The sequence below is a fragment of the Bemisia tabaci genome, chromosome 4 (genome assembly GCF_918797505.1).
Source record: "Bemisia tabaci chromosome 4, PGI_BMITA_v3".
In the NCBI taxonomy this organism is placed as follows: Eukaryota; Metazoa; Arthropoda; class Insecta; order Hemiptera; family Aleyrodidae; genus Bemisia; species Bemisia tabaci.
In genome coordinates, this window is record NC_092796.1 from 62,011,147 (window position 1) to 62,083,235 (window position 72,089).

The 72,089-nt window shown below is 40.2% G+C and overlaps 1 protein-coding gene across 1 annotated transcript; it reads right to left on the reverse strand.

Annotated features, from left to right (window-relative positions):
- Nucleotides 1–3,166: 3,166 nt before the first annotated feature.
- On the reverse strand, nucleotides 3,167–54,464 carry LOC109031778 (uncharacterized). Its single transcript, XM_019043530.2, has 2 exons — nucleotides 53,944–54,464; nucleotides 3,167–5,817 (listed from the first exon to the last, which is right to left on the reverse strand). Exons 1-2 carry the CDS (start codon nucleotides 54,386–54,388, stop codon nucleotides 5,360–5,362), a joined length of 903 nt encoding a protein of 300 aa, XP_018899075.1. The 5' UTR covers nucleotides 54,389–54,464; the 3' UTR covers nucleotides 3,167–5,359.
- Nucleotides 54,465–72,089: the final 17,625 nt, after the last annotated feature.

The following is a 72,089-nucleotide window of genomic DNA, read 5'->3' on the forward strand; positions in this document are numbered from 1 at the left end:
TCTTCTTCAAAAGAATTTCAGATAGCCTCCAAGTAGGACAGTTAGACTGCAATTAATGCAAATTGTAATTGTTTTCTGTCCCCCTTTTTATAAATAATGAAATCGCATTTTTACATCATTTAGTTATCAAGTGCCGATTTTAAACAAGCAACAAGATGAGTTCCATACGTCTGAAGGACAGGCAATTTGCAATGTAATGAAATAAAGTTGCCACTTATTTCAGTTTTACCGTGATGAATTTAAAAAAGAAGTGCTCCTTCGATCAGAAAATAGGCAACAACATATACAACACTTCAATAGAACAGCCATAGTTTGACGTATCATGTAATTGAAATTTATTGCAATCTGTGCTACTTAGGTCGTGCTCTTACTACGTATTTGACCTAGCACATGTAAAATATACGTTATTCCGGCCATTTCGCAATACTTTTTTTTTACATTATATGGAAATTTTGGAGTACCTAGTATATTTTGAGTACCCTGCTGATAAAATAGCGCTACGTCATATTTCCGACGTAAAAAAGGAGACGAGAGCAGAACAACCTCAAAGTATGAAGACCGATCAAACCTTGATACTTTTCAGCTTGGTTTATGTTCTTCATTTTCTAAATATTTCATTTGAAATCAAAACTAGAGAGAAATACTTTAAGAATCACACATACTGAGAATCACTTTAAAAGTGGATTTATGCTCTTTTTTCCACTTATTTTCCCCAATGATCTTGCTATGTATGAATAGTTTGGGCATTTAGTCACAGATTTAAAAGTAGGAACTAGTAGTTACTTACTGAATGGTTTCGAATAAAAGAGGCAGGTATGTTTTCGACGGTGAAACTAGCGAAGCACGTATCTCGTTTGCAGTGTTTAAAAGTCTCCACTGCGATTTCATACTTTAAAAATAGAACAAATCAACACCATTCCTTGACATTGTTTCTAAATTTGCCTTGCACGGAGATGAAAAATTACGGGCGGTGTTTAAGAATTGACTTTTAGTAGTTCTCAATTTAAAAAATAAAGTATGACAGGAAGTCTGCAACGTCGCATACTAAGAATCGCGCTTTGGAAGTCTCATCATCGGTAGGTATTTCGTTCCTCAGCATTACTTAGTAATAGTAGTAAAGTAGTGGTAGTATTGGTAGGATTATTAGTAGTTGGAGGAGGAGTGCTATCGTGGAGAGTAGTAGTAGTAGCATCTCTATAAGGAGTCGCAGCAGCAATAATAGTGATGACAGTAATGGTATTGGAAGTAGCAGTAGTAATGGAGGAATAACAGTAGTATTAGTGACGGAGTACCTAACAGTAGTAACAGCAGAGGCGGTAGTGCTAACAGGAATAGGAGTATCAGTAGTATTATCATTAATATTGTGGTGGTGGTGGTGGTAGTAGTAGTAGTAGTAGTAGTAGTAGTAGTAGTAGTAGTAGTATAGTAGTAGTAGTAGTAGTAGTAGTAGTAGTAGTAGTAGTAGTAGTAGTAGTAAGTAGTAGTAGTAGTAGTAGTAGTAGTAGTAATGGTAGTAGTGTAGTAGTAGTAGCTATAGTAATAGTAGTAGTAATAGTAATAGTACAGTAGTAGAAGTAGTAGTATAGCGATAAAAGTAGAAGTAGTAATATAGTACTAGTAGTAATATAGTAGTAGAAGTAGTAGTAGTGGTGGTAGTAGTGGTGGTAGTAGTGGTGGTAGTAGTAGTAGTAGTTGTATAGTAATAGTAATAGTAATAGTAATAGTGGTAGTAGTAGTGGTAGTAGTTTAGTAGTAGTGTTAATACTAGTAGTAATAGTGACAGTAGAAGTAGGTAGTAATGTATAGCACTAGTAAAGGTAGTATTAGTGGTACTGGTCAGGGCCGGATTTACCTATACTTGCCGCCCATGGGCCGCGAGTGTTTTGCCGCCCCCTTTTCATTCGTTTTGAAACATCAATGAAAACCATCAAATGAACGTGCCAGCAGGGAAAAGGTGCATAAGACGCGTTTACTGGCGTTGAACACATTTTTTGGGAGAGCCCTGTCAACACTATTAGCAAAATTTCACGGCACTTTGCGCGAAAGTTAAGTTTCGTAAACCTATCTCCGTGTGGACAAGGCCTTTCATTCATGAGAAAATGAACGGAAAAATCATGAGAGAACAAACATAAATGTGATGAATGATTTTAACTTCCGCAGCCGCGCCTCGAAGACCGCATTCTGTTTTACGCAATGCGTGAAGTATTCACGCAGTCTTGTAGGCGCTATGCGTCTCACGCTGATCGCACTGTGTTTGCCGCAATGCGTGAGGTATTCATGCATTCTTGTAGGACCGCACTGTGTTTGATGCAATGTATGAAGTATTCGTGCAGTCTTGTAGGCGCTAATATGTGTTACATGCTGATCGCCGCGCCGAGGGCTTCTCCTTTTCATCTCAAGTCCTCGTCATCATTTCTCTTTAAGTAAGTCGCGCCGTTCCAGGCCAAATTGCGTGTTTGGTTTCTCTCTTAACTCGACTAATTAAAGGTTCTGTCTCTTGTATCACTGGAAGACGACAAAAGTAGAAATTACTATACTCTCAGAAAATTAGAGATTTTGTCGCCTTTTCTCGTTTGTAATTTTTTTTTCTAAATCCGAATTTTTTTTATACCTACATTTAGAAAAATTGCAAAATTTGCCGCCCCCTTTAGATTTGCCGCCATGGGCCGCGGCCCATGTGACTACCCCCTTAATCCGGCCCTGGCACTGGTGGTAGCAGCATAAGAAGTCATATTTTCTGCTTTATATTTATAGTAAGTAAATGAATAGATAAGTATGTAAGAAAGGGAAGGATATCATGTCTATAAGCACTGCAGGAAAGTAAATCAAGCACAACTAAACAGATTAGATTCCTAACATCATCCCTGGCAGGAGACGAAAGCTGATTTAATGTTGAAAGAAAGCTCTCCTTCCCTTGGTTCCTTCACCAATAGAGAAAGTGTCGTTGCCTAATGTCTCCACATTACGGAGGTGACCATATCTCCCTATGGCTACCTCATTTGCTTCGACAGAGCTCAGTGGGTAAGCACATTCCCGGATAGCAGCGTAATACTTGCTACAGCTACTACAGCTCTTATTTCACCTTTGAATAAATCATGATTCAGTTGTTATGTTTCGGAATAAGATAGACAGGTAAATGTGTTTAAAATGTAAAACAGTTGAACAATTAGTTTTTCATCCGTCATTTATTTGATTATTGAGGTTTTAAAACTGGAGGTAGGGTTTACAGCTGCTCCAAGGACACTTCTGAAAAAATGTATAGGTCGTAGTACATTCGAAGAATCATGCACGCTTATTTCTCAAACAATTTTCCAGTGATACTCATTTTTCACTTCAGGAACTAGCAAATATCCAAAATTTTAAAATTTTCTGTTTTTGATTTTTGTTTTCCTATTGTGGCACTTTGAACAACTTTGCCAAACATTTTAAAAAAATTGAGCTAATTTGCAACTAATCCTACATTAAGAGGAGCATGGAAATCACTCTATGACAAAAAAACTTAATCACTAATCAATAAATTAATTTAAATAAATAAATTATTATTATTTACAAAATAACAGTATAAAAATGTCCCGCACAAAATAGGAATGGTCAAAGATAGATCATTCATTCAAAACGAGCCACTTATCACTAAAAATGTTTCAAATGGAGCACGGTGACAGAATTTCATCTTAAAGTATGTATCATTTTCAAGTTAATATAATCACTCATTGTTTTACTAAAAATATGATGGACTCATTAAGTATAATGAAAATGAACAAATATGGCAACAGCGTAAAATTCAGGCCTGAACTAAGCACGCCAAGACAATTTTTAGTTTATTTTAACCCCTTTACATGGTTCGTCAACTTCAGTCAAAACAAGTACCTTTGTGTATAAAAATTAATTTGGCCGGTATTGGTAAAGTAGGTACGTGCAATTAAAATGTGTACAGGTATGCAAAAACATAATTCACAGCTTTTTTACGAATTTTGATTGAATGAGATAATAAATTTTAATGAACTTTGATGGTTAACGAGGCTTGCATGAATAGTGAAACAAACCTCACCATTTCAAAATAGTTTCGTAGATTTCGATTATTTTTTTTTATTGCATCCAGCGCATCATGGTAAAAAACTCACAAAAGCTGGCAGGTCTCTATATTGTAGGACGCACGAATAATACTTTAATCAAATTTTACAGCTATGTAGTATAATGATGCTGAGGGTGAAACCGGATAAATAAGCGAGAGAACTTTTGGTCAATGTTATTCTACGCACTCACCTAAGAGATAGCTGATGATCATAAAATATTAAATGAGTGATCCATCGGAGGTAGAGCTGATCTGAAGAACAAGAATAGGGGTTACCAAATCTTGTTATAGGTACTTGAGTGTTATTTACATGATACGTGCGATTCCTAACACAAAGTCACCGGAGCATAGAGAAATGGGCCAAATCTTTTAGATTGTCTTGTAAGTGGCTTTCAAACAGGACTTGTCTGGAGAAAAACTATGTGCATTTCAAGTAAAAGGTAGTTTCATAAGAGTATTGGCCACGTACATTTAAAATATTAGAAGTGGCAAGGGGTGAATAGGGTCTCGAATTTTCTTTTTCATTCACCATTATTTTTGCTTACGGAGGGCTGCCACAAGGAAAAAAAATGGTATGGATCCAAAAAATTTCATGTTTTCAATCGGATTCATTTGCTGCACCGGACTAATTATAGAGATCGTATTAATTAAATGAATTCCATATGTTTACAAGTTGCATAGTCTACTTTTGCAAGTGATCCTCCCATTCCTCGTTGACAAGATACTTTGGAATTTTTATTCATCTAAATGTAGGTAGGCACACACTGAAGAGAGGAATCGAGTCCCTAAACCGGGTGAATGGATCATTGCACTCAACGGTCGTTTTTGCCCCCTCCCCTCAAAGCTGCAGCTTCTGAAATGGGAGCTTTCACGATGCGGGACCGTTAAAGAGCCAACTGACCGTGGGTTCCGATCGGTCGTCAATGGAAGATCATTTGCCAAAAACCTACTCAAGGACCCGCATCATGTTTTTTCTGTCGAATGCATTGGGTCCTTCTCGTGAATATTTTTTTAAAATAAAAATTTGGCTTTTTCCAGGTCAGTTATATTCTCGCAATCCATTGTTGGGGACAGTTTCATTCTAAGACAAAATCCCAGATTAAGTGATTTCTTTTTTTTTTTGAGGGGAGGGGGTAAGAAAGAGGATGTCGTCTCAAAAAGGAAGGAGGATGATGGAGAGAGAGGCGGTGACTACACTCCAAGTTACGCCTGGTAACGTAATGGGAGAGTTAAGTTGTAGACATTGAGACTGGACAGGGGAGAGATGGTTTGAGAGCTAGCTAGGAACTAGCTGGGCTTTTGTTGTGAGTAAGCTAGGGCATGAGCGGACTGAGGGCTGTAATCGGACTGAGTGAGACTAAAGCTCCTTGGATAGTGGATTCCGTGTTCGATGATCTGGCTGGGCTCGGTCACCGCGATGCTCCTTCCCCAGATGCCGCCCCATCCGCCGTGGTGGTCCTCGTACTCACTGTGGTCCGGGGGCTCGTAGTGGTGTTGGTGGTGAGCATTCTCGTAGTAGATGACTTTGTTGTCGTGTTTCGAGTGCTTGATGTCGTACCAGATCTTGAACGTACTCGACAGTGCGTAGATGGTCGCCACGATGAGGAACTTGGACATGAGTAGCGTCTGCAGCATCATTAACAACATTTTTATTTTCTGCTTGATCAGGAAGATACCGATCAGGATTTTCAGCACGAATTTCTTGATTTCCTTTTGGATCTTCTTCTTCTTGTGGTGTCCACGACCTGCAACAAAGAAAATTGACTAATTACGATTCGTCCTTCAACTACACACATCTTCATATCGACGGCGTGATTCCGCAATCACATATCTCGTTTGCGGTGGCTGAAAATCTCCGCCTCTATGTTATTTTTTAAAAGAAGAACAAATTGACATCATTCCTTCAAGTTTTGCAGAATTTTCTTCGCACGGAGAAGAGAGATCACGGCAGTTTTAAAGAATTGCCGTTGAGTAGTTTTTCGTTTAAAAAATAAAGTATGCCAGGAAGACTGCGACGTTGCAAACCGAGTTGGGTGATTGCCGACTTACTTTGTCAATATTGCATGTAGTTATACATTTAAAAGACCGAAAATCCTACTCGTTGCATTTGCAAGAGTTTCTAAAATTCTCCAGAGGTTTTCAAGAAGAATTTTGCGACCTCTCGTCTGTCTATTCCCTTAAAGAGCCTCAAACATCGAAAGAGTGCCACGGCAGCAACTCTCCAATGTGAGCTGAGCCAATGTGCAGTGCAAGTCACTTTGAGAACAAGGAAATTAGAGCGCCTTCAATAGCGCCGTACGCAACACGGACATCCATAGAGCACGAATGGGCATTGCTTGCGTCGCGTGTCGGCTGAAATACCTTATTGATATTGTTGGTATTGTAGTCAATTTTGCTCATAAATGAGTCGCATAATATCTTTATGGCTCATGTTGAGACTTGCATTTCTTTTATGAAAATAGAGAAAATATATGACATACAATTTCAACAGGAACTTAGTCCTCATTAAGATTAACTCATTATCATAGAAACGCTAAACTCTTAGAATACCTACTACTCTTTTTAAAGACTCTATTTTAGTCATTAGAAAAATACTAAAAAAAGCGCATAAAGCCTCCTCGAGTAGGAAAGTCCTAACCTTATCAAAACCCACCTAATTTCGAAAACACTAGAGAAAATGTTACCTTCTCACAAGGGCGTAATTCTAGCAAAGATGTGGGAAGGGGGGCAAGAGTTGTTCGAAGGAGGCAAACTTGGAAAAATCTCCTACATAATCTTATAATAGATCGAAATCGATCCGAATTGCCCCGAAAAAAGGTCACCCTTAAAATGAAGAGGAAAATGGGACACCTTCCTTTACTCTCTCCTATAGTTACACTACTACCTCTGTATATGAATTTTTGCGAGGGTAACATTATCAGTACTTAGAGCAGCCAAAAAACCTATTCTCCGACTAACATATTTTCTAAATTTCCGACGAGTCACAAGTTGTGGAGGTTGAAAGTAGTTCCTAAACTTTCACTGAAAATAATAGTTACGGGCTATATAGACATACCGTCCGCTCCGAGCTCAGAGGACGAAAGTTCCGGGTGCTGGAGTCGCAGCTTCGACTGCTCCGGGTGCTACACCCGGAACTTTCGGCTTCTCAGCCCGGAATGCGGACGGTATGTCTATATAGCCCGTGAGTACGGGTTCGATGGTCGAAGTTTTTTCCAGTTTTGAGACCATTGGTCTATCCAAATCTAATAGTGGTCCGCCTTTTTTCAATTCTCCTCTATGACTCCCTCGGAAGAGCTTCCTCACGCGGAGTCGCGGAGGGCACAAAATTGAAAGTGGACGCATGCATACTCCCGTGCTAAAGGAAGAACGCCTTATGAACATTCGAGAGTTGCCAAATTTTCCCAGATAAAATGTTCATTTTTGAGGAAAGTTATGAATATTTTTCCTTGACATTTTCGGGGACTTTAGTTGAAATTGCGGGCAAAAGTATCTGAAAAATTCGAAAGAAAATATTCATAAAATGAACAGGAAATTCGTGTTTTATCAAAGGCAATTTGGCAACGCCTGGAGGTTCATACGGCGTTTTTTCTTAGCACTGTAGCATAGTTTCAGCGGCTCCGAGCCGGAGCATCCAAGTCTCGGTGAACCTTGACCGAGACGCTCCTGCGCCAAGTCGGCGGACTGAGCGGACGAGCCCAGAGGCCGCCATTGCCATGGCCAAAGCCAAGAGCCCAAGACGACGCGACGCGACGCGACGCCGGCGTCAGCTTCGCGCCACGAAGCCGCTGAACTCTTGGCTGACCCACTAATCCAGGATCTGACCTACCCACCGCCAACCATCGATTCCTGACTTTAAGAGTTCTAAGTTTCGCCAACCTGCTTCACCGCAACGCGCAGTTGCTAAAGCGACGTCCTTAAAACGTGTATAAACACCTGACAAGGCACAACTTTAAGCGTTTTCACACGTGTTCCTTTTTCAAATTTCCCGTAGAATACGATTTCAGAAACAAAAATCAACTCTGACTTAGATATTTAATTTGTTCAATGCGTAAGCTCAAATCTCCCGCTGGTGGAAAAACGAAAGCTTGGTGCGTGTTGTAATATCGCGTCCTTCATTCATTTAATATAGTGGTGGACCGGTACACCGAAGACTTCACAGAAATAAGTCGGATTCTCAGAACGTAAAACCACACATTCAATGAGCCCAAGTTTGAAGGCTATCTTAATACTTGCTGTGCAATTGCTGCTTACTTTCTTTACCGTGCGTTAAAGTCTCCAAATCTGTAGCGCGCATCCGTTACAGACGTTCAACGGCTACTAGTCAAGATCAAGATGCGAAAATAAGTATCATTAGGTAAAATTTCTCATCAAAATTTCACGTATCAAACGATTTTCGTAACGAGAATTATCGACATCACATCCAAACTCAGATATTAAACGTTTTATGATGCGTAAACCAAAACCTCCTGCTCTTGAAAAAACAAAAGTCCATATCGCACGTTGGTCAAATCGCGCACTAAACATTACCGTAACTTAGTGGTATGAAAATATGGCAACCTCGCACTCGGTGCTTCGGCTCAGCTTTTGTAAGTTTTCTACACTTAAAACAACACAAGGCGAGGAAGGAACATTGCTCGATTAAAAATCCCGCCGAAACTGTTGCAGTGCGCAACTCGATTCAAGTAGACTATTGTTTTTCTTGTGAGCTGGGAGTTCAAAATTCCCGTTAGTAATTTAAACTAAAAACGTCAATATCTTAGTTAGGAGTTGATTTCAATGATTTTCGTTGCGCGAAAAAACATTTGGTCGGTTCCCGACGTTACATGTCCTTTTTTTTTTTTTTTTTTTTTTTTTTTTTTTTTTTTTTTTTTTTTACAAAATTACAAAATTATACAAATAGAACTCACTCTGAGGAAATAAAATTGAAGTAATCATAAATGAGTCGAGTCAACTTTTTTTAAAGCGCGAAAAAAAACCATATTATCTTTACTCCTGATAAATTTTCGACAGAATGGATGGTTTGGCGATGAGTGCAAATAAATTTTTCACAAGTCTCAATGAACGAGGCTACTAGGGAGAGCTCGGTCCGTCCTGGATAACGGAAGTAAAGCAATGGTGGAAAGGCGATGCCTTAAATGTGCCTATTTTCGCTAAATTAATTAATGCAAATCGCTACTTTTGTTCCCGAAAAGTAGAGCAACACCCCGACAACATCCTCTTACCTCCTATACACGGTTTAATTAGCGGCCGGCTCACGCTGTGGCTATGACGAGGTAATGCAGTGTGTGCACTTGACATTGTGATCTTAATCGCATTTTTTATAGGCTCATATTGCCGAGCGAGTTTAAGTCCTACGAGTCTTTCTCTCTGTCTAATGACGCAGGCGGAAATAACAGACGGCGGTCCATCACCTGATGCAGTCTTCCCACCTCTTTTAATTAAAGTTAATCTATTACGAGCTCTTTGGAAATAACATTCATTTATGTGCCCGCACGGGTTGGATTTAGCATTTTCTATAGATGCTGGCACCTGGGCAAACGTCTCTGCGTCCTTTCAAAAATAAATGAATTTAAATTTTGTATTCAGAATTTCCTGAAGGAAAGAGACACTGTCAAACCCTCCTCAGTATTGAGCTCCGTAATCACGTTAAATCGCACGAGTTTACTAAATCTCTCGTCTCTAAATCTCTCCTGCACCTTTATCCCTATATAAATATTAGGACCGATGAAGCGCTACGTTCGGGGTTTAGGGTGACATCTAGAGGACGGAAAAGAAAATTTAACGCGTAGCGTAACGTAGTTTTTAATTCCCTACAAAAAATCGAGAATGATAACGAATTTACTGACTGCTCTAAAGTAGCATACTTCAGTCAATGAGTTGCAACTGGATTGCGAGAGAATTTTGCCATTTTTGAATTTTAATTGCAATTTTTCTACTACTATCGGCCAAATCTTCGCAATCAAATTGTAAAAAAAATCAGTTTTCCAAGACAAAATTTGAAATAAAAATTAGATTTTCCTCGAATCATCACACTCGCTTGTAAAATCTCGGTCAACCGAGCAAAGGCCCTTACTTGAGTCCGTTAATTTTTTTTGTTTCTTGTTTTTGTTTTTTAGCAATTACCAATTTACCAATTTAACTCCAAATTTTGTCCCAGTCCCATAAAAAATTGCAATAAACTTGCGACTTTATTGCAATTTATTAACGTGATTTAATTTCAATTTTTATCACAATAAAATCACAATTTGTCCAAAATCATCTTGCAATATGCCTGCGTGGCATGCTACTTGGCTGACGAGTAATAGCTATTATTCGTGGAATTCGATAGTTTTTCTTTCTAGGCAGCGCAGGTATTGCGTAAACGAATGCTGCTCAACCTGGAAAGCACGAGCATAGAAATATTGAACATTAATATCGAGAGTAAGATGGGTGGATGCGGATGAAATAGAAAAATTTGAACATAAATTTCAGGAATCTTTAGCTAAAATAAGGTGTGACATAATAATCACTAACACCTTCCGCGAATGCGCGCAGTATTGCGATGGTCGTTTATTTACCTTTTAATTATGGCTTAGGCCAAGTGGTTGTGGTAAGAGCGCTGTCCTGATTACCGTACAGTTGCTCGCCGATTTTTCGCCAGCTCCGGCGAAAGTGGTGGCACTAGGATAGGCCGCATCGCTGCTAATTGAGTAAAAGTACTTGGTAAGCACTGCCGTGATAGCGAAGAGAGCAGTAAGTGCATGCTGGGATGAACCTCGAGACACATAAAAGCATGTGCTAATCATGGCTCATACAGAAATGCACTTACTGCTCTCTTCACTATCACGGCAGAGCACGACAAAATCCTCAGATTTGCTCTCTCATCATTGAAGCTTTGCAACGATGAAATCTCCACATGCGAGCTTCCACACTTTTCATATTCAGACAACAGGCGCCGGCGCATTGGAGCTATTATACGAATGTTTTTAGGACATCACGCTTCAGCTGCCTGAGTTGGTAAATTTTCAGCCTAGCGTTGATCCTCCTCGGGGTTTTTAGAGCTTTTGCCTCTTTCTCTTAGGCCTTGTCTCCACGGGATGCTTCATGGGATTTGTCTCAGGGCAAAATGGTGGTGAATTTTGGATTTGCACCTACTCACGTCTCTAGATACGTCGAAAATCAGGAAAGGTGTTGTACTCAGTCTCTTTCATCAATGTTATCAGTAATATTTATAATTTTGAACAACTTTAGTTATTTAAATCCCTTTCGTCCGATTCACCGTTCCCAAGACGATACTTGCCACCAAAGCCGTACTGCGTAGGTGTACTCAGGAGCTCATGGCCGTGAAAGATTACTCCCAATTACCATCTGTTCTTTCTTTATGGAGTGGACTGAAGAGTCTGACGGAGCAGAAACATTGGTCTTGAATAGGAACAGAGCATCAGTCAAGTTCAAACTTTTAGATCTGGTGAATTAAGCATTGAAAATTGGACCGAGTTCATCAGAGAGGAACCAACCCACATTTTCCAAAAAGTTGAGATAATAATGTTTTTGAGTTCCTCTAGTTGTATACTTTCTCTTGCCAAAAATTCCAAGTCAAAAAAAAAAAAAAAAAAAAAAAAAAAATTAGTTTGTTAAAAGCTCGTTTAAAGTTTACTTTCTTCATCGAGTCTTAAGGAGGAATATAACTTCAACCCTCTTTTTTTCAGTTTCAACTTGATGTGGGTTGGTTCCTCTCTGATACACTTGGTCCAATTAACTATAGAGAAGCTGCGGTACTCACAATTTTACGGATGGAAAGTTTAACACGAAGTGAGGGGGAAGCAGGTGACGGAGGGAGAAATAAAGTCAACATGAAAGCTATTCACCAGCCAAAAACAGCTAGCCCAGGAAGATTAAGTCTCGCAAGTATCTTGGCAGGATCTTAATTACGCGTGTTGCCAAAAGATTCACGTATTATCACTCTAATATCTATACTACCAATGAGTTCATCAGCGTAGCTATTTTATCGAATAGAAGTCTGGTTCTAAGTTTGCACTGAAGCTGAGAGCGAGCACATGTGTTTCAACAAAAATCAAAACTTAAAAAAAGGAAGAAAAAAAAAACCAATATAACATGGCTAGCTCATACAAGGACCGTCTGATGAAACCTCGAAAATTATTTTCTCTCAGCTCAATCTCGCAACAGACTCGAGAGAGGCAAGACCGATTCAGTGAGGGCGATTATTTTTTGAACCAGCCAATCGATCAATTAATTGGTAATTTAATCGATAACAAAACACCTCCAGTATTTCGCTCGCTGCTGTCGATCGATCAAAATACTCGTTACTACGCGTCTGCCAGCCTTTCTTAAACCTTATCCAGAATCGGCGTATAGTGGCTAAAATGCCACAATATCGAGTCGAATTCTTTCCGGTGAAGCTCCCGCTTGAGTCTACGGGAAAATGTACCTATGGTTTTGTCGATTTGTTTCTCCCTTGCACTTTTTCCGTTCAGGAAGGAACACTCGCAAGAATATATAGTTTTATCGTTCAAAGCTTTTGCAACTTCGTAATCTAAATTACCATTTACTTATTTGAGGAATGAATGGGGGGGGGGGGGGGGCGACACCGAGGAAAATCCCTACTGAAGCCTCCAACGCGAAACGAGTGATGAAGTGAGAAGCGTGTCTCTAATTTTCGCACTCTCCTCAGGGGTTCCAGGTGCCCGACCAACACAGAGAATAAAGCACAATGAAAAAGGAAGCGTTTAAAAATGCTAGCTTCGTAAAAGCGTACCTATCATACCATGAGGATTTCTCCTCTTTAAAATAATACCAGCGCTAGAGCTGTCTTTTCACACGGTCGAGAGACTTTAACGCAAGTTTAGAAAGAACAGAGGAATTGATTGAGACGAAACCGCCTGGTTTCATGTGAATTTGTATCGTATCAAAATATAAATTGAGGACGATCATGCAAAAGGAGGAGAATGAGCCGGAGGAGGAAAGGTGGCGGAGAAAGAGGAGGAACAAGAAAGGAGAAAAAGAAGAAAAGCAATCGTGAAACTAGAGTGATTAATTTAATCAAACTTTTGATACTAAATCGTATAAAAATTAATTTTCAAGATGGACAAAGACACAATTAAACGAAACTGCTTCTCAAGCAAAACAGCAATTTGAATAGGTATAAATAGTGCTCAACTTTTCAACTAAATTCAATAATTTGCAGGAAATTCGATCAAACTTTTCTCGGTAAAATGATTACTTAAGTTAGAGGTTTGAGACTGTATTGAAAGTTAGTCCGATCAGATGGAGATCATGATCATATTTACCTACTCAAAATAAGAGGTTGGAAAATATTTCGGAAGGTGCTACTCAGCGAAGAAGCACAGGAGTTGCTCGGACTATTTATCAGCCATTGTGGTTCGCTCGAATTCTACTCACGAACCACACATCATAGTTTGATTAAAAGTTAATACCTGTTTACTTGTCAAATCACGGTAGCTTGCAACCCAAACGACTGCATAGAAAGAGCATACCCATGTCTCACCGCAACAAAGCTCGCTTGAGATACAGCTGTCGACAAGTGTAATTTAAACGAACATCAATCATACGGTGAACATGCGCTGTGTCACGGGTCTGCCAAGATTGAATCCAGTCAAAAGAAAATAAGATGTGAAGGGATGTTGCCAAATTGGAGCATTCATTCGTGCACTTTTCAAGGATCTTATTTCGATGCATGAAAGTTTTATTTCATTACAGTTCAGTGTGGCAGCTAAGGCAAAAGCAACACAGGGATATTGAGAGGCTATGCTGCCTCCTTTTTACTCGATTACTCAAGAGATATTACCTGACTATGATCTCATGTGAAATTTTTCCTTTATTATTTCTTTCTCCTTTTAGAGCAGTGTCTTCGAGAAATGTCAACACCCGTCCCTATTAAAAGTATTTTCACTCTAACGATTTTTGTAGATAAGGTCAAAAAGTAAAAACGCGGCCTTGAAAGTCGACAAGACATCTTCGGTATTACTTTTGCCAAGTGAAAATCGAGTGAGACTATACGACCTCTCACATGTTTCTTATTATTTTTTCTGCCCTTTTAAAAAAAGCCGGTTTAATTCAATGCCTCCGGAAGATAGTTTCCTTAAATGAAGGGGGAAAAAAACTATGCGAAAGAGAAAGGGTTTGCCCGAGTTTTCTCTTCGATAAAACGTTTTAACGACATTGATTTAATCAAGTATTTTATAGGTATGATTTAGCTCAGAAAAAGGCGAATCTTGTCATCTAAATGCATTAATACATTTTGGATGTGTAGACAATTATGACGTTGGGTACGGAACTTTAGCAACTGTTACAAATGAATCTATCAGTCGATACAAAACTTTCTATGAAGGCTGTGAGTGGATATGCCTTGATGATAATTATGTATAATGAAGCAAACTATTCAATCAAGTTGCCAATCACTCTCAATAGGCAAACAACCTTTGAATAAGCGATGAATGAATGACTGGAACATCTTTAATAGATCATCTATTTCATCTCTTTCTTTAACGCTGCAATCTCACGAATGATATGATGATATCACGATCATGATAACTGACAAGAGTCGAACGCAAAGTTCATTTTTAGTCACGAATTTATTGATTTATGATGGAATTAAATGTAAGATGCTTAGAGAGCGGGACGGGGGGGGGGGGGGGACCACTCACTTTCACGACGTTATATCAAACACTAGAGGTATTAAGTTCCCTCGATACTGATGCATTCATGGTGTAAGAGGTAGATGTTAGGTATTGTATTGTGCCTAACCCAGAATTTCATGTAAAACACGATTCACGCAAAGAAAATTACTGAAATCAACTCATAACTAACATATTCACGTATTTAGTTTACATTTGTTAAGACAATTTTGAAATTCCCCGCTCACAAGAAAAACGAATATTCTACTTGAATCAAATCGCACACTACTTAAATGGTCTTGGCAAATTTCTCAGTCAATTAGTGTTCCTACCCCGCGCCTTGTGTTGTTCAAGGAGTTAACAACGTGCAACAGCTGAGTCGAGCACTGAAGGGGTTCATAGCGATTTTCACGTTTAGTGCGCTCTATGACTCACGTGCACTTTTGTTTTTTCATGAGCGAGAGGTTTGAATGTACGCATCAAGAAAATTTAAATAATTTGGTCGGGAGTTAATTTCGGTAATTTACTTTGAGCGAATCGTGTTCTGTAACGGCATGCTTGAATTAGTAACTCGTCTACTGATTAATTGATCGTTTCACTGCGGCTTTGTTGGGAGGAGTGCTAAAGAACCAGCTTAACAGACTCACTACCTTACTGCAGAAAAATAGAGGGGTTGGAAGGGGGATGGAGGGAAAGAGAGACGGATAAAGAAGGCAAACTTTGACATGGTATATCTTCTACGAGACCGATAATGTGTCTTTAATAAACAGATCATTTAGCGAGGCGCTAATTGTTTAAATTGAGTCGTAGGACGTGCGGAGATAATTTAAGAGAATCTCGGGCGGGGGAAGGGGGGGGGGGGGCGCCGGGAAGCATGTGCCAGGTGCCAGTCTCTCTGTCCTAACGAGACCACGTTGCCGCTTGCCGCCTGCCACGCCAGAACTCTCTTCAACTCGAAACAGACAAGATACGCTTTATTAACTTCGCACGCAGCACGCACCAACCTCAAAACCACTAAACCTTATTTCATCCGACTCTCTAAGCATGCGATTTTTAAATCACCGATACCGAGTTTCAATAGTCAAATGAGCTTCTCGACATTCTTTCTTTAAGTAAACTTTCATTTGAAGACAGCTTGACCACTGCAGAAACTATATGCCTTGTATTTTAGATAACGCAGTTATCCAAGAGATCTCGCAAATTTTGGAACCATCCGTCTTTTGTCACAATAAAATCAAGCGTGATTCATTACCGGTTGCATTGTATCGTTTCGTCACCTAAAAACACGTGCTTAGCCATGAACAATACCTCAGCACCCTTGAAAGAGAAGTGATAGTGAATTTTTTCGTGGAGACTTTAACGCAATGTTAGAAAAAAGTGCACGATAAACCTACGTCTACGGGACCTTTCAAAATCTCCGATTATGTTTTATTATTTCAAGGAAAACTATTCGCCTCCTTGAAATTTTGAGTCATTTTTTTAGAATAAGTGAAGAAAATTTACAGAAAATTTCAGTGGCAACTTTGGTTAGTTAAAAAAAAAAGAAAAAAAAAGCGTAAGCGAAAGACTTATAACATTCCAATCTGAGATACCTGAGATTTTTTGACTTCAGCCATAGATATTGTGATTAAGCCTCTTGGTAATGTTAGATCCTTTTAATGAATCAATTATTAAAGTAAGAAAGATGCACACTTCTGATCACAATGTTGCAAAATTTCTCGAAGGTTTTATTTTTTTAAATGAGCACAGTTGTTAAACTGTTTTACTTGAAATTATCCGTAATATTGTATTTAAAAATATCTGTAGAACATTTTAAGGAAATTATTTTATTATGACTCATTTTCTGTGAAGAATAAAACGCGGCTGAAGATTTTTAGAGTTATCAGGACGTGCATGGAAGCTTTCAGTGTCAAAGTCGGGCGCTCTAATAAGATTATTTTCCCCATTACGCCCTCACAATAGTAATTGGTGTAAGGCAAATAAATCAGGATTTTTGATGGACGGAGGAGGATGGCACGAGTAAGCGTATTCCAGGACTTGAGTTGAATTTCAGGTGAGATTTTATGTGCCACTCGTGTCATGTACAATTAGTCCCATCAGAAAGAGCAGTCCACTAATTCTACTTGCGGCCTCAAGAGTTTTGTTGCAGGGAGTCTTCTGGTACAATAATCACGCAAAGTATGAAAGCCGCGGTCTTAACCGGTCTCGAAGTCCGGAATCCAGTTTATTGGTTTATAGGTTCTGACAGGCGGAAACCACGTGGTAAATGCTGCGTGCATACAACTACGAGGCGTTTGAGATCAACTCAATTTAGGCCATAAACTGTCTCGTCCATTTCAGATTTGGCGAGGACATAAAAAAGTGGAGCTCGGAAGCAGAGAGAGCTTTCCTTGGAAGTTCCTTCCTTCGAAGATAAAGGCAAATGCACCGCAGACCGCAGCTCAGCCACGTCAGCATCATGGATTCTTCACTAGAGCGAATAAAATAAATTACTCATTAGAAATGGACTTTTCCGCGAAATCCTTGAAACAAAACGTTGGGAAACTTATATCTACTGTGAAGCTATTGTCACGTGTCTACATAGGGGTGCCGGTGCACTTCTTCTGCGCATGAGTCTTTTTATTTCGTTAATATTTCTGTTCTTTCCTGGTCTGCGATAAAGTTAAAGTCCCATAAAGTGAATGTATGGGCCCGAAAATTTTCAGAATAAAGCCCTTAATTCTCGGTTGTCAGGATCAATTGAACGATGAAAGTACAATACACTTTAAAAATTATTATTTTCATTGCATCTTTACAATGATATTCAATCTCGTCAAAAGTTATAGCAAAAGATAACAGTATCAAAATGAAAAATGACAAGATTGAGGAATAATCATTCTTGAAAGTGAATTTTAACCTCATTTAGTCATTCGATTATTGTACCTACTTTCAAATTTCATAAATTAGCACTGTATTTTCAGTAATTTAGTCAAATATCTACTTGTATCTTAAAATCATGCTAAAATCTATCATTTATGAAGCAACTTTTCCTCTTGTTAAATTGTTTCATGTGTGTGAACCTGCGTTTCAGCCCGGGTCAAAGGCGTTGGCTGCAATATGGTAATGCATAACATCGCAGGCGATTTTTGCAAGTGGCTATTTAGTTTTTTTAATGAACAGCAATAACAATTTGCGTCGGCATGGTTAACGGTTGGTTGGTAATGAAATTTCAGATCTCGGCTTGATGCGCCTTCATTTTGCCATGATACTCTACGCATCTGTCGCAAAGTTACCTGGTTTAGTTGCCTGTCCGATCCAAACCTATCTGAAGTCACCAATTTCACTACACGCTCTTAAGCGAGTGTGCCACCCTCCACCATGCATTTACGGAGGAAACACGTGTATTTCAAGTAAAGGCAAAACAATCAGGACTCTAATCTTGTTCTTTTACGATATTTGTATATGATATGGTTTTTTATTTCTTACTGCAGTGGCTGGGACATTGCCAGCGATTGCAAATTGCCTGCGACACATACTCTAATGGAATTCGAGTGATTTTTTGTTGTTAATCAGACAACAATGAGCGGTGATGGGCATCTACTCACTACAACACTACAGCAAGTCCGTTGGTGAATGGGTCGGGTTAAATGCGAGACTAGATGGAGGATACCCGCCACCAGCACCGCCAAGCTGCGCCGCTCTGCCGAAATCTGGAGCGGTAATTAACACCGTCGGCGGAGAATCAACGAGCGTGACACTGGGTTTAAGCTGCGCTATAATGACTTGTAGCCTGCACCTAATCTCTTTATTCGTCGGCAGGTCAGTAGATTCACTGTCCGTGCCTCTGGTCGACATAAGCATTCGTATTTTATACAATAAGCCATAAGAAAAAATAACCGAATCCACCGGGACAATTATTGAAATTGATATACAAAGCTATAGAGAAATAAGGCAAAAGAGATAGGGAGGGATCCCATTAGTGGAAGCGGGTGGTTGCATTGGACAAAGGAGGAAGGTAATAGACTAAGTAACGGCAACCGAACAGGCAACCAGTATGAGGCACCCGATAGTTAGTCCATCATTTTCTCCCTTAGTCTTTAGGACCCACCCATTTCAACCAATAGGATAGCTCCATACTCCTTGTGTCTTCATTGTCTATCGCCTTGTCTATCAATTTCAATAATCGACCGGCAGAGCTATGCATAAAGTATGTAGGGATAGCCGAATAATACATTAGATAGTCCAATTTTACGCTCACAGTTACTATATACAAAACAGTATTAAAGGACTTTTTTTTTTAAGAAACAAAAAATATATACTCCAGAGTGTAATTTTTAATTAAACAGATTTTAATGAATGATATGAAGTATCTTCGTTTTTTGAAAAATTTCCCGGAAAAAACCTTCACGCATGAGACCCATGTTTAGACCACATGGATTTCTGATGTTTTCGGTTCGCGCATCTTAAAACTTGACGTGAAGTTGCCGAAGTTCGAGTCACACATTTGAAGTATACTTCAATGCCTCGGTGGAAATTTTTCAAGAGCCAATCGAACAGTAAGTAAGTACTTCAGATGGGTGGCAAGAACTTTGGCAGCTGGACTTCAAGTTTTCGGATGCGCGGTCTGGAAACTTCAGAAATACATTCGGCCTGAACTTGGGATCTCATGCACGAAGTTTTTTCTCTGTGGATTCGAACGCTCTAATAAATTTGACAAGGCTGTTCATATAAACACCATTTCACTCCTGTGCCGCCTGCTGTGTGAATGTGGATGTAAACACAGATGCAAATGCGCATGAACTTCTCAACATGCAACTATAGCCTTTAAGGTCTTGGGGCGCAATAGAGTCCCTTTATGGAAAGAGTTGAGACAACACGGTTTATGGATGTCGCAAACGGGAGTAAAGATTATACACAAATCGGACGCTTTTTGTAATCTTTGATCAACCAATTCCCAAATTCCTATCTCCGTTCCTTCTCTCATTCCATTTTTTCCTTGCCGTGCCCCCCGTATCCCGGGCCATTGCAGTTTATAATCTTTGCAGTTGGTGAAAATGTAATCTTTATTCCCATTTGTGACACTGTGAACTTTAGGAATAAAATACGTGAACCAATCAGAGAAGGATTCACATTGTCTTTACTCTCAGTATAAAATGACTCTAGGGCGAAATATCATTTCTAAATTTCACTGGAAGACTTTTTCATCGGAATCACTTCCTTTTAACCGGTCGATCGGCAAATACGGCGGCTAATGCAGATTGAGGGACCGGGTGAGGGGAGAGCTGAGATAGGATTAGAGAGTCACCGTCAGATGGCACGCGACGATCCTGCTGTGCTAAAGAAGAACGCCGCATGAACATTCGAGAGTTGCCAAATTTCCTTCAATAAAATGGTTACTCTTGAGGAAAGTTATGAATATTTTTCCTAGAAATTTTCAGGAAATTTAGGTGAAATTGCGAAAAACATTATCTGAAAAATTGGAGGAAAAATATTTTTAAATTTACCAGGAAATTCGTGTTTTAGAGATGGAAATTTGGCAACGTCTGCAGGCTTATACGGCGTTTTTCCTTAGCACGGCATTATCGAATTCGCTAATTTTTCAATAAAGTTCCGGCTTGGGTTCAATTATTATGAGAAATTCTTTGCAGCCGCCCATTCACGATTCATGACTACGACTCATCGTCGTAGCTCGAACCCGCATGACACATGTTACAACTGAATGACGAGTACCATTGGTTGTGGATTCAATTATTTAAAGTTATCTCGCCTGCCGCGCCGTGTGCGACTGTGCGTGGAATTACATTCGCTTCAGGTCATAAATTGCTTCTCACTTCACAGCTCCTCATCAGTGGTGATAAGCGCTGCTTCAAGATATCGATTGTGAAAGTCAAGCAACGCATCTATCATAATTTGCGACGCTGCAAATTTTGGAACTTCCAAAGACAAGTTGACATTTTCCCTTGATTTTTTACGGATTTTTCTTCATCCTATACTTGCAGAAAAGCTTGGCACCCTTGGACGGTCGCCCATGTAGGCCACCGATTAAGCCGGGTCTGGCAACATCGAAATTTTTTAAACGTGACAATAGAGACACCTATCATCAATCACTTAAGACCCTGAGAGATTTATATACCGGAAACTATATTTTTCTGAATTCTGTCATAGGTAAGTAGAGTTCTCATTCTTGACCAATTATTGTTTTTTTTTATGCTTGGAAGGTGTCATCAAAGAACTCTTTATAATATACACAATTTTTCCGATTGATTATCTCAGTAAGAGATTGCGGTTGAGTAAATTTAAATTATCCGTAATTTTGAAAATCTGCATGCTGTATCACCAATTTCAATCACCGTAGGTAGTCGAGACCTTACCGTGCTTCATTGTTCTTTTTAGTTCATAAGTTCTAAAGTATGTAAGCCGGATTCTCTTAACTTTTACATTATAACTGACGGGAATTTGGTTATAATGATTTCGTTGCCGTACCATTAAAAAGAAGCCATTCATTAGCTGTTTTACCAAATCATGATAAAATCAAGCATGTAATATGCGGGCCTGTCTAGAGAGGAATAACGGATATTCTGAAATGAAATTGGAAAAAAGTAAATGAGATAGCGGTAAGATGACGGCAAAAAGGTTACCCGTGGACGAGGTATAAAAAGTCTTAGTTCTTTAAGTATAGTGAACGATTAAAACAGCAACTGTAGAGAGAATTCCATTAACAAGTTTCGGCAAAGGGCATTAATAATTCACCTGCTAGTGCCACTTTCCTTCCATATCCAGCTGCTGATTTCGTTCACAGATAGTTGTGATTTTTGACTGCGAGTTAACGCATGAGCTTTCCGCCTGGATGTAAAAAAAAGTATGTTATATGATTGAATGACCCTGACCTACTAAAACTTTGTAGTTTTATTTGGTGGTGCTGATTATGAGGTCTAACGGCGCGGAAACGTTGGATTTCCCTTGAATTTTGCATTATTTTTTCTTCCAGAGAACCTCATTTTTTAGAAATAATCGATTTTTTGGAGCGCACAAAGATTGATTTGAAGGATAGCAAGGATAATGGGCACTGCTCATGGTGTGCGTCAATTTTGCGATCTGCTTTTTATGAATAAAAAAGAAAGTCGAGGCGAAGTCTGATTTTGTATTAATACAGCACCGGAAAAAAAACACATTAGATCTAGAGTCCAGACTCTTAAAAACATTGACAAGAAAAAATACTCTTGATTTAATCGGATTTTTCTTAAATCAAGAACCAAGCCTCTTAATTTGAGCGGATTTCCATTTGATTTAAGCAAAAATCTGATTGAATCAAGAGTATTTTCTCTTGTCAATGTTTTCAAGAGTCTGGACTCTAGATCCAATGTGTGTTTTTTTTTCCAGTGAGGTGGATTAGCTTCCTCAATCAGTGAATAATGAAGCACGGTTTGGCGATATGCACTCCAGACCTGGGGTTTTGGGAGGTTTTCAGGCTTAAAAAGGCCAATAACATTGGTTTTTCGGGCGTGGAAAAGTGGTATATTGAAGACCGGGGCTCGGAGGGCCCGAAAAGGTTAAAATGGGGCTTTAATTGACATTAACGGCACCAAAAATTTCAGCAAATCCTGTCATGGGTGCATACCAATTTTCATGAGGTCAGGTGCATTACTGTTACCAAATTGCAGGAAATACGATCTATTTACGAGAACTTTGGGGTAGGGGGGCTGTAGCCTCCTTAAAAAGCGCTTTCGGAAAAAAGTTCGTATAAGAAATAAGTCTTAAGTATTTTAACACAAAAAACACACTACTACAGTCTGGTGGTTTGATATCGGATCATCCTGTATTATCTGCTGTAAAGCACGACAGTAAGCCGAAATTTTTTGCTTGCAACTATCGATTGACTCGTTTAATGTGAAATATTTCACACCCCCGCGGTTATTGAGCTCTGTTAGTCCATCACAAAGATTAGCAAATCGTTTAAACCATGATAATTTAATACTTGATGCTTTAAAGTGCATGTAAAAGGAAAACTCGGAAGAGGATCCCGCTCTCTGATCGAGCGGAACAAGCTCTCCTTCCTAAATGGTTTTATGAGCATTTAGTCCAGGCGCTGTTTACTCGAGCGTGAAGAATGATGGAGGCTCAGCCTTGCGTCTCACAATCAGCTTCCCGGCTCCCAATTAGAGCCCTCCTTCATTCCAATGATTGGATCTATCGCTTTTGTGGGTGTATCTTTACTACAGTATTCGTCCTCTATGGTTCAGTGTTCGCTGTGACTAAATAGTTTTTATTCTAAAATAATAAATCCGACTAAGTATTCTTAAAATATTTGCCCACTGAGGATTCCTTTCATACAGATGTCATTATTTTGTTTAAACAGGATGTGCAATCGTTTTCAACGTGACGCGAAATGAAAGATGGATAAGAACGAATCTCCCACGCATAAGGATACATTTCCACGAGATGACAGTTCATTATTATATGTAGTAACATGGCATAGGCTCACTTCTCTTTATTATAATCGTTAAAATTACAAAGAGGAATGTACTGCGGATTAAAAATTTGTTGGGGAACTGGCCAACCGAAAAACTAATTCATGAACTAACTTGTTTCTAATTTATGAACGGCCGCACTTGCAACTAAACCTACGTGTCTAACTTTTCTAGCGTTGCGTTTAAGTCTCCAGGAAAGTCCCTAGAGGAGGAATAGTTAGCCTTTTACAATGAGTCATATTTCTCGCTGTTAAATCATTTCGTCCCGGCTCAATCCGTGAAAGTGACAGACTCACGTGCATGATACAATTTTATTGACTCCCGATTGGATCCAGGTAACTGTATACCGCCATCGGATTAAAGTGCACTAATCGTGTGCGATTACGTTCCGTCCGAAGCACGAGTTAATTGCTAGTCTATCATGAATAAGTACCAGAAGTAGAGAAAAATTGGCCTACCGCTCTCAGATCTACCACTCATCTGATGACGCACGGTTTAAATTGGTATTGTAAAATCTATAGCGACTGTGGTCAGTATTTAATTTTATACCGTGATAAAAAATCAAAATAAAAAAAATTGGAAACATTTTATTGCTGTTAACTTACTTTAAACCATTTTTCATTTTAGCGCTCAAGAGACAGCGAGATTGCGCGTAACGAGTCAGGACCCTTATGAAATGCGAATCAAGGACGAATGAGCCCCTTAAAATAGTAAACCGGTCGCATTTCTTCAGCGAACGTCAAGAGAAGGTCTGCAAAAGAAAGTGATTGTTCCACTTTCCGGCTTCAAGTTCGTCGCTTAAAATAAATCAAGTTCTGGAGGAAACCCGTTCCGTCCGGGTCAAAACTTGCCGCTAAAATTTCAGAGAAACTTCTTTTACTTATTTTGGTATGCACAACTGTTGAGTGGTAACTTGCAAAAAATAAATAAAAAGGATGTGGTGGAGTTAACGAGATTTGACTTGATTAACGCTCCAAATTAAAACGAATTCCAGCTGGTTTTTGCCGTTTTCATGACGCTTATAAAAGAAATCGCCCGAATAATCATCCTCAGAAGGAGGTCAGAAAGTGAGGACGAATCTAAGAGAGGATCAGATACGCGAAATATAAATCATACAATACGCAGCTGCACCTCAAGGGGAAAAATCCATTCTAAAAGTCTCAGACTTAATTCGAATCATTTGAAAGTGGTTTCTTGGTCAAAATTTCTCTAAGGACGATTACACATTTAAATTACGGTATTCATTTATTTCTGAGCGCTACCTTTAATGGAGAAATGCCGTTTAAGAATATATCTCTTAAGTTTCAAAAGTAAAACCTTAGTTTGTTTCGTATTCGTGATAAAAAAAAGTGCAACACTTAAGCCGTCTCAAAAGTAATACTACTAATCCTCATACATGGAAACAACCACGGAACTGCGGTTTGCACAGCTTGGGGAAAAACCATCTTCTTTTAAACAAGTTCTTGCGACGCTGATTGCGCCGAAAATGCAGCTAAGGGTGGCAATTTTGAGATCGTTTGTTTTGATTGTCCGAAACTATGTAAACCAATATGAGGGTGAAAATCGAAAATACATTTTAAAAAACCATCCTTTTCGGAGGCTGACACCGCTCAATCAAAGCGCTCCCTGTCGGCTGAGCGCTTAAACGATTTTAAAAGATCGTCGGGTTATAATGCTCTATAAATGAGTTTGACTCTGTAATGAGTCAAAGGCACTGACCCAAGGGAATTGTAGATAGGCATTTCTGACAAGTCCATATAACAGCCTCACTAACTGTTGTAATTTGAACGTGAATCCGTGAATTTGCCCTTTAAGCACCTTGCCCGCACACAATTACGAAGCGGCCAGCGGTATGAGCATTGAGCAGGAAACCTCTCAATGGACATTGCTCCTGGTTGCTGGACGCCAAGCCGCGCCACCAGCAGGCACTGAAAACAGGATTTCCGGCTAGGATTCTATCTGTTTGTGCATCGCGCACTGTACAGAGGATGAACCGCCAACCCAAGCGACCTATTTCTGCATATAAACAACGAATAAAAAGGGAAAGCTCAACCTCCGTTCCTAACGGCGCTGGATCTCTGTAAAATAAGTAGGTACTCGCCGTTTCAATGCAAGATTTTGGGAGCAGTTTAGCTGCAAGTTTTGTTAGGGCATAGTGCGAACCTTAATTCTCAGATGTGAGTCATTGAAACTAAGTTGCTCTTTCATGAAGAATTTCTCATCAAAACATAGAAATTGTCAGAAATTATCATTCATCGATCAATCTGGACTTTGCTGCGGAAGAAGCACAGCTTAAGAAATTATTAGAAAAGGGTAAAACTATATATATCTTTTTTTTCAATAGGCTTATTCAAATTCAAATGTGCATGATACTTTAATAGACTTTAAGGACCTTAAGAAATCCCAGGCCTCAGGGGTACCTATAGAACTACCCCACCTTATGATCTAAAGCAAATAGGTGCATTTACCTTCGGATTATACAGGTACTAGAACTAGCAAGAGACTCAAATAACACACCTAGATAAGTGGACTGCATTTTGCAATTTGGAACTATAAATTCTGGCTCTTCTGGAAAAACACTTAGGTATGTGTATAGGGAAACTGATGGCACATGCGTTGTTTTGAAACCGGGCTAGAAATTATAGTTCCAAATTGCAAAATGTAGTCCAAGTGGCCGACTCATTCATGATTTTAAATGTGAAAGTTTGAGGACAATTAACAATGGCATGCCGAAATTTTTCGTAGTGTTGAGTTGTCACTTAGGCATTTTCTTCAAGACCACCGAGAAGATCAGGTTCACTTGCGATGTCTGTTTAATTTAGTAGCGCGATGTACCTATATTCCATCCTTTTCACTTTCTCTCCCTCTGCTAGTCATTAAGTCAGTGAGAACCACATGAAATGACACTCGTTGCATTTAAGCGCATAATTTTATATATTGTTCACCTTTACGTACATTTTTCTGTGATAATTCTTCACACGTATGAGCACAGCATAATAAACACCAGTGAGCTGATTATTGAAGTTGATAGACAAAGCTATAGACAAATAAGAAATAAGGAGCATAGAGCGATCCTATTGGTTAAAATGGGTGGTTCTTATAGACTAAGGGGGGTAAATGATGGACTAAGTAGGCATGGGGTCTCTCGTAGGTTGCCGTTAGTTAGTCTATTACCTACGTCCTTTGTCTATTGCAACCACACGCCTCCGCCGATAGGATCCCTCCATATCCACTTTGTCTTCTTTGTCCATTGCTTTGTCTATCAATTTCAATAATCAGCCCGCTGAGGGGCCACCGGGAAACGGTTGATCATCTTTGCTCCGATTTAGTGCCTCCGCGGACCTCGGTTGACCTGCAGCTCAAAATTTCCCGCCGAAACGATCCCAAACTTGCTTGCCAAACACGATCTTACGAGATAAACTGACAGTTACCTTTCTGACGGGTTATTACTCTTCGGAATGAGTTAGAGGGACGAAGTTGACCGTTTATAAATTACTGATGAAAGCACAATTCAACGTCTCCAGTTGCATATTTAATACAAATAGAACTTAGCAGGCTGAGGCTGCTCACTAGGTCTCGACTTTTCAAGATGCTGCACGGATAAGCGCTGCGTCTCGTCGCTTCGCGTTGCGGCGGCCGGTGCGAGCTGAAGTGTTGATTTCGGGCGCTGCGCTTGCTGCGTTAGTCTCATCTCAACACGCAATGTAATCTCGTATCTGGAGCATCAGATCTCACCAACTTTTGGCGGGATCCATTCCATCATGTTGCCGAACAGGCCTAAGTAAAATTGATAAACTTTCAAACCAAAAATGCTTATTGAATGATAACAACCCTTAAAAAATAAATTGTCTTCTGAGAACAAAAATAAAATGGACGATTTATTTTTACTAGGGAGGCTAGTCATTTCTTGACAAGAGAATACGTCAACTGTATCTTAGGAGGTTCTGGATAGCACTTTTTTAGTTATTGATCTGGTTTGACGTTAGGACTTAAACAACTGCAATGGATTATCGCGCTCTCACGCTCTGGGAGTTGAGGCAGTGAAAGCACGACCCCTCTTCATCTCTCGATAGGTGAATAATAATTACTCTCTGGTAATTGTCCACCCACGAGTGGACCATTGTTGAATAATATTTACAAAAAAAATAATTATGATAAATAAATTTTCTTTAAACATATGAATATAGACTTCCTGTTTCTGGAGATGGGTGTTGATGACTTGAATGAGTAATCCCAACCCGACAATACCATCTGCATTTAGCACACTATAGGGGCTTAATGCTGATTTTGAAATTGTAATGACAGATCTAGCGTTTCTCTGTGCTGAGCTATTTGTATGCCCAGGGGCAAAAGATTTTGAATACATATTATTTTTAGCCCTTCAAACAAATTTTCAAAGCGCGCACAATATATATATCTAACCCATAAATGGGGTACCCAATTTGGTTTATGAGGTTATTGGGTGAATTAATTTATAGCTGAGTGAGCAGTCCAGGCGAGAAACGTCACCTCAGTTTTAGTGCTAATCTATAGCCTGCATTATTGTTAATTTTGAATGAAGCAATTATGAATGTGGCATCAATGTAACCTAATTGACGTCCGTTTGACCATTGATGCATTGAGAAGAAAGGAGGAAAAGTTGCCGAATTACGGTCGGATATTCGGACCTGTTCCTCGACTACTCCAAAAAGATCCGCTTGTTTTTTTATGAGTATTGCGCGACCAAAAGTCTCACGCATTCTATGAATGCTCTGCTGAAAACGAGTCTAACCAGGTTTCGAGACGACTAACGACTAGATGTCCAAAGATTGAGATTCCTCAGCTTTCGATTCAGGTCTCCCGTCTTTGCACTCTCTAAAATTCTACTGTTCTTTCTCTAATGGCAATTACTTTAAAACGGAAATTCGCATGGCCACGTATACAGACGCAATTTTGTCTTCATCCGCTATCAATATTTTGTAAAATACACATATTTTTCCCTCGCACCTCTTTTTAAATTATTCTATTTTCACTAATAGATTATGATCCAGATGATAACATTTGGACCGAGTTCATCAGAAAGGAACCAACCCACATTTAGTTGAAACGAAATAAAGAGGTTTGAAGTTTTAGTTCTGCATGAGGCTTAATGTAAAAAATAAACTTAAACCCTCTTCTTGCTTTTAAACTTTCAGTTTTTGGCAGGAGAAAATATACGGCTAGTGAAACTCAAATACATTCATAACTCAATTTTTCCGAAAATGTGCGTTGGTTTCTTTCTGACAAACTCGGTCTATTTAATGATCACGAAAAATGAGAAAAAAGGGACAGATAACTTCAACACCACGATCAAATATTACACTTCAGTTTGAAAGCATGTTCAAAGTTTCTTTACAAAGATAAATATACTAAAAATTAATATAAAAGTTATGCGAGCTTAACCATGCTCAGCAATTTCTAGACGAGAGATTCGGACATCTTCTCGTTCACCAGGAATCTTCGCCCTGCACTTTTTGATAACTTTGAGATAAAGTCTTCAAAAAATAAAAAGAGAAGTCCCTCTCGATTATGAAACTTAACTGAAAACTTATCAAACGACTTTGATAGATAAAAAGTATCTCGAGACACTCCATTAAAATCCACAAGAAAGGCCTCTTTCTCGAATTCTCGTCATGAAAGGTCTCGTAGGTGTAGGTTTACAGATCTTTTTTTTCTAACTTTGCGTTAAAGTTACCAAAAAAAGTCATTCTCAACAAGTACTTAATGAAAACCAACACAATCAAAGTTTCGAGTTATGTTTGAAAGGATTTTCAAAGTTTGTTCACAGCGATGAATGTACTAAAGATTGGTAGGTAAGAAAGTTGGGGAAGCTTTTATATGCTGAGTGAGTGCTAGATGAGAGATTTGGACATCTTCTCTTTTACAAGGCGAATCTTCGGTGGCCGGCCGAGGTAGTCCACTTTCGAGAAGCGGATGCAAATATCCAGTGCTCGAATCCGTATCGGAACGTTACCGTTTAATTTCGTTTCATCTCGTGCCGAGAGAGAAAATTATCAGAGAGGGAGAATGGAGAGGCGGAGGGGGGAGGGGGGGGGGGCAAGCGCAAGGGGCGCTACGTTGCGCTAGGCGAGAAGCCGTGAATCCGTGGATCCACTACGACGAGATGGAAAGTCGTCGCGTCGCGTGAACTTGAGACTTGAACTTGACATAGCTCTCTGAATGGCCATTGCAGCGCCGAACGCGTAGTTGTCACGTTTATGTGAGAATTGAATCAAAATTAAAGCAAAAACTAGGAGATATTCTCTACAAGCCCTAGAAAGAGGTTTATTTCTCGTGTGGTCCTATGCGGCATCACCTCCATGTAGCTTTGTCCACATTAATGTCCAATTTTTTAGGCGCTCAGCCAAGGGGGCGCACTTTTTTATTTCGACCTGCCTAGAATTCTATAGGCAGAATCAACAAATCCTCAAAATAGTAGAAACGCTCTCATGGACCAGATAGAAATATAATTACCAGAAACGCCTTTGGAATCAAACATTTGAATGTGTACCAAAAAATCGGCGAAAAGATGAAAAAAATCTACATTCTTAATCGGAACTTGGGAGAAGTACCTATATACATCTAGTTTTTCCCAGGCAAATCCGGGAATTAGGACAAAACTTCGATTTCTCATCAGGCAATTAGGTCCTGAAAATTAGGGAAACAGAGAAAAATCAGGGGCTGAACAGTATGAAGAATTCTAGACACCTTGATTAAACCCCATAAAAAGGTTCATTCTGCGTTCAGTCGATATGTGAAGTCCTGTAGACGTAGGTTTACCGTGCTTCTTGTTCTAACTGTGCGTTAAAGTCTCCAAAAACATCATTCTCAGTTATGTATCTCTATCAATAGTCTATAAAGCGACGTTTATAGATAAAAAATATCTTATCTGGCAGATTTCTCTACGATCCTTTTGGGGGTTGAGCCATTTCTGAGTCCAACCCCCAAAGCGCTTTGCGCCTCAAGCGTTATGTGTTATACGCGTTACTCTTATGATTTCATAATATAAGGTAAGATGAGACTGTGATTCATTTGAGCATATCCTATCTAAAGTTTTCGAACAATTTTACGAGTCACATGCAACTTACGGAAACATGGTACGAGCAATTCAAGGAATCACCAAACTTGAAGCACTCAAATTATACCAAATGGGGCCTCAGTGAGGTCGTGGGAGGTATGGGACCGAGTTGAATCAATGGACGATTGCTTAAGCTGCGAGTGAGAGCCGAGATGATGAGTCTCATCATCTGCCGATTTTAGAAAGAAACGCATTACTTAAATGGGTTTTTATTGCAGTTATGCGGTTATAGTGTAGCAAGGCAGTCTTGAATGATACGCCTAAAAATTGCGTGGTCCACGCAATGGAGTTCTTACTAGGTTCACTGAGGAATTATAATTTATTTTTTTTTACCACCTGAAAATTTTCGAGAGACACCCAATGATGCCACTTTCTATATTTAAAATACACTTCCGATCAGCATACAAAGAGCTTTTAAAATGGAGGTCCTAAAGGCTATCTGCCATTGCATTGTGGGAAGATTACTACTGTATTTGGTCACCAGCTCAATACGGAGATATTGTGGAATGCATGGGCAAGAAGGTATATTATTGAAAGAATAGTTCTTTTATCAATTTACCTCGATCAGAAAAGACTTTTCATGAGATAATCTTTATCAATTAAGATCGTTTAATAGAATAGCGATTGAGTTTCATGAATGAGAAAAACTTTTGTTTAAAGACTTTAGCGTAAAGCTAGAAAAAACACAAGATAAATCTACATAAAGGGACTTCGGAACTTAACTATACCTGGGATATAAACATTTGTAATGGGTAAAGATAGAGCAGCAGTCCTTCATCGCATATAGCATTGCATAAAAGTAACAAATGGTTTTGTGATTTTAGTCCTTTGAAGCATTAAAGTGCATCAAAGCAACAAGGAGAGTAGAGGATTAGAAGTCTAATCTTCAATTATTTTTTTCCCCTTAAAAATAGGATTTGATGTGTCTCTAAATCCTAAACATATTGTACACCGCAGATTTTTTTCTCTAAAATCGGTGATTAATTCATGCAATAAAGAGGTAAGATATGTTTCCCCGTGAAGGTTGCTCATAAGCTATCGGTTGGATTTCATAGCTGAGAATGACTCTTTTTTGGAGACTTTAACGCAAAGTTAGAAAGAAGTGCACAGTAAACAAGCGGCGCGGCCTGGCGTGCTTTGCAATATATCGCCTGATCTGCCTTTGAAACCTGTGGAAAAGGATCGATAAACAGGGTGTTCGCAACGAACACCTTAATAATCGATTCTTTACCATATCTTCAAATGAAGAAATATCGATAATCGATCATTACTTCTCGCCACTGCAGTATCCTACGCTAACGGGACTTGGCAACTTGACTACACGAGGGATGAGCATTCTAAATGCGTTCAGACAGAAAGGCTTAGTTACGACTTCACTGGGCAAGCTTTTAAAAAGTCTAATTGGTTAAAATTTTCTCACCCGGTCCATAAGATCCGAATAAACTCCGTGGAGGGAATCAGATTCAGAAGTTAATTCAAGAACTCTCGCACTCACCTGCAAACAAACAAGAAAAAAGAAATGAAAAGTTAAGGCGGAGTCTGTAGATAGTGAGTCGAATCATTTTAGCGCAAGAATCAAATGACAAAACTTGAACTTCCGTATTTAACAAAGAAATACAATATGGTTCATACAAAGAGAATGCAAAATGAACACGCTGAATGAAATCGCTCGCTGCTCATTTTTCAGGACCTCAGAGAGAGTTTTCCGTCGAAATCCAAAATTACGACACCTCGATCATACTGTACAAAAGAAGATCCCTTTTTCTTAATGTATTTTAATCAAAAATTCATAAACAAATTTTGTGAGTCGGTCGATGAGATTTTACCATACATTTTCATCAAAATGATGTAAAGACTGTAGAATTGTAAAATTGGCTCCAGAGAGCTACATTTGAAATAAAGTAAATTTTCGGCTCTAATTATTTATTCAATTTTTTTTCTCTTTATGTTAGCATTAGGTATTTTTCCACATTAGTTAACAAAATAAGCCAATAGTAAACAGAATAATTTCGGTCCACGTTTCTTAGTGTTTTTTTCACGTTAGCAAAATAAGTACATGTTAACTTTCAGAAAAACCACAAACACGTAGCTTATGCGTGTGCTCTCTTCCCCAATAACGATAATCCCCGACGATACTCTTAATGCTAATTGCTGGATATTGTAAAACGGATTCAATTAATGTTTTTACGGTGCTGCAAAATCTCTGCTTAACGGCGCTCTAAAAACCAGGCCCAGTCAAAGCATTCTGGTCGTAAGTGTTTCAAGCTTCGAAACATAGCTGGGTTAGTTTTTATCGCCAATCAAACAAGGGGGAAAGAAATTTTATTCGTAGATGGATTGTATTTGCTCCACAAATCAGTACAAATAAAATAAAGGTATGCCCTCCTTTAATAACGATCGTTTTATGGCCTAATTAAAGTCATGAGGTCATCGACTTTTTCGTTTTGGTCCATTTATTTTTCTGAGGCGTTGTGTGCCATCAGCTAGTTCCCGAAGTCATAATTGTCTCCTCAGTCAAATTATGACTAATTGTAAGTATAGGTTTATGTCTATTGCGCACAAGAAGTGTAGTCAAGTACGTAACTTACGTAAAATTTTTAAAAGTAAAATCGCAAGAGACTTGCGTTGAGCCCATCCGACATTTCTAAAATTGGCTCCTGCGAGTCTAGTTTGCGTGGTCTACACCGTACTTTTTTAGATTTACCGCCTCCCTAGGCCAATTTTTCTTAGCTAGGTAGCGGCAATCAGGCTTGCCAGGCGAGAGATAGGAGAAAACTTTACCTAAATATACAAATAGTCTCGCAGACTGTTATCAATTTTCATTGCATATTATTTCGATCTTTTCCAAGCGTTTAATCTCATTTATTCAATTAAAAAAACAAAAAACGCGATACCTACCTATCTGCTTTTGAACTATTGAAATAATCAGTAAGGTGAGTTTTCAAGTTGCAGTTTGCCAGACTGTTGGTTTATTCAGGTCAGGTTTTCGATTTGGCTCTTCGGACAAACCTGATTACCTGCCAGTGGCGAGAAAAAAGCACCTGCGGTGCATGCGTTACATTGTGAGAAAAGTGAGATGGCGGCATGTGTGATTAGACAAATGAACGTATTCCTGCTAAACGGAACAGTCAGTGACGTGAGCGGCAACGAAGTCGTCTCCGTTGTCACTCGGGGTCGGCATCAACTCATGAGTCCTGTCCACAATGCTCTTTTCCCACGCCCACGGCTCATGAGTGCCGCATACAGTCGGCGCTTATGGTTCCGCTTGGTAGAATGTAAAATCCTGCTTTTCCATTTCCTAAAGGGAATCGCGCCCGCTGCCCGCTTTTACATTGTTTCTTATCCAGCTCTCCAAGGCACACCCCATCTTTCCCACTCGTCTGCAGTTCCGTTTACCCAGTAGAAATACGTCCAAGTGAGCTTTAGGGCCGCACAATGTATCAAGTCAACGGGAGAGGTCGGACAAAATGTGGACATTTTAAACCCTCATAACGCCGTTTATACACAACTTTACAGTACTAAAGTGGCTTCATTGGTTTTCTCGTGAAATTTTCATCAAGATGAGGCACACTTTAAGGTTTAAAAGGTGACGAAATAAACATCAAAATTTGCAGTTCTCGAATTAGTAGAAAAAATTCATGTCCGACCACTCTGATTGACTCGATCCACTGAGGGCCGCCTACAACATTAGATCTTGGAGTAAAATGAATTATTTTAGCTTTAAAAGTACATCCTGAGATTGTGATGATTTGTTATTACGATTTAAACATCCTCAAAAAGGTAACGCTCTATGCTTTTGAAAAGCTTTGAGATATACTATTGAAAGGATGAGCCTCCGTCATGAGAGGAGCTTGACAAGGAACGAAAAGGATTATGGAGCCTCCGACTGAAGGACATACCTAGATGGTGCAAGTTTAGCAGGGACAAGAGACCCTCCACTAGCCTTTTGGCGACAGGTGGAAGCTTTTACTTTCGGCGACTCAACAATTCCTTATGGACGATTATAAGGGAGTAACAGTCATCACCCTAATTTCTGCTGTTAACCTACCAACATGGTGGATGCTGAGTTTCGGGTGACGTCATGACCCAAACAAGTTTCCCAAACCTGGGCCATTTTCGGCTTGTTTGCAAAACGAAACTGCCGACACATTGTTGAACATGAACCATGTAGGTAAGTCAAGAGTAGAATGCTGGAGTCCGGAGAGTAAAAACTTGCACCATGGCCAAGATACTAGTGGAGGGTCTCTCGTCTCTGAAGTTTAGCAACAATGTTGCTAGTGTCGTGTCTGGTAGGATGAGCGCCGGCGCGGGCCTCGGGCCTCGGGACGCATCGCATCGGATCGGAGGAAGAAGAAAACTCCGGGAGAAACCATAAGAGGAAGCAGACGTATCCCGCTCTCGAGGCTCTCGAGTGTCGAGTCATCGGGACTTGATACAAGTCGATAAGAGCAAAAGCTCCATCCAGCCAACGTTCACCGCTCACCGGCTGGCATCTAAGCTCGGGACCGGCATCTAAGCTCGAGCCCGGCGGCACTGCGCGCGGCAAGGAGTGCACCCAGCAGCCAGCTCGCGTCCGCATCCATAGAGTGTGGCGCGGCATGAAACACTTGATGTGGGTCACTGGGATTTTAATATGCCCAATGCCCGGCCCGGCCCGACCCGGCTTTTGAGCCCGCTCTTAATAACCGGGCTCTAATTATGGAAATAATACTCGCACAAGAATTCGCCCAACGAAAACTTCCTCGCCGCGTCGCGACGCGTCGCACTTCTCACGAGCCCGCCTTTGGTTCCGGTGTCCGGTCGCGTTTGTATTTTCGACGCTGACGCACGCTTCCATTTCTTTTCACGGCGGGGAGCTAAAAGCCCCTGGCCCGGCCCCCTGCCGAACTCACACCGTACCACACGCTGATCCACAAGTCCCGCATCACCGCCCACCGGCACCTAGAGTCCATACCCAAGGTTAAGACTTCTCGATTATCGGCTGGCCTTGTCTGGCCAATAATGGCCATGGTGTCACAAAAAAGTGCACCCAAACGAACGATATTGAGGGACGGAGTCCTGCGATGTCTGCCATCCAAAAACGACACCATCAACAAAACTGATCAAAACCTAACCAAAGAAATTACAATAAAGTAAAATTAGATTGATTCGTGAATAATATCTTAATCTATTTGCATTTTGGTACGATGAAAATAACAATTTACTCTTGATAAATCACAACTAGGTTACATTTTCACTACTTTTTTTCACATTCGAGCCATCGCCATCTTGGTGATCTTTTTGGTGACTCCATGAGCAAGAACCAATCAGAATTGGATTTTTGTTAGGTCACTTTCTCTGTCTCTGAGCCCAATCAAGCCTGACCAGAATTGAGATGTCGCAACTCTGGGTATAAAGGGACTCTAACCGGCACCAGGCATCACTCCCCTAACTTTTGAAAAAATCAAGAGAAGATACTTGGAATTCTGTGAGTCCTCCTCGGTCGCAAGAGACGACTTTTGAAAACCCCCACAATTTTAAGTGGACTCCCTGATAGAATCAAGAACCGGCAAGAAGCCGAAGGGGTTATAAATGTGGCGCGCTACTTTTGGATCACCCTGTACATGGTTGATGACATGCCGGATCGTTTCATCCTAATCAAAGATCTCTTCCTCTCCCATTACCTGCGGCAGCCAAAGGTCCTGGCCATCATTTCGTTTGAGCGAAGAGCGTAATTTTGGTCTTCTATAAGGGACAAACTTGGGTTCTTCGAGCCGATCTATAGCCATCACTCTAGTTTCTGGGATCAGCTAATTCAGCGATTTCTAACCTGTATTGAAATTTAGTTTTTTATTCTATTAGAGGCATTCAGTATGTATATGCAGGGTAATCAAAATTTGAGTTTCAATTCATGGTATAAATTCAAGTCAATTTTTCCTTCTGACATATTTAATTAGGTATGCACATTTAAACTTTCAGTTCGTTCAACTATTTTGCCACTCAATAAATTCGTCGCTTGGCTGACATAAGTGCGTAACTGCACATTGAACTGAGCCCGGAAAAGCATTAAAAATGTATGGAGGACAGGGTTCATGGCAGAGAGTAATTACGCCTTTATGTCAGGTAAGCGACGAATTAATTAATGCTTTTATTTACCAGGCACTCTTTCCCGGCGAAAAAAGGAGAAAAATAAAAAAGGTGTCATTCATTAACGTTTCTTCTAAGTACCACTGAATTTTTCCCATTGAACATGGTTTTTCGCCCGTCAGTTTTTAAAATTTTAATTCGATTTTTTCTTCAATGGTGGAAACGGTTCTAAACGACGATGAGTCAATACGTATATTTCAGCTGAGTACATATAGGTACGCTCTTAAAATAAGAACATTGTAAACTTCTCAACGAATCTTCCCATGCATTTCAAAGTGGAATTCCGCTACAATGTTAATAAGCGGTTTTGAAAAAAAAAATTAGGGAGGGGTGTATACATTCAAGAAAGCTCTTAAAACGAGGAGAAACTGAGTCAGGATAAAGGGGAAGATGAATCATCATGAAACATAAAATGCTGCATCACAAACCATACAGAGTGAGCACCAACCCAACCGCTGTTCATGTTCAGCACTCAAGAAGACCGCACTGATTACGAGGAACAAATTACAGAAGAAATAGGAAAAAGTGAATTGAAATGGTAGAAGGAGTCAGGTAATTCGTACAGTTTCCTCAAGCTCGGACAGTAATTACAATGATCTCCAGTGATGTCAAACTTTTCAAAAGCCACAATGTTCAAGAAGATTCATAAACAAATCCATCCTTCTCACCATACGAGATACCTAGTTAGGATGCGAAAACGGCACAATGCTTCAAGTTGTTAATTATCGCAGAGAAATGAAGATAAATGACGTTTAAACATACGCAGGAGCAGGTGGCATTCTCGTGATAGCATGCTTCTTTTTTTTTATAATACCCTGCAATTATCACGAATTTTCCGAAATTTTAAACTAATTTCAAAGTTAGTCCTGAAAACTTCAAACAATAATTTTGAAGTTTTACAAGAGCAACACTAATCAATAAATTAAGAGACTTTTAGATTTTCAGAATCGGATAATTTGGACGCCTACTACAGTGTCTAATAGAAATTAGCCCAAAAATGGCCAGTTAGGGAAAAAGTGCATGAAACAGAAAGTTTTTATTTTTGGCCATAAACTTTGAATCCGAAGTCAAAACATACCTTTCCTTTTTGAAAAATGCGAGGAACGAGAAACTCCTCAACCCCCCCCCCCCTCCCTCCTCAAAGAAGGGTTTCGAAAATATTATTCTGAAAATATTTTCATTGGATTCTTTGGGGTGGAAATACTCTACGGAATTTTCGTCCCGAAGCTCAATTTTCGGTCGTTTCCGAGAAAAAGATAGCGGACGGGTGCTCTGGAACATGCACCCTGTATAATAATGGATCTTTAACAAGTGATTTAGACCACGTAGCTCTCGTTGGCGGGTTGGATTCATAAAATGCTTGCAGTTTTCATTGCCTTTAATCGGGTATTACTGTCAACAGCAAATTTTATTACGGAAGAAAAAAATCGACAAATCTTGAAGGAGGAAAGAGATACATGGGTACTTTAATAAGCTTTTTTTTGGCGCTAAAAACTTACTGAGGTGCGTACTTTCTTTTTAATCCGATTGACCGTGATACTGTATAACTTTTACGAATACCTACTTCAACGTATTCCATCTAACGTTCCTGTCGCAATCATTAGACATGCCAATCGTTATTTGGGAAAGTTGTACGAGCTTGTCTACAAAACTTTAAATACATGTTTGGAGACTTCAACGCAGGGGTAGAAAAGTAAACAAGTAAACGCTTCCATAAAAGGTAACCTTCATGTTTGAGGACACAACCACACATAATATAGATAGGATATAATCTGTTGGGCAGCTTTCATCTTAGTTATCTCCCGTTTATGCGTTTTTCTTTCTTATACGTTAGACGCAGGGTAATTCCGCGCCTAAACCCCGCCCTTCTCAATTCCTATACTCGGTCACCCAGGAACCGAAACCCATCAATTGAGATGATTAAACTTGGTTCTCCTGGCCGAGAATCAAACCCACGGAGCGAGACTTTCTTATCATGGGGCATGCACCACTACCACCACATCAAGGAGACTGACAATCTGTCTCGCCTCTGACCATTTTACACGATTTCAATAGAAAACAACGCTATTATTGAGTCTCGCATTTTGAGTAGGCAGCAGAACGTACGAAAAAAGTATTGAAAAAATTTACTCTTTTTTAAATTCCAAAGATTAGCGCCAAGTGACATATGGCCTCAATGGTTGATTCCGTGTTAGCACAAATATTCCAGGGGGTTGGAAGACAAGTCGGGTGAGTGCAGTTTTTGCTATTTCAAGAAAAAGGTACGTGTTCTAAGTTTCAAAATTACTAAGACGCCTCATGGCGAGAGGAAAGTTCCAACTCAATTTTAGGTGCTTAAGAATTTGATTTTCGCGATGAATTTTTTACAGAATATACTTGACGGCTAGTTTTTATCGGAATCATCGATATCTTAATTTTTTTCAAAAACTGCACTTGTATCCTACTGGTACTCGAAGCCCCTCATTTCAATTTTGACTTACTGAGTGAAAAGTTGTACTGCTTTTCTGTAGGAAACCTACTTGTCATCCGACAATAAATGAAAACTCTGAGGAACCAACGGTCCCTGAATGTATTGTCCTCGCTATTCTAATAGAACCATTTTTAAGACGCTCAATTTATGAGGTGAGGAAGGAGAGTCAGACGGTCCAAAGGTCCAACTCCATTGAAGGAATCAAAATTCTGAGTAAGAAGAAAGTCATTCATAATACTGTCTAGAGGGGAATTTGACTTTGAAACATAGTGTTGTCATTCAATTCCCCATCATCCAATCATCTCCCAAAAATCTCATTGTGGATCACCATTGTAAAGAAACTCTGAATTAAATATCCCTAGCAGGAAACATTGGATCGTAATAAAGATGACGTTAGGTGTTGGCATGAATGAGTGATGTTAATTACGTCACTGTAAGTGCGTCAGAAATTAAGTGGTGTACGCAACTAATTGTAAGTAGCGAATGAAAAGGAAAATTTTTCTGTGGCAGGGGCACGGCCGCGACTGCGACCGCGGGAAGGAGTCAGCTCAAGACTGGGACTCGATGACAATAATTATGAAAGTACTTTCACTCGGAATACCGATGGTGCTTGGTGTTCCGTGCGCGTCGAAACCAGACACACCTGCAACGTCTGTCATGAGTCGTTTTTCTCGTTTGATCGATGAGTAACGAAAGTGCTTGGGCACCGACCGACACCTCTAATTTCGTGCAAGTTTTACGCTCGCTTGCCGATCGCAACTGCCACCCCCGGACCTCACGCCTCGCGCCTTCTAACGACACCTGATATTACAGCTAAGGCCACTTACCTACACGACCGTCCTAGTGTTCCGCCTTCTCTTTAGACCCTTACACGCATAATACAAGCAGATCGCGGTGTATGCCCCGTCTGCGGCCTGATGATCGAAATTGATTAACAAAACTATAGACATAGGGGGCATGGAGCGATCCTATTGGTTGTAATGTGTGGTACTTATAGACTAAGGGAGAAAATGATGGACTAGCTGTCAAATTTCTCGTGGGTTGCCGTTAGTTAGTCGATTACCTACTGCCTATGTCCATTGAAACCACCAGCTTCCACCAATAGGTTCCTGGTTCCCTCCATATCCCTTTTTACATCTTTATTGTCTATAGCTTTGTATATCAATTTCAATAATCGGCCCGCTGCTTAGGTACCCCTAAACCTTCACAGCTTACTTGCTCTTATGACTTTTGACTAATGGACCAATAGATACGGCACGAATTTCAGCATTCTTCTACATGATTCGTATTCAAAATTTCACGTAAAACACGATTCGTGCGACGAAAATTACCGAATTTAACTCTTCAATTCGTAGGTACCTTGTCTACTAATCCATTGTAAGCGTTTTGATGGAAAATAATAATTTCAATTTTTTATCAAAATCCTTTAGTTTCTCTCCATGGAACCGCACAAGACTCCCTCACCCTTGTATTCTTTGAGAGTCTCTCAGTACTCAAACGAAGCCCTTGAAATTTTTCAAAATTGGTTTTTATTTACCGTTTACGTGTTTCAATAATTGTCATGTATACTTCAGGCGGAGTAAGTTCAAAGGCAATTTTCACGTCAGTATTATGTAAATCCCCACAAATAGTCCTAAAATTACCGCTCAGAGGCTAAATCAGATCATCTTGCTGCGGTCTTTGGCTCCCTGTGTGTTCTCCATATTTTTACCAATGAAACTTGTAACTCAAGGCACACCTCATGATTTATCTGGTTCTTTTTTTATATTCTAGACGTTTTCATCAAGATTTTACCGATGGGACAACGTGCGAGTAGTTAACCGGAGGCTATAGGCCATGCGCGCAAAGGGAAAGGCGAAGGCAAATATGTATAGATAAACGTGCTTCCACAATCTAGGGCCAAAAACCAGGAGGTCCTTGAGAGAAAGTAACTTGTGACGCTTCCTCCTTTTCCTGAAAATGTCTCGTCCTTTTCAAGAAGAAATTCTGCCGCCTTTTTGGCAAAATTCAAACTGAAGTTTCGAATTCTTTAATTTTGGAAAGATGCCAGTTCGCCGAAGGAAAACTTTCATCGTCACTCCCCCTTCTTGCAATTGAGGCTATGGCTCTGTCGTGATGAGTATCCAAGATCACCATTCTCAAGCACTGTTGCCGAATATGTGGTCGTTAATTCCATGAATAATCCGCTACGCGGCAGTGATTAAAAAATTGTTTGATATTTTGTGCAGAAATTTGATGGATTTTCACTGGTGGTTTCATGACTTGATGGATGTTTTTCTATCAATATTCTTCTATCCATACAGGGTGCTCCAATTGGTTAAACCGCCAAACTGTAGGAGCATGTTCTATGGGTCAAAATAAGGTTTTTTCCTCCATGAAATTTTATCCAAAAGTGCTTTCTAAGGGGTTACTGTCCCGCCCTCTACTCTGGCAAATAAATCGTTTTCCCTGCATTCTGGCAACAGTAATGCACCTAATCTTATGAAAGTTGTATTGCCTTTTTCTATTGCCGCTAATGAATTCAGAGCATCAAACTATGGATGTTAGCCAATTTTCATGAGATTCGGCGCATCGCCGTTTCCAAAATTTAGAAAATACGCATACATTGACCAAAACTTTGGGAGGCTGCGTCCCCTTAAAATGCACTTCTGGAAAAAAATTTGTAAAGGATAAAAGTCTTAATTTTGACCCATACCTAGAATACGCCCCTGCAGTCTGGTGGATCACCCTGTATAATACCTACATTCTACTTGTCTAGATATTTGGTTGATGAGGCGTTAGGTCTGGCCAGGAGCGCTTTTTCATGTCATCTCTAGTTCGAGAGAGTCTCTGCTTTCCCATAATATTTACTATAGCACACTACGAGTATTCTGATGTTTATTCGTCTTTCGTAATGGACACTGCGGCTGAGCGGCAAACCTTTTCCCAAAGGTTTGCCGTGGCACAAAGCACCACGCCATGTGAGTATCATTTTAATCGTCTTTGACTCAAGAAGTCAAGAATGACTCTTTCGTTTGATCACATAAATATCGAAGCGTTATGTCATGATTTCTCATTATTCCTGTGAAAACCTCGACGTTACTTATACCTAAGTTAGTCGTGGTCCTAATCAGACACTCGTGCTAGGAGTTCTTAAAAAAGGGCCATGCCATCATCACTCCTCTGAGGAAAGGGCATATATCTCAATTTCCACGTGATCTTTATTTTCCATATGACCCCACACTGAAAAAAAAAAAAATTGGTAGAATTTACCATTCCTTCACGCTGTATTTCAAGCAGCGTGAAGGAATAGTAAATTCTACCAATCCTTTTTTCCAGTGCATGCTTTCTAGGGCTCAGGCTGACATTTGGGTAAGCTAAGTCTCCCAGAGGCCCTAGCATTGGCCCCGTACCGATCAAAGATCAATGCTCGAACACTGGAAGTTCGAGGGGTATGCATAGTTCCTGCATAGTTTCCGAACAGGTTTTTGTGACACACTTCGCAATTCGCCTTGCCCTTGCCCATGGTAGGTATTCTTGTTTTACAACCACCGTTGCAAAATTAAATGATCTTTTATGAGCCTGTTGAGAGCCAAAAATTAATGACCCTATTTACAGATCCTCTGCGAGATATATAGTCTACATAAAATTAAAATGCCCTTACCCCACTTAATGTTTTCTCTTCAGCACCACTCTGAGGACTCTACGCCGGAAAAAAAGGTGCTTGGCTCAAGCATGATGATTCTTGAAATTGTCGACACAAATTTTTTTTATCTCGATTTTAGCTGAATTTTTCTTGATACAAGAACAGTAATGCTTGGGTTAAGCAAACAAGTAGTTTATATTCATAGAGTACATGGAGTCGTCATGTAAGTGGGAGAGCTGGCGTCATGTTCTGCTCGACGAGTTCCGAGCCCGGTGTGCGGGGTCACTTTTTCGATACATATTGGATCCAAAATGGCGGTGTGGAATATAGCCGGGTCCCCGTGTATCGCAAACAATCGATTATGTATCGAAAAAAGGACCTGGCGCCGCACAGGAAGCTCGGAATTCGGGACCTGGAAAATGCTTAGAAGTGGCGTCAGCTCTCCCACTTGCATTACGACTCTATGTACTCTATGTATGACTCGATGTACTGTTTATATTAAGCAGCAAAATTTTTGATTCAAGAAAAAATACTTCTTGGCGGCAAATTTAAGATTTTTTTCCCAGTATTGAGATTTTAAGCACAGTTTATATTTTCTGCTGAAGAGCTTTAATAATTGATACCGGTAATTCACCACTTGAATCACACTTATTAGTGCCTTGGGAATAGACAACCATGTAAATGAAATAGTATGGCTCTGTAGCCCAGTGAACGCGCGGACGCTCGCTTTTCCCGTTTAATGTCCGTTTTGGCAGCCGCGTTTGATGTCCCCGCGCGGCTCGTGATGCGTGCAGTGTTGCCAAGTTTTTCACTTACTCATATCTGTTTTGCTCACAAACATCTCTCAAAGACAAGCATGAGCACAATCTGACAGCCCCTTCCTCAACACCTCTCAAGTCAACCACTTGAATTTGAATATTTTTACTTGGAGTTTTTTGTCCTCACATCAGGCCCTTTTCGATGAGCAGAATGTGTGTCACTTGATCAAGTTGTGTGGATTTGTGCCCCCCCCCCCCCCCCCCACCACCACCTCTCCTCCCATCCTCGCTCAGTACAATCCGATTTCGGCAGAACAACTTAAAAGAAAAAAAATATGGGTCACTCGGAAAAGAAAACAAAATCATTAGTCGTCGAAGAAGAAAGGTGAAAGTTGCATCCGCGTTTGATATTGACTTCCGTCATTAATATCGGTGACTGTGGGAGTGATAAAATAAACCGAGCGGCAGAGACAGAGGGCGTTCCGAAAGTGGGCTTTGCTCCAAAATCTAAAGAGCTATCCTCATGCCCTTAATTAAAAAATAATAATCGATTAGCAAATGTATGATATTTAGGTACCCGTTTGTTATTTATTTATTTATTTATTTTTTTTTTTACAAAAATGTATATATCATAGCTAAATTAAAATCATAGGCCGCTAGCGAGTTGTGACACTTGACCACACTTTAAAAATATGTTTTAAAACATGTTTTGGCAAGATTGTCATTATGGGCGGAGTTATTAATTTTTTGTAGGCATAGGGGAAGGGAGGGGAAGGGGGAGGGGGGAGGGGGGGGGGTAAAGAAGACCACCTTACCTAGACGGCCCGGTAGAGGGACGCACAATTAGGCCTCTTCAATGGTGGTCTGAAGGACCTCAGATGTGTAAGGGATAGGGTTCAGGTAAACAGCTTTGGGGGTAAATTCTGAAAATTGAAACGCCTCAACGATTTTAAACTTTTTCTCTGCGACAAGTGCACGGAACTACTTACGACTTCAATGATCAACAGAAATGAGCAGGGGCGGACTGGCCATGGGGGCGGGGAGGCGATCGCCTCCTAACAATTAGCCGCGGAGGTCCCGAAGGGGCCCCCGCGGCGAATTTTTTTCGAGTCATTGTTTTTTCCCCGTAATGTTGTAATTTTCCTATCCTCTTCAGTCACTAAAAGGCCCCAAAATCCTTAAAAAATTGTCTATAAGAGACATGAAAGGTCGCCTAAAGCTTACGTGATGAAGAGGCCCCCGAAGAATCCTGAGAATGGGTTATTTTGAAGTTCAAGTACTGTAGAATTTAACTCCAATAATGCTTGAAATTGCGTTTAAAAAGTGTGAAATTTTCCAAATTCTCCGATGGAGGGCCCCCGGACCTTCTTAGAGGGGCCCCCGAACGACAGGAGGGGCCCCCACATTTAGGCCGCCTTCTAACTTTTCGACTACCAGTCCGGCGTCCGCCCCTGGAAATGAGGGGCTGCAGGGCCCTTCGGCTCCCCCGAATTCTGTCCATGATTCTTGCCACGAGCGCATCCATAGTGTGAGGTAAACCCGTAAGTCCAAATATTTCCCCGAGTGTAAGATGATGCTTCAAGCTCCACCTTGTTTTAATTTTTCAAAATTTAATTGATTCAGCGAGCCTCTTAAGTTCTTTATCATTATTTTATGAATCTCATGAGTTCAGATGGTACATGAGTCTGATGGTAGGTACAGACAAGTAGAATAGGGAAAATCATTTTGTCAACACAGTGTTACTATTTCAACGGAATATTGCCTCAACATTATACATCGCAGAAACGTGGGTATTGATCTCAGTAATATCAAATATGTATTTATACATGTTTTTAGATTGTAAAGAAAATATTTCGCTTTTAAGGAAATCGTTATTGGTGTAGTGGTGTAATTTTTGAGAAACCTTACCTTTTTACAGCAGTATACATCATACATTATACTGTTTGTCACGTAGTCAACCGGGGTGAAGAAGAGGAGATATCTATTGAAAAAGCTACAGAAGTGAAGGTATATAATTTTTGGTAAAAAAAAAGGTATAGGTAATTTTGATATTATATTTTGTTTTTTGGAGTAGAGGAAAATTCTCCTGGCAGAGCACCTAACCTCGGTGGCATATCAGACGTCTTTTTCATGATATTCTTGTTTGAATGCAATTAGTAGGTAGACCTACCTGAGTTTAATCCGTAAACATGAAATTCTTTTCATTTCTTGAAAGCTGCTCTCTCCCCTTAGCACGACCCCCACCCCGTATTCAGGAAGGATGAATGACGTAGCCAGAGTTTTCTTTTTCCCGGCGCGAATGGAAACCCGGCGCTGGGATGAGCCGGTGCGAACAGTTTTGTGACCATTTAAAAAACGGTAACTCGGTTAGCATTAAATGGGGCTTTAAACTGAGTTCTAACTGGACTCATGAATAATGTCCATCCTTTCACGATGCCACGTCTCAAAGCCCCCAGCCCGGGACGGCGGTGAACTCGGTTTTATGAGATCGATTAAATTTGACTACTTCGCACCGTCCATTAGCCGCCATCTAGCACCATGTATCTGGTGGCCTGCATAATTTGTAATTAGCATGTTGATTCATTTTCGAAACCTGTTACCTCCAAATCTCCACCAGCCGGCTTATGCACTCCCTCTCTCACTGAGAATTTCATGAGAATGAGCATATGTGTCAAACGGAGCTAATAAAGAGGAACAGTAGAATAATATGAACCTTTCAATTCCAGTTCGTCATTTTATGAAGCAAAGATCCTATTCTGGAGAAACTTTAACTGATCGTCAGCTATGTATGATCCGATAATAAGGGGTGTATCGTGTGTGATTTTACAGGTTTTGTAGTTAATATGCACAGTCCATGGGGATAGGGAGGGAGGGGATAAAGTTGTCTAGGTTGGCTCTTTAGTTCGGTGCTTGCATGTGGGGTAGAGAAAAATAAGAATTATTGAAAAATAGGTCACCCGTTCCTACAGAAGTCATAAGAAGTATTGAGTCGTAAGAATGTGATTCTAACCTCGACTTTCAAGCTGTAACCTGAAAACCTAACAGCTCGCCTGAAGGCAGAACTTTCAATTTTCTTTCATAATAAATACTACATCACAATGAATTTTAAGTTGTAAGCCGATGGAATAGTAAATATTGTATCGAGGTTATGATTCAAGGCTGCGGAATCCAATTTATCCTCAAAAACGTATCATTTCTAGTTATGCATATTTACTTCACAAACGCATTGTGAAAGCCAAATTTGCACATTGTAACAAAGTTCTTGATAAAAGAGGAACAATTAGATATTTTTGGGGTCTAATGCTGTACTGCCCAGAGACCGCAGATCCATAAAAAAAAATCGGCGGAAATAATGGTGAGCTTTTTTTTATAGAAAAAATAAAGGTTTGAAATTTTGAGACTCCGCAATTCTGTTTGTTGTTCGTGTCTTTCTTCAATATGCCAATTTAATATCAGCTAAAGCAAGAATGGTTTGTATTACTTCAATCTGTTTATCATAAGGCACATCTATAAAATAAACAAATACTGCCTACTTCTACTACTTTCTTTCTTCACTCCCTCTCTCCCTCCCTCCCTCCCCCCCTCCCCCCTCCCCCCTCCCTCCCTACTTATTTCCTTCCTTCCTTCCGCCCTTCCTTTCTCTTTCTCTTTCTTTCTCTCTTTTTTTCCCAATCCTGTAAACAAATATTATTTTTAAATTATAGCTGTGTAAATGGCAGAACTTGCTAAGGCATCTCTATAAAATTGATATATTCTACTATTCTACTTATTCTATTATTTTATCTCGTATTTTATTCTTATTCTATTCTACTTATTTTTAAATCGAGGTATGAATGGCAATAAATGTCAAAGAACCTACCTCGTATAGTCTCAATGAAAGACGGGTACTATTACAATTTTTTGTCTTTAAAGGACGCTGCATTATCACGAGAAATGCCAAACGTTGCGTTTTACGCAGTTAAGATTTCCTGACTTTCAGAATCATTCTTTTTACGCGTTTAAAAGGAGATCCGTACTACAACATTCCACCCGCGGTCTCGTAAATCCTAAAACTGTCCCAGACAAAATAATTGGAAAATAGTAGTCGCGTCCTTGAGACATTGGCTAATTTACACCTCTAGGTACTGTAAGAATGAAAATGAGGTAAAAAAATAAAAGACAAAAATTATGAAAAAAGAGTGAAAGCTATAAAACAGAGACAGTCTGCTTTGGTATTTAAAGAAGGGATAAATTTTAGGGATTGGAGGGCAGTTGATGATTGCGAAGTTGAAGAAACTCTGCTAAGGTGATTCGATGGACGCCTCGCGATACCTGTATCGCATCGATTGGTTCCATTTCTTCAGTCACTCGTCATTTTTCTCGAATTTTGAATTTGCAATTCTGTTGTCAGGAGACTAAAGAAATCACTTTCCAATTTTGTTGAAAATGTAGGCGTGGTTTTTCCTTTAAAAAAACCACACCTTTATTAAGTTGAATTAGGTGGTCAAAATTGGTAGGTGAATCCTAACAACAGAATTGCGATCTCAAAATTCGAAAAAAATGAAAAGTAGCTAAGGAAATTGAACTAATTGATGCGATATATCTCATGTCTTTCTGACACCAAATATGACGTCCTTCGAATCACCTTTAGCGGTAAGGAGAAAAAGCAAAATTTATTGAAAACTGGCGGGGAGGCGGAGAGGGGTTAGAGAAAAGGAAGAAAAGAAAGGATGAAAGAGATGGTAGGAGGGAGAGAGTGAGAAAAGGAAGGGATGTGAAAAAAAGAGCAGTAGAGGAAGATAAGGAGGTAAGGAATAGAGTCGTCCGTCTCGGACAAAAGAATGCACATAAAACACCAAATTTGTGAGTCCGCCACTTCAAACACCGGTTCTATAAATTTAGGGGGGCCACTGGGTCAGACAGGCGCTCGCGCTCGGCGCAAAGGAGCGCGGTAGGCTGTGTGCGAGAGGCCAATTTTTCTAGGTTCGTTCAAGGAAAAGTATCGGTATCATCGATATGCATCCTGGCTCTTTTAATTTTATAATCTGTGTCACGCATAAGCAGCAGAGGCACACAATCGTGTGGATTTATTCATGGCTATCTACGTAGCAATCGAAATGCATTCACGGAGAGTCAAGATCTTGAGCTTTCAAGTGATTTATCAATGAGCACATCGGTGCTTTCGATTCCTTCTGTCGAAAAAGATCCGGAAATTGACTGCGCAGGGGTCCATGCTCACGTGCTAAGGAAAAACGCCGTATGACCATTCGAGAGTTGCCAAATTTTTCGCGAAAAAAACATGTATTTTTGACGACATTCATGTACATATTTCTTTGAAATTTTTAGATATTTTGGATTAAATTGCGTACAAAATAGTCTGAAAATTCCGAGAAAAAATATTCAAAATTTTCCCAGTAAATTCGGTTTTTATCGAAGGAAACATGGCAACGTCTGAAGGCTCATACGACGTTCTTCCTTAACGCGGTAGCATGCCTGTCTCTCTAAATTGACTGCCCAATATCGTCAAAAAAGCGTCCTGATCATCTATCATATTCGAACAGAAAAATATTGCTGATAATTCACGCTCGCGTAGGGGTAGGATTCTCTTTTCCGCTCCTCTGAACCTTTTTTCCAAAAGCTTTTATTTACCTGCATTGTTCACGCGAAGATCGCAGTGAACTCCGCTTTCTATGCAGATTCAATTATGGAGATGAAAGTTTACCTCAAGCCTACGCAGTTGTCACTCCTTCACATCTATCAAATTTCGCGCTCAATTCGATCAATTGAAGAATTTTGCGAGGTATAATTTGGGAAATTGTCTGGTCAGTATGTTAAAATCACCTGGTTGTACTCGTCATCTAGGTAATTCGACTTTGTTTTGCAATTATTTGAACTGCAATGTCTGCTTCGTCCGTAAAAACACTTATTAGGAAACTAATGGTACACGCGTTGTTTCTACACTGAACCAGAAATTTGAGTTTCTAATTGCAAAACGCAGTCCCATTCAGTATTAGGGTTAAATCCCCGGGTTCAGCGTAATCCGATAGATCGCCCCCCCCCCCTCCTCCAAAAAAATATATTCAGTGTCAAAAATGCACGTATTCGGTATATAGGTATTGCACACCATGCGACCTATAAATGGACGTATTTCTGCCAAACGGAACTATGTACATTAGGACATGAGCCCTAAGTCTCATAAGAATATATGCATAACAGGGCTCACGTCATAATGTAAATAGTTCCGTGCTATGTAAGTAATGGAACATAAAAGCTGGAAAATTCCTAGCAAAATGAATTCATTTCGATGAAAAGAAAAAGCGGAACTAAGCACTGTTGGGGAATTGATTCCATCCTGGAATGAGAGAAAATGAACTAAGCATTAATCAACGTCTAAAACATGGGGCATGTTTTAATTAGCTGGACACGGAGATATTGGTGGAAGAAAAAGTGGCAACTTCAGGAGAGATCATGTTAGTGGTAATATTATTTTTTTGGCGTTTTCTCAAAGTAGGTGAAATTAGAGTTACGTCCTTCCACCTCCGAGTAGGAGAGCAAGACGACGTAGACTGGATATGGAGTAGGAGTAGAAATTATCCGAATTCTCACATATTAATCTTTCATCGCACATTATGGCCAGTTGAATATGTTCATAGAATTGACAATTCTATTGTTCTTGTTTTTCCGTTCACTACTCGATTCGATATGAGATGAGCTCACCTACTTGGCACTGTACGTGGTCAATTTTCCATGATCCATGGCATCGATCCAATAATTCCACTCAACAAATACCTGATGTCAAATCTGCAAGCTTTCGGATGAAAATCAGTTTGACTGTACTTGATGTATGTACAGAATTTTGTTTAAATTGGTTCCCTTTTATTATTATGCTGGGGAAAAGACTTGTTCAACTTTCCTATTCAGCGTTGAAGTCGCCAAATCATTTAAAGGATCAATGTCTGAAAAGTTTTGGAACGCCGCTACAATTCCGTGAACCGTTCAGTCCTTTGAAAAAGGGATTCTATTCCTTTTATTAGGGATCAACCCGCAAAGGTTCGACTTGGAGATATTGAGACCTAACCACAACACCCTTAAAAAGGGAAAATTAGCTTCTCGCAAGGCGTTTCAGCAATTTTTAATTGATAAAGATGGTAAAATGGACAAAAGCATTTGACGAAGATTTCCTTCTTCCTCCTCTTCTTCTTCTTCCTCTTCCTCTTCTTCTTCTTCTTCTTCTTTTAATTTACTCTATTTCATTTTTAATAGAAATTGAGATAAGTTTCACCCAAGTGAAATTTATTTTTTGAAACATAAAACGAACACTAAAACTCAGTTCTAGAAAATTTTCGAGTCTATAGTTGATGTATGTCATGTGATATTCCGGAAAATTTTTCAGTTATAGACACATTCTTTACAAAACTATTGAAAAAAGAGTCCCTCCAGGGCTGGGTGTGTGGTTTTTATTTATAATTTTTTTTTATTACAATTTAATTTTTTTGTGAATTCTAACATTATTCCGCGCGATGCGATTATAGAATAAGTATGCGAGTTGAAGAAAGTTACATCTATCCTTAATACATGTTTCAGCAAAGTAAAAAATTGTGCATACCCATGCACTGTGCAGTTATCTATCCCGGCGTGTACTTATACTAAAATAATTATTTCTTACAAAGAATGTAAAAATATGAGAGAAGTTAAACTTGTTTATGTTAAAGTGAATTGTGTTGCATATAAACCTTCGCACATTCTTCCCTCTAGTGTAAATACGTCCAATTGACCACCGACTTAGGTTGATATGTATAGGCACTGTATCTTTCGTTGCATAAAAAAGATAGTGCGCTCTCCGTCTAAAACTTTCGCTGCATACATGAAGTTCAGAATAAGATTTTACAATGTGTCCAATTAACCACTGTATTGAGACACCTATCAGAATTGCTGTTTGAAATGAGTTTTTTAGCTATACCTCTTCAATTCAATTCATAAGTTTTACAGTGAAAGTCGCGGAATTAAAAAAAAAAAAAAAAAAAAAAAAAAATCCATGAGTCCATTATAGAGCGGCCTTTGTTCTGCTTCCAAAAAGCAATGCTATACTTCCAAAAAATTTAGATTCACATTATAGAGTGGCCAATATACTAACTGAAAACTAAAGATTGGGAATGACATCAGCTTCCTTTGGTTACTGAATCTCTAAATAGATCAATTTCCTTTACGAGTGTACATGAATTAGGTAGTTATTAATTTCTTTTACATTTTTAATTTAATGGACGTATTAATGTTTAAAACGGTGGGGACCTGGCAAAAATACATTAAATAGAAAAAAACAGTGTGCGTCAGATTTTCGTGTTAAATAGTACTCTTGCTCGAATTCATCTGTGCACAGTTCAGCTTGGCATAAATTGGTAAATCCTAATAAAGGCGTTTCTCACAACAGGAGCGTTGTTAACATTTTCTTAAGTTATTCGTGAAGATTTAGTACAACTTCAATTGGACTGCATTTTGCAATTTGGAACTATAAATTCTGGCTCATCTGAAAAAAAACACTTATGTGCGTAGGGAAACTAATGGCTCATACGTGGTTTTCAAACCGGGCTAGAATTTATAGTTCCAAATTGCAAAATGCAGTCCAATTGCAGCACTTAATACCCGATTTCAATTTTTTTTTTTTCATTTCGGACCTTAAAGTACGGAGCCCATAAGTCAAAAGTTTAAATGCTTCAAAGATGTCAATCAGGGTCAACGTGACTCATTTTAATAGAATAAATTAAAACCTAAAGCATACTTTGGAATATACACTAATCGGATATCAGTGTTTAACCCTATGAACCGTGGAATATTGTTGTCGAAAAATGTGAGAATTGCACGTGTTAGATAGTAGGTACCTCGGGGGAAGGAGGGGAGGAGCTCTTCATCCCATACGATAAACGTTCCATTTTGAGTTCTCTTGTAATATTATCTACGGTACATGGAGAAAAAACTTACATTGGTGTTCCATACTAACCGAAGTTTTTTCTCGGCGAATGAGCGTTTAAAATGAATTATATCTTGACGAATTATAGTTTGAAGTGAAGCCCGTGCGGTGGTGCACCTGAAACTTTTCCGGTCCCCTAAGTAAATAATGCAAAATCTTAATTTTCACTCAGCAGTCGCTCATATTTTTGGACTTTTGGCTTCCTGTTTATTAATTGAAATTAATTTTACAAAATTTTTAGTTCGTTTTCGCGTACTGTGCTAAATGATGGTGTTGATGACGATAGTAAAAGTAAAAGTTTTCGATGTAGAGTGTCATTACTGTCACTACTACCTGTGTGCCCGTTGTGAGTCGCATAGTATGGACAACTACAAAGGAAGAATTGCGCGTGGTTTCACAATGTCTTCCTCTCTCTTTAAAGCTGACTCCCTACGCTGAGAAAATACTGCCGTCAGAGGAACCGAACTTGGGTTCTTATGGAGCACAACATTTTTTGGTACACTAAAGTTTCCGATTGTACTTACATAAACCGAACTTGGATTAAGATAAGCAAAGTCTTGTGTGAAAAACGAGTCTGAAAATACCAAAAAAAGCTTTAGTCCCTGAACTGAGATTCGGTCCCCATGACCAAAAAGTTTAGTTACCTGGACTCAGCGGCGTGGCGTGGTTTGCGATTTATCGATTGATCTGCCATTTAAACCTGTGAAACATGATCGATAAACAGGGTGTTTGCAACGAACACCTTAATTCGATTCTTTAGCATAGTTTCAAATGGGGAAATATCGTCGACTATCGATCATTCACGCCTCGCCACTGCTTGGACTCAATACTTAAGTAGGCACTCCATATGAACCCAAGTTTTTTCTCCATGTCCTCTTCCCAGTGAGTAACTTTTTATAACCGAATGGAATATTTATAGATAAATGACGCAGGCGAATAATCACATTAGACATTTCGTCAAATATTCTTATTTGTATTGCAGTTCTTATTGGTTTCCTAATTACAGACAAAATAATTATTTGCTCCCCTAGAAAAGAAGTTTCTGTAAACATTGGAATCATACAAAGGTAAATTCGATCCAGTCCTTTCACGAGATTTTATCTCGGGATTTTCAGCATGTCATAAAATGGGGATTTTCAAAATGTTGACGGTTAAAATAACTATGTGAGGAGCGTTTGAAGATTTAATTACAAGAGGATTTGGTAGATATGATGAATTTTAAACAATATCCACTGTAAACTTTCGGTAACTTTATGAACATACAGACTTCGTGAACAATCAAATTTTGACTATGAACCCAGGCATTTGATAACAGGTATATAGGTACCTGATATGACTTTTTGCTTGCGACGAATATCGATGGCCCAAGTGCGGAACCACGTATCTCCGTTGGCGACAACGCAGACTTCTTTTCAGACTTTATTTTTTCTTTGGAAAACCATTCAACGTAAATGCTTGAAAACATCCTCAATTTTTCTTCTCTGTCAGAAGAATATTCTGTATTTATTTCAAGCTATATATAATCGACTCGTTCCTTTTCGAAAAAAATGAACTTGCAGCAAAAATTTTGAAACAAAGCAATGGAGAGTCACAGTTTCGTTGTTTAGCTATCGAGTTGAAGATTAAAATGCGGATAGAAGTGGGTAGATTAAAAGAATTATTACATTGAAAACATTGAGCACTCTAGACTCATGGTCATTTGATGAAATGCCTGATTTGACTAGTTGCCTGCGACGGATATTATGATTAAAATTGGGGGGAGGTGGCTTACCTTCTTCAATGGGGTCTCCTGAGGCAGATTTGGCGGAAGCATCAGAGGAAGGATGGGGGCTGGCCACGGCCGAGGCCGGCTCGAATTCATTGTGGAAAAACTTAGAAATTCCAAACGTGAAAAGTTGTCCTATCTCTTCAACTAAATCACCGGCACTTGTCGAGTCGTCGAAGGTGTCGGGGTCGCTGCGAGATACCCTGACGACCTCGGCACTCCACTGTTTCAATGCCCGGAGGGATCGGGCCCTGAGGCAACGGTTAGGCGAATCGCCTTTGAAGCACCCGAAAATCTCGGTCCACCCGCTGCCACCCACCTCGGCATCCGCATCGTGAGAGGGCACAGCGTTATCCTGGGTCCCCGCCGACGCCGACGCCGACGCCACTTCGCACCACGCTTCGCGTATCGCCGACGCGGCCACGAGGAAAATCAGGACGTACGACTTCATGGTCGCAGCACACACACACAACGATTACTATTCGGAGCCGACATGATTACCCACCGTTTTATACCCGGCTACCACCTCCAGCCGACGCCGGGCCGCTTCGCAAGTGGCACACCGGTCTCCCGGACCCCTGGATCCCACAGCCCCCCCCCCCCCCCCCGTCCCCTCCGGCCGCAACGCGCCACTCGCCCGACTCGCAGATTCTCGCCGCCGACCGCCGGCCTCCACCTCGTCCAGTCCTTTCCGCAACCCCTATCATCCCGCTGCCGGCCCACCGTGGATCCAGTCCATGGCAGACCTCGGACAAAATTTCAAAACTTTCAAAGCTTATTACTCCGTTCATACAAAACTTTGAGCTCTTAAAAGTGGTTTCGTCGTGAAACTTTTTCTCAGAGACACCCTGTAAAAATTTAAATTTTGACGAATTAAACATCAAAATTTTCAGTTTTAATTGAAAATTTCAAGTCCGATCTCTCTGATTTACTCGATCCACTGAGCGGTCCCCGGTCTCAGTCCAAGGTAAGTGAAACCAAGGTATGCTCTCACCTAGAGATGGAAAATTTCGTGAAATGCATTTGCGTGAAATTTCATGAAACGTTTTCAAACTATTTGGGATGCATTCAGAAGACTATGTAACGTCTAAAAACGGTGATTCTCGATTTTGAAATTTTTTTACCTCCGCCCTCACCCCTCGTCGCCTACTCTTTAACAGCTCAGTTTTCAAAGCTTTATTCATAATTAATTCTGGCGAAAGGAACTATGTGCATTGTGAAGTGAGCCCTGTTATGCATATATTCTTAAGGGTCTTAGGGCTCATGTCTAAATGCACGTAGTTCCATTTGGCAGATATACATCCAATAGAGCTCCACCGCGCGAGGAAAATTCCCCAACTTTCAATAATGGAAGTACTCAAATAAACAATTTTATCCAGAGAGGGATCAATAACATCGTCTCCCAAGTCTAAGACTTTCACGCGGTGTGGATGTTGATGTTTTCACTCAGTCAGGAGGTCAGGTTGGGGCTGAATTTATCTCTGAGCCCCCCATGTGCTCCCTTCAATCCTCATGTATATCAGCTCATTGGGGTGGCATACACTGCCGCATCATCAGGAAAATAGTTGAAAACATTTTGGGACTTCCGGCAGTTTTAATAGTAATAATCCGGAAAACATTTAATGACGTGGAATTTCACTTTTCGTCTCTGCTCTTTCCCTTATCAAGCACCTAAAATCGACAAAACGCTCAGTCGCGTTGGTTTCGTCTCAGTTTCGGCGGGAAATTAGCCAGGGGGGGGGGGGAGGATCAATAAGAATCGAATATTGCAGAATTTGGACTGTTTTTCAAACTTCCCGCCAAGACTGATAAAGGAGAAAAGAACCAACGCGACTGAGCATTTTGTTGATTTTGAGTGGTGTGTGTCGGAGGGACATAGGTACTTTTGTTTAACTTAACTTAACCTCAGTCCACGAAGATCCACTTCTGTACTAGGATTTCCCGACCTATCCTACCGCGATCGTTTCTACATCAACATTTCTCCAATTCTTCAACCCTCAAATTCATTTGATGGAATTTCCAAATGCTCAGTCTTTCCTCCTTTTTCATTTTCGGAATTTTTCTCGTTCTCAATTCGAGAGCATTTTAGGATTTAAAAAATATGCAATTTAAATATTTATCCTCTCATTCACCTGCACTCTTTTGATACCACGGTTCAAATGTTGTAAGTGGCAGTGTACCTATGCCCTTGTACTTGGCGCGTAACATAGAAAGTGCCTGCATGTAACTACTCTGTAATCTGCACGTAATCTGGATCTATGTAATCAAATCGTTCACGGTTACCTTTTCTGAGTTGATACTGAGTGTACGCTCTTCGTCTGCAATTTTGAGAAGCTAGTTTGCTTGAAGGCATAGTATTAGATGGATATCTTTCTTGGGATAGGGTGCATTTTATCACCCATATTCACGAACGCCCAAGCTTTCTGTTATGAAGTACCCTCTACTCTGACGCTCTATTCAAAAATGTTTATATGAAAGTGGCTAAAAAACTATGAGCTCGCAGCTCCGCCAATTTTTCCAATCATGTTATGGACCCTTTGAGTCATTTCCCCATATTAATTTTGATGGACTGATCTGAATGTTTTGAGATCAGCACTATGTCTCTCGTCAGGACTAGCACAATGTAGGTAAAGATCATGAATAAAATATCTTGCACCTTTTTACAATTGAGGAGTATCTGAAGTCTTCAAGCGCGATAGAAAGTGACGGATTTCAAATTCAAGATCGCAAACGGTTGCCATGGCCGGATTTATACAAAGGTCGAAAACGAAAAGAGGAGGCCGTCGCAAACGCCCTGCTGCAGTGCGGCAACATTTGGAGATTCAATCCAGAAGAATTACGTTCAATATGTTGACTACTTAATGTGCATCGAAAAATAGATGATGAGAGAATGAAACTCTGCATTTAAAAATGTTTTGGGTACGCAATTTACGGACGGCAAGACCGACCAGCCCCCTCCCCCTCCCGGCCACACTAGTAGGGGCGGAAAAATCTTGACGGCCCTGGTAAAAATTGGCGGTAGAATCTGTGTTCCAAAATGCCATAGACCTACAGCCGGCTGTAAGATTTCCAATAGCTTCTATAGCCGGCAACACAATTTCTTATAGCCTTTTATAGCCGATGGCGTCTAAGCAACAGCCTGGCGATAAAGTGTATGCTATCTATACTATAAGCTCCGAGACCTCCTAATTTTGCGAAACTGGTAACGCTTAGTTCCAGCGTTCTACCGAGCCGATTTTTATGATTTTTGCGGCTATCGACGGGCAATTGTCTCTAGATAAGCCAACCCTTTTCAGATTTTCAAAATATGGCCCAGGTTTTTTTATATTAAATGGTAAAGTTGCGAATTCTCCCATTTAAACAATGTAAATTTATATTTTTTGTCATAGTTCGTTTGAGCGTTCTACCGAGCCGATCTCCAAGTTTTTTGCGGTAATCGACGGGTAATTGGCCCTAGATGAGCCCGCTCTATTCAGATTTTGGAAATAGGACCCAGGTTTTTTTACAATCACGTTATAAAAGTGAGTGAATTTTCAGCATGCTCCGAGACTGCTACCGCTATGCGCGGGAGGATGCGCAGTGGTCGAGGAGGTTGCGCAGTAGCTGTGTAGCCTGCGCATCAGCTCTACACAGTTTATGTACACAAGATTCGCACAATCTTTCTTAAGACGAGCGTTGGCCGAGTCGTCAAAGACGTCGGAAGCGTCCACTCTAATCATGGTGTAGGTTCGATCCCCGTCTCCCGATATTCTTATTTATTACCTGATTATCAATGTTCGTTGTTTCACTGCAATATTTCATCAAGCAGTCATTCCAAAACGCGTATTTTAGACTTAAAAAAAAATTGTGTTTCTTTATTCATCAAAACCAAAAATTATTTCATTCTAAAAGTAAAGTATACCTCATATCATAATTTTTTAGGGGAAAAATAAAACTAACACCGAAAGGAGGGTAAAAATAGGGCCGCGAAGCGGTCCATTGATGGCGCGGAGCGCCTTCAGGGGGTTGGGCTGCGTAGCGGCCAGGGGGCATAGCCCCCTAGTCCATTACTAATTATGGATGCTAGGATTTAGTGAGTTTTTGGACTACCGCTCTCTTTTTGGGCCGTAGTATCTTGATTTATTTTGCGAGGGAAGCTCCGTACTTTTGAAGGATGCCTGCCATTCCTAATATGTTGGAGCGCCTTCAATTTCGTACGATACTGTGCAATACCTCTGGTGTGAAATAGTTGCTCCAAGCGCCGTGGTACGCTGCGGCGCAGCGCGGCGGGCGGGCAGCCAGCGCGAAACGCGCATTGGCGCCTACAAACCTAACAGGGATACTTCATGCATTGCGCAGTGCGTGAAGTATCCCTGTTAGGTTTGTAGTCGCCAGTACGCCACCGCGCGCCGCTCCACATTGTGTTAGGCTCTAATATTTAATCTCGTGGAGTCAGCGTTGTTCAACTCATGACTTTGAAAAGTTTGCACACTCTGTATGGATTATTCTCATTTTAATTGATGAAAACAAATATGTAGTAAAGGAAAATATAATGTGCGTTTTGTAAATATTATGGTGATTCCGTACAAACTTAAGGATTTACAAAGTACACGAATTTCTACACAATTTCTTATAGCCTTTTATAGCCGATGGCAAAAAAGCAACAGCCAGTCAAAAAAGTGTAAAGCCCGGCGACAGGAACTATAGCCCGGCTGTATAATTTTTTATCGCTTCGTGTAGCCCGGCCGTATGATTGTTTTTACTTTCTACAGCCAGCTATATGAATTTCTATCGCCTTCTTCAGTCGGCAATAAGAGCTCCAATGGTATTTTGAAACGCAGCTCCTATCGCCAATGTTTACTAGGGGGCCGCGGCCTAGGGGTGGGAATCACGCAAATCCGACCATGACGGCTGCTTGGATTTTGGATGCATTTCGTGATGGTAAAAACTTAAGATATCGGCAAGGTAGATAAGTGAAAGTGTGTGACATGCTTTTTTTACTTTTTTTTATAATGCAAGGTGAAAAGAAACGTATATATTGAAAAATTAAATTTCCCGCGTACGTCACCTCCTTCTAAACAACATCGTGCGCTGCCCAGTTTCCTGATGCTAGTTTCTTTTCATGTTTTAATACCCCAGTAACTTGTCAGTCAATTTTTGTTCATATCAAATTGAATTTGGACATATTTCGGTCAAACATAACTATCTTTGTATGTAGCTGTAACTCCCGCAAAATAGATTGTCAGGTCAATTTGACCTCGCCAAAGTACTAATTGCACGTATTTCTGCCGAACGGAACTATGTACATTAAGACATGAGCCTTGAGACCCATAATATAAGAATATATGCATTACAAGGCTCACGCCATAATGCACATAGTCCCGTTTGGCAGAAAACCGTCCAATTCTTAGAAGTGCGCCCTTTAAGACGCTTGAGAGACCTTTAAACATTTTTCTTTTCTTTTCAAAATGATTGTTGACTTGGGCATACGCATTGTAGCATTTTGAGCTAAAACTTAACCTTAACTTTTCTCAAATTTTAAAGATAAAAGACTTCGACGCGAAACAACTACTTGCGCTTGATGGATGTCCATGTTGCATAAGCATTATAGAAGGCGTGATGGTGTGAGAGGGCGTGAACTCGCAATGTGCTGGTCTATACTGCTGCAGGGCCAGATTTAAAGGGTGGCCACATGGGCCGCGGTCCATGGGGGCAAATTTAGGGGGCGACAAATTTTGCAATTTTTTTTAAGTTTAAGTATAAAAAAAATCGGATTCGGTGAGAAAAATTACAAACGAGAAAAAGCGATAAAATCTCTTATTTTTCTGAGAGTAGAATAATTTCTAATTTTGTCGTCTTTCGGTGATACATGAGACAGCACCTTTAATTAGTCGAGTTAAGAGAGAAACCAAACACGCAATTTGACCAGGGACGGCGGCGGCGCGGCGCAGAGAGCAATGATGACGAGGATTTGAGCTGAATAGGAGAGGCCTTCGGCGCGGCGCGGCGCGGCGGTCGGCATGTAATACATATTAGCGCCTACGTGACTGCATGAATACTTCAGGCATTGCGTCAAACACAGTGCGGTCGGCGTGAAGCGCAGAGCGCCTACAAGACTGTAGGAATACTTCTCGCATTGCGCCAATCACAGTGCGGTCAGCGCGGAAGTTAAGATTGTTGAACCACATTATGTTATTGCTTTCATAATTTTTTCGTTCATTTCCTATAAATGGAAGGCCTTGTCCACACAGAGATAGGTTTACGGAACTTAACTTTCACGCAAAGTTCCGTGAACTGTTGCTAGTATTGTTGACAGGGCTTTCGCAAAGAATGTGTCCAACACGAGTAAACGCGTCTTATGCACTCCTCTCCCTCCGGCACGTTCAATTGATGGTTTTTATTGATGTTTCAAAACGAATGAGGAGGGGGGCGCCAAACAGGTAAATCCAGCCCTGTGCTGTTGGTGAGGTGTCGCTCAGATTCGGGAGGAAAGTAAAAAAAAAAAAAAAAAAAAAAAAAAAGGGGAGGCTGCATTACGTCTTTCCTATCTTTGACTGTGGAGCTCACGTTGCCGTTGTTTCACCGCTACAAATGAGGCAAACGGAAACAAACATAATATGGGAATAGAGCAAGGGAAAAGATGCGTGTTGATGACGGCGAAAGGATACAACTATTCGTACTTGAAGAATTCCGTGTTGCATCCGCATAATTGAAGGCGTTGATGGCGAGGTGTGAATTCGCAATGCTCCACTCTATGGGAACTACCAACGAGGAGTCGCTTAGATTCGGGAGAAAAGTTCAAAACCGAGGCCCGAATATAATCCATGCCAAATAAGTTTACGCACTTCTACACCGCGAAAGAAGATTGTTGGACGGCACTTTTACATGTATAGTGAGCGGAAGAATCAAGATGACGGATCTTTTGTCATAGTCTAAAAGTGCGTAAACTTATTTAGCGTGGAATCTTCGTCTCTCTTATCTTTGGCTGTGTTGATTCTCAAATTTTTCTCCTTTTCTTCAAGTTGATGTCTGGTTATTTTTTTAGGATGGATTTGTAAACCTATATCTAAAGCTCGTATGTACCGATCCCATAAAACCCGCGGGACACGTGTTTTAGGAAGCCTCGGGTCAATTTGACCCGAGGCTTGGGTATCGAGGGTTAGTTAAAATATAATTAAAGTAACTGCACCACGGTCGCCAACCACTCAGGATTCCACATTAGAGATGGAAAAGGCCATTCAGTCAGTGAATTTCGATAAAAATTCGCTATTTTTAATCTCGCAAAAGTAGGCTCCAATCGTAGGGCATGTTCAAGAACATTCTCATCGGCAAATAAGAAACGGTTGTCGAATTGGACTCCCGGCTAAAGATCTCTGATGCATTCAATGGATTTTTTCCTATCTATAATTATTTTTACTTCTCTTACTGAGAACCTTGTCTCTTTCCAACCCTACACTCTTTCCCCCTCTCTCTTCCCTTCAAAAGTTCACCTTAATCGAGGGGCTTGGAGGACAAGACGCATTAGTGCAGATTTTGAACAAATTGAGATATTAATTATTTCAAGTAAAACTAGTTTTAATGCATGTTTTCTGAAAAATTCGCTCCCGAATTCCAATTTTTAAGCATAAAAAAGTCAATGAATAATTTAAACTTTCTTTCCGTCTTAAGGATCCATGTAATTTCAAAACTTGAAACTCATGTTTCTCGAAATATCAAAAACTGCACTTATGCACCTTGTCCTCCAAGCCCCTTAAATGGACTTCATAAGTTGCATTTTTCATTTTTCGACGAGATTAACAAAATCTTTCCGGACTACCGCAGACTTGCAGGCACAGCATTTATTTGCATGGCGCGTTATCGCAGAGAGACCTGCAACTAACTTGATTATAAAACTAATTTTGGTTGAGGAAGTTTTTCATGATAATCTCGTGGCAGCTTTGCTCAGAACTCTTAGGCAAAATTCAAAACTTGAATTAGCGTATTTCTCACTTTATCATTATGACGTTAAGACGGGAAGAGTCGCTGTGCTAATGACTTTCCTAACGGTAGATTAGATCTCAATGAAAGTTATATATGCTGCCCACCCACGAAAGCATAGCGGATACTTTTTTTAGCATGTACAAGGCACGGTGGAAGGTGGCAAGTGGAAGGTGGCAGGTGGGTGGTGAAAAGTAAGAGCAGCCTCCGAGTTGGTGATCGGCACGTTACGATCAACCGCGGCTCAACTAGCGTCTTTTATTTGCCGCTTTATACTTGTTTAGCGGCTACCATTCGCAGCCAATCACGCGCAATCACGCGACGCAATCATACTCCAATATGACAAATCAGAATTTAATCTTTCAAATCAAAAATTCCATATTTTTACAGTGTCCTTCAACTCTGGAAATTATTGTCCATGACACTCATAAGTTGCATACTTGGACGTATTTATGCCAAAATGAACTATGTGCATAGGGATCGCGTGAGACATAGTTCTTTTTGGCATAAACACGTCCATCTGTTCTGAAACTCGTGTGCTTTTTTCTCAAAATATCGGACGTATCGGCAGTGAAACTCCCTAGTCATGCATCTCGGGTTAGGACGCTGCAGACTTCCTGTCATACTTTATTTTTAAACAAAAAACTACTCAGCGTCAATCCTTAATAAATACTTGCGTGATTTTTCTTCTCTGTGTGAAGACAATGCTGTAAAACTTCAAGGAACACATTAGACTTTTTCTCAAAATAAAATGGGAGCGGAGATTTTAAAACACCGCAAACGAGATAACGTGTTGGGAGTTTTACCGTCGATTTGCTAGACGGATCCATGTGAAAATGAATAAAATCAAATGGTACCATGTAACACGTAAAATCCCACGTAACACGTAAGTAAACACGTAAACGTAAATTATGCTCGCGTAGATACTTCTCATTTAAGTCATTACTTAAGTATAGTTCCCAGTGGCGTGGCGTGCTTTGCGATATATCGATTGTTATGCCATTTAAACCTATGGAAAAGAATCGACAATCAGGGTGTTTGCAGCAAACACCTTAATAATCGATTCTTTACCACAGGTTTAAATGGCAGAACAATCGATACATCGCAAAGCACACCACGCCGCCGATAGTTCCTCTTGGTATGAAAATGTTCAATAATTATTGTAAGAAGGCTAATTTCTACATTAGAGTATCATACAAAGCAAGTATTTTTCAGCATGGTCAGCGTTGAAGGTAAACGCCCTCTCCCCATAGATTCGCGTTACATTGGGGGAGACAAATAATTACTAAGGGGAAATTATTTGAAGAAATTATTGGCGATTACGCTTTCGTTTCAAAGCTAAAATCATTAAAACATCCCCTCCCCGCTCTCTTGCACAGATTGTGAAAGGTTAGATCATCTGTAACGGCGCTTCAAACATCCCCTCAGTTAAATGGTAAGAAAAATCCATAAATACAAATAAAATGAAATAAAATAAAAACTAGGGGCCTATGCCCCCTGGCCGCTACGCGACCCAACCCCCTAGGCGCCGCGCGCCCCCAAATGCCGCTTTTCGGCTAGCGAAATTGTCGAAATCGCCCGTCGGCGGTTAGTGAGCAAATAATTTTAATTGAATAACAAAACGATGTTTCAAAGAAACATTTCCCGCCAAACAATATTCTGAATGACTTTCTCCTCACTCTGAATTTTGATTCCTTTTATGACAGTGGACCTTGACAAGGCCACATATAGCTGCCTGTGACTAAACAAAGGCCTCTGAAAGTAAAGCCCCACTCTATTAAAACTCTGACCTTTGAACTCCCCTTCCTCACTTCTGCCCATCGACCGTCTTACTCCCCTTCTTTACTCTGTCCATTGAGCATCTTAAAAATGATTTTATTAGAATAGATAGGATACTTCTTCCATGCATCGGCACATTTTTGGGAATACTCTTCGGAGGAAGGAGCTTTTACTGGAAATCGCCGTTCTTTACCCTACCCAAGTAGCATGGGGTTCTGTTTTCTGTCTCGCACTAATTTCTAAATTGTCTATTTTTAGACAGAAAAATAAAATATAAAGAAAATGGAAAGAAAATAGATGTATCAAACAGAAGTAAGAAAATAATTAAAAAACTTCTATTTTCTGTCTTGTTCCGGACACTAAATACAAGGAAAACAGAAAATTTTGTTGTCTAAATTCTGTGTTTTTTCTATCTGTTTTCTGATGTTTAAATTTCTAAGAAAATAGATAAAAAAAATCTCCAATTTTTCTCTATTTTCCATGAGGTTTTTGAATATTTTTTTCTCAAGGAAATAGCCCTATCAATTTTCTGGACGGAAAATAGATCCATTTTGTAGACAGGAAAAGACCTATTTCCTTTTGTAAATAGTGACACTCACTTTAAATTTTCAGTCCACTTTCCATATGCTAGCTACTTTTTCTTTATTTTTAAATTTTTTTTCATTAATTTTTTTCTTCATAAAATATTTTCATTTTGCTACTTGGGAATGAGTAAAGGCTGTGAAGAAGGGGCGCGCGGCGTGCGGCGTATGAAAGCTTTCTTCCGGGCGTTTGTATGATCGGTGTAGTTGCTCGAGTTCAAGTTCCCCTGCGGCGAGTAATAACACTGCCTTCTCATCATCTCTCCTCCTAGGTATCTATTTTCAAATGCGAAGGGCCGGCGGGCGGCAGGGCACGTCGCGTCGCGGCGGTCGCGTTTGTTGATTACGCGTACATGAACGTAATATCTTGCTTTCGAGGATCCCTCACTACGCCTTATGTATAACATGCAATACCCATTTTATTTAATAAGCAGATGGACCTCTTTTGAACTTGAAAGTTTCTCTTCGGCTTACCGGTTGTCCCGCTAATTACGTCTCGCGATTATCCTCTTCTGTAAGGTTATTAATTAGGTAAAATCAACGAGCAATCAGTGTTCGCAACTTGCTCATTTAGAGAAAGAAAGTTAACTGACAATAAGATGATCCGCAGACTTCGATCTTGTTTGCGTCTCCTCAAGCGCACTTCAATTCAATTTGAATTTTTTGGTGTCGATTCATTATCATTACTGTAAACTCTCCAACCCCCTCAATTTTCCTCTTTTGTCGCAGTTCACTCTAAGTAGGTATATCGGCGGTGTGAGTCCGCAACCACGTATCTCGCTTTGCGACATCGCAGACTTCCTGTCATACTTCATTTTTTAAACGGAAAAATACTCACCGGCAATTCTTTGAAACTGCCGTGATTTTTCTTCTCTCTGCGAAGAAAATTCTGCAAAATCTTCAAGTCAATTTGCTCTCCTTAAAAAAATAATATAGAGGCAAAGATTTTCAAACACCGCAAATGAGATACGTAGTTGCGGACTTACGCCGTTCATATACCGTTCTCGTGGGCCAATTACCATGATTATTGCGTCTATGGGTAGGTGATACTTAGTTTTTTGATGAGCCGGCTCTATTCAGATTTTGAAACTATGCCTCAGGTTGTTTTATATCTCCTCATAAATTTACAGGGCCGAATTAAGGGGGTGGCCACATGGGCCACGGCCCATGGCGGCAAATCTATAGGGGCGGCAAATGTTGCGCTTTTTTTTAAATGTAGGTTTAAAAAAAATTGAATTTAGAAAAAAAATTACAAACGAGAGAAGGCGACAAAATCTCTCATTTCCTGAGAGTATATTCATTTCTAATTTTGTCGTCTTTCAGTGATGCAAAAGAGAGGACCTTTAATTAGTCGAGTTAAGAGGGAAACAAAACAGGCAATTTGGCCTGGAAAGGCGCGACTTAGAGAGAAATGATGACGAGGCCTTGAGATGAAAAGGAGAAGCCCTCGGCAGGGCGATCGGCATGTAACACATATTAGCGCCTACAAGACTGCACGAATACTTCACACATTGCGGCAAACACAGTGCGATCAGCGTGAAACGCACAGCGCCAACAAGACTGCGTGAATACTTCACGCATTGCGCCAAACTCGGTGCGGTCTGCGTGGCGCGGCGGCGGAAGTTAAAATAATTAATCCACATTTATGTTTGTTCTTTCATAATTTTTTCGTTCATTTCTTATGAAAAGAAGGCCTTGTCCGCACAGAGATAGGTTTACGAAACTTAACTTTCGCGCAAAGTTCCGTGAACTTTTGCTAGTATTGTTGACGGGGCTTTTCCGAAAAATGTGTTCAACACGAGAAAACGCGTCTTATGCACCCCTCCTCCGCTGGCAAGTTCATTTGATGGTTTTTATTAATGTTTCAAAACGAATGAGAAGGGGGCGGCAAAGTGCAGGCGGCCCATGGGCGGCAAGTAGATAAATCCGGCCCTGTAAATTTATTGATTTTCCAATTAAAACAATTTAAATATTCATTTTTTGTCGCAGAGGGCATCCAGCTGAAAAGAGGATGGATGGCTTCGGGAAAATATCGAACTTGACCGATTATCGGTGGCGGCTAGGTGTCGCAGAGCGTCCTAGTGCGCTGTAAAAGCGACTGATACATATAAATGTGTTTTGCCACGGTTTGCTCTGAAGATCTATTGGACCTATATTCATGTTTCTGTATAGGTATCGATAGGAGATAGTTCAGACGAGACCGCTATATTTAGATTAACTCCTGGAGACCCGCGTACCTTCTAGTGAAGTATATGTATCACTGGAAAAAAAAGTCGCTTGGATCTAGAGTCCAGACTCTTAAAGACATTGACAAGAAAAATTCTCTTGCTTCAATCGGACTTTCTGCTTGAATCAAAAGGAAATCCGCCTAAATTAAGAGGCTTGGCTCTTCAATTCAAGGAACAATCGGATTGAATCAAGATTACTTTTTCTTGTCAATGTTATTAAGAGTCTGGACTCTGGATCCAAGCGACTTTTTTCCCCCAGTGTACAGAGGGTAAAATCCGCAGGAAAATTTAGTTTCGATGAGAATTATTTACCTGTCTTGATGATCAATTAATATATACCAGTCTTTAGCCGTAAAATCATTCATATCATTGTACATTCCAAGCAAATTTTTGGATCGAATGATCAGATGCTCGATTTTTTTTTCTTTTAACCTGAATATTTGCGAGTATTCCATCATCAGAGAAAGTCGTACGTCAACAATAATGTTTTCCTGCATTGACACCTGGTCGAATATTTTATTACACCGAGTCAAGCAATAAGTGGTTAGGACATACAGGGTGGCCCTAAAGTAACTGAAAAGTGTCTATAACTTTTGAACAAAATGAGATAAAGGGTTCCGGTTTGGACCATTGCTCATTGTGGCGAGGGGTTGATTCTTTCAGGGGTCAGGGGCCCCCCTCAGAGGGGGCAACTTGAGATTTTCAAATAGCAACCCCCCTTTGTGACACGGAGATCAATCCAACTTTTCGTTCCCGAGTTATTCACTATTAAAGTTCAATTTGGACCAATTTTCAAAAATTGATAAGTCCTGTTAGAAAAGTTGCAAAGAGGCCGTCTAAGGGTTAAAATTCGTAGCACTACTATTTCATTCATAGCTAAGTTATCGGAGGATGTGCTTTTCATCAGTTCGGGGGGGGGGGGGGGGGGAGCTCACCGCCTGAAAATTTTACATTATCGGCGTCGTTTCCTCTCGTTTCAAAGCGCGCTCAGAGTCATGATATCGGTTGTTGTTTTGCCAAAGTGTTATGCAGGAACTATGAGAATTCTGAAATAAAATTCGTATAAAAATTTCGGGCCGTCTAATCCCCCCCTCAGTATAAAAACCAATCGAAATGCTGGAATCGTACACTAATGAGGAAATTTTTAGTAAGATAATTTGTGTAGCAAAACAGCAACCAATGCCATGGCTCTGAGCGCGCTTTGAAACGGGAGGAAACGACGCCGATAATGTAAAATTTGCAGGCGGTGAGCTCCCCCCCCCCCCCCCGCGAACTGATGAAAAGCACATCCTCCGATACCTTAGCTATGAATGAAATAGTAGTGCTACGAATTTTAACCACTTAGACGGCCTCTTTGCAACTTTTCTAACAGGACTTATCAATTTTTGAAAATTGGTCCAAATTGAACTTTAATAGTGAGTAACTCGGGAACGAAAAGTTGGATTGATCTCCGGTTTGCGCGAAAATTCTTGTTTTTTTATCCAATTTCTAACGATGTGTCACAAAGGGGGGTTGCCATTTGAAAATCTCAAGTTGCCCCCTCTGAGGGGGCTCCCTTGGGGGCCCCATTACTGAGCCCGCCTGAAAGAATCAGCCCCTTGCCACAATGAGCAATGGTCCAAATCGGAACCCTTTATCTCGTTTTGTTCAAAAGTTATAGACACTTTTCAGTTACTTTAGGGCTACCCTCTATAATACGTACCTACATTATCACATTTCATCGTTTCCAGACGAAAAGCGTAACGCTGTAGAAAAATCAAGAAGAGCGTTATACGCGATTTCGTTTTTACGTGATAGAGAATTGGAACTTACGTCTCTTAGTGTCAAAAGAGAGGGGAGTTTGTCGAAAAATCCAAAATTTCATGAACCCATTTTATGAACGGCCCCATGTAACAAAAATTTCTTTTCTAACTTTTCTAGCCTCGCGTTTAAGTCTCCAGAAACGTCTCTGAAAGATCAATTTGTAGCCTATAGTGAATCATATCTCTCGCTGTTAAATCAATGTGTCCCTGCTCGGTACTTGAAAGTGATGGACTCATATACATGATACAGTTTAGTTGACCCCCGATTGGCTCTAACTGTATCGTCGTCGAATGAAAGCGTGCTTATATTAGCACGTGCGGCACGGGTTAAGTGCTAGTTCATCTATAAATTAATATTACCTGAATTTTTATTGTTTAGTGTTGAGTAGCATAACTGTATTTTTATGTATTGTGGTTACGTTCGTTCACCTGAGAAGAGACGATTTGATGGCCAAAGTGAAAAATCACTTATCTTTCTTGCGATGTTTCAAAATTTCCGCTCCTATTTTATTTTTTAGAAGAGAAACGAGCCAACTTTAGCGATTGAAATTTTCACTGTATATTTTGCTAACAGAGAGAAAAAATCAAGAAAGTTTTCAAGGAATTACGGTGACTCGTTTTCCCAAGAAAAAAAAAAAATAAAGTATGACAGTGAGTTTAGAACGTTGCAAGCGGAGAAACGAGGGTTTCGCACTTTGTCCATCGATATGAGCATCATCGGTCACTTGCGTGTGTGCAGAAATGAACACAATCCTTTTCACGCAAGCAAATGCCCCATAAAAAGAAGAAAATAAGAACCATCACAATAATTTCTTTGACTTAATTTTTCATCGAAATTTGCCATTCTCTGCCGCGATGAAAGCAAAAAAGTTAAGCCGCACACCGAGGATTCCTTACGAGAATCATGAACTTGAGCGTTAAAAATGAATCCGGTTTTTGTTGAAAAAAGAAGGGCATACTGCCTGAACGCACCAACCATTAATTAAATTAAAAGACAAAGGAAGCTCTCGGTGTCACGATAATTAATTAAGATTATCTACATTGGACGAGCGTGTGTTCGTCTGGGCGTATGTGTCGAGAAAGGAGGACTTCATTCACTCCTAAACCAAAAAAATCTGAAAATGTTCATAATATGACGTTATTAGTCATACAGCACGATGAGTATAAAAAATTGGTTGAGTGAAAAGAGAAAGTTGTTTGAAATTTCAGATATGCTCTAACCCCGTGCATTGTTGAATGTATATCAAGTTAATTAAACTGAAAAATTGTGGCGTTGTGATTTATGTCAAGGGCTCAATATGCGTGGATGGAATTCGTAGAGTTAAAAAAGTGAGAGTTCGGGAGAATTCTGCGAGGGTGATGAGTTGAGGTGGCCAAAGGAGTCTCTGAGGAAAACGATACAGGAGAATGAAGGAAATAAATTCGTGGAAAATTTAATCGTCTGTAAAGTGTCTTGGTTTAGAGAAAGGCAACTTGGGAGAGGGGCGGGGAGACTGGAAGAGAGAAAATTAAAACAGAAAAAAACTTGGAAGATGTATTAAGTATATATTTTTGTGAGTGGAAGTAAATCATGACTGTCTGCAATTTTTCTCACTTGCCAAGGAGGAAGTATATAGCATTTTTAAACCTCGTTGCTCCTATTATGAGATGCTTATGAGCGTAATCATAAATTTCAAATTCATAAGTTCGTTTTTTAAGACCTGGAACAAAGGCGTGGTGTCACATGGGAGGAGCGGGGGGGGGGGGGGGAGGCACTACCGTGCTAAGGAAAACGCCGTATGAACCTTCGGATGTTGCCAAATTTCCTTTGATAAAATACTGATTTACTGGAAAAGTTGTGAGTATTTGTCTTCTAATTTTTCAGACAGTATTGTTCGCACCTCGATATAAAATATCTGGCAATATCAAGGAAAAATATGCTCAACTTCCTTCCTAAAGAAACGTTGTGACGACATGTTGTGACAAGAGCGACAACGGTCTGGTAGAACGCTGGAACTAAGCGTTACCAGATATGCAAATTTAGGCAGTCTTGGAGCTTATATATATGATGATCATGCCCAGAAAATGGGAGGAGATAGGTTTCCGAAGAGGGTCCCTGATTGGGTTCCTCCAGGGAGGAGGCGCAGAGGCATTAGCTAATCCAGCTATTTGGCAACACCGGATTTCCTCCATTCAAACCTACAGAAATATATCGATTCTTGGAGGGGCCAGTTTTTCCGACAAGAATCGATTATTTAGCATAGGTTTAAATGGAGGAAATCCGATGTTGCCAAATTGGATCCGCCTCTGCGCAAAGGGCGCCAACGAGAGGGTGGAGGGATGAACTTAAAGTAGAACTGTCGAGATGTTTGATTCCCGGAGAGTTGTGGTCCGATACCTAAGTAGCACTTTTCATCAGAAAAATCGCGATATTTTGAAATTAAGTTGTGGTTTTTTACGATTTTCTTGGGATAAAATCGCTAGGATCATCAACATGAGAGCGCTTCGTGGCTCCTCTGACGTAAGGGTGTATCTGAATTTCCTTATGAGCTCCAGAAGGCATGGCGTTATACCGAGTACAGGGGTCACTTTGAAATCCTCATACGCCCTTACGTCAGAGGAGCGACGGATTATCCTTATACATATATATCCCACATGGAAGGCATAACTTAGGTCTGCCGTCCTAAGGAAGAACGCCGTAAATCCATCAAGATTTTTCCTCGTTTTTTGGAACTTAACACTTTGTAAAATGAAAACTATTTTTCCCATGCGCCTCAAATTTTCGGATAAAGGTCTTGATAGTAGGTATTTACAAAAGGATTCTGTAAAAACATTGTCCCAAGGTGCGCAAGTTTTTCTGCTATACAGTGTTTCCAAAAAATGTACAATGGCATGTAAGGCGTTTTTGCGTTGCACGGCAGAGGTGAGGAGCATGACAGCATCCACGCAGATTTTGCATCTCTGAAGAATAAACGCTGGTCGCTGGTGTTATGATTAGAGAAGAAGTTAAGAAAGCGGACGTTCGGAAATTAAAGCAGCGCCCCAATTTTGTTCCTTATGTGAGAATGTTTGATCCTCTTGCCTGCCCGTGGCCATTTACAATGATAAGGATATGTTCGGGGGGAGGGGGCGCGGGGTAAGATAGGGATGGACGTGACGAGTGAAAAGGAGATCATGTAAAATAAGGCTCAACCTCATGAATATCAAAATTTGTGGGTCCTCGATTTTGACTCGCAATTCGGCAATTGAGAATTTGAGAGGCTACCCGGATGGACCTTGTCATAATAGCATGGAACCTGATCGAAATCCGCTTCTCTCGTGCTCACATTGTATTATGCAGGATTTAAATTTTAAAATTCGGTCCCAGGTAGGTACCCTCAAAAATTCAGAGCTGTGTTCAATAATTATTAACGGGTATCGTTCGGCATGGATTTAGGTGAGCTGAGAATGACGGCTTTTGGAATGTCGTGTCGTGGGTCAATGACAAGGCCGACTCGAATCCGAATAAACAGACGTCACTCCCCCGCCTTTCCTCCGGTCCCCTGAACGGAGCCACAGCACAAGCCGCGACCTCCTCTTTTAGTGTCTCATCGGTGAAAGTGGTTTGCAGCAGTGTTGAGATCTCTGAAAGTTCAGCGGGCGGCCGTGCTCACGTGGTCGCCGCGCCGCGCCGCGCCGTCCCGCATTGCCCTGTCCTCGTGTGGGAGACCATCGTAACGGAAACGGACTCTCCTGCCAAAAGCGGCGCGGCGCGGCGCCATCATCCAATTCCATTAATCAATTGATCAAAAAGGAATCACCTGCCTCGAGAGAAAATCGCTTGAGCC

What these genes read in the sequence shown, in the direction of transcription:
- LOC109031778 (XM_019043530.2), bottom strand. Translation starts at nt 54,388, where the DNA reads ATGAAGTCGTACGTCCTGATTTTCCTCGTGGCCGCGTCGGCGATACGC. An exon ending in AGGAGACCCCATTGAAGAAG is followed by an intron (nt 5,818 to 53,943) that starts GTAAGCCACCTC and finishes TCTTTGTTGCAG; the next exon opens with GTCGTGGACACCACAAGAAG.